We start from the raw sequence: 72,089 nt of genomic DNA on the forward strand, positions 1-72,089 counted from the left end.
GCGCCGCCGCCGCCGCAGCAGCAGCAGCAGCAGCAGCAGCCGCCGGCGCCGACCGCATTCGACGCTTCGTTGCCGCCGCCAGGCGCCTCCCAGGGTCACGCGCCGCCGATCGCTTCCCGTGACCAGCTGTCCGCCGCCATGGAACTCCCGCCCGCTCCGGACCACGTGACGTCATCGCGCGTCGGCTACCCCGACGCAATGGAGGTCGACACTTCGGCCCCTCATGTTTCTTTACGGGCGCATACACCGCATGTTGACGTGCACCCTGGACTAGTTTTGCAGGCGTTTCCTAGCTCCCCTCGGACCGGATGGCCGGGTGCGGGTGGCACAGCCTCGCCTGTTGTTAGGCTCCCCACCTCATCGCATACGTCAACATGTGGTCCTCCCCACGGCGGGCGGAAGCCTTATTACACGACCGTTCGCCGATTTGCGGGGGAGGAATGTGGTGTCACCGCCAGACACCACACTTGCTAGGTGGTAGTTTAAATCGGCCGCGGTCCATGTAGTACATGTCGGACCCGCGTGTCGCCACTGTGATCGCAGACCTAGCGCCACCACCAAGGCAGGTCTCGTGATACGAGAGTGGACTCGCCCCAGTTGTACGAGAACCAAGCTACCGCCCAGTTGTACGCGAACCTAGCTATCGCCCAGTTGTACGAAGCCTTTCTCTCTCATTAGCCGAGAGACATAATAGCCATCAGCTAAGTTAATGGCTACGAACTAGCAAGGAGCCAATTGTATCAGTGCCTATAGCTTACGAGTATTCAAGAGAGATGTATTCCGAGGAATCAATAAAAGTTAAGTAAAAAAGCATCTACATACTTTTCTTCTTATTCATTCATAAGTTTTTATGTTCCAGACTTCACGCCCGTCTGCTTATTGCCGTTCGTGCACCATCGGCCACCGCGTTAGTTTAGCATTCCTTTTCAGCAATCCACATCACGGTGTCGGTCCAGCTACCGACACTACAGTTTCACTTCCATACATGGCTACACTCCATACAAATACTTTCAGAAACGACTTCCTGACACTTAAAGCAATACTCGATGTTAACAAATTTCTCTTCTTCAGAAACGCTTTCCTTACCATTGCCAGTCTACATTTTATATCCTCTCTATTTCGACCATCATCAGGTATCTTGCTCCCCAAATAGAAAAACTCTTTGACTACTTTAAGTGTCTCATTTCCTAATTTAATGCCCTCAGCATCACCCGATTTAATTAGACTACATTCCGTTATCCTCGTTTTGCTTTTGTAGATGTTCATCTTATACCCTCCTTTCAAGACACTGTCCATTCCGTTCAATTGCTCTTCCAAGTCCTTTGCTGTCTCTGACAGAATTACAATGTCACTGGCAAACCTCAAAGTTTTTATTTCTTCTCCATGGATTTTAATACCTACTCCGAACTTTTCTTTTGTTTCTTTTACTGCTTGCTCTATATACAGATTGAATAACATCGGGGACAGGCTACAACCCTGTCTCACTCCCTTCCCAACCACTGCTTCCCTTTCATGTCCCTCGACTCTTATAACTGCCATCTGGTTTCTGTACAAATTGTAAATAGCCTCTCGCTCCCTGTATTTTACCCGTGCCACCTTCAGAATTTGAAAGAGAGTATTCCAGTCAACATTGTCAAAAGCTTTCTCTAAGTCTACAAATGCTAGAAACGTAGGTTTGCCTTTTCTTAATCTAGCTTCTAAAATAAGTCGTAGGGTCAGTATTGCCTCACGTGTTCCCATATTTCTACGGAATCCAAACTGATCTTCCCCAAGGTCGGCTTCTAGCAGTTTTTCCATTCGTCTGTAAAGAATTCGCGTTAGTATTTTGCAGCCGTGACTTATTAAACTGATAGTTCGGTAATTTTCACATATGTCAACGCCTGCTTTCTTTGGGATTGGAATTATTATATTTTTCTTGAAGTCCGAGGATATTTCGCCTGCCTCATACATTTTGCTCACCAGGTGCTAGAGTTTTGTCAGGACTGACTCTCCCGAGGCTGTCAGTAGTTCTGATGGAATGTTGTCTACTCCCGGGGCCTTGTTTCGACTTAGGTCTTTCAGTGCTCTATCAAACTCTTCACGCAGTATCATATCTCCCATTTCATCTTCACCTACATCCTCTTCCATTTTTATAACATTTCCCTCAAGTACATCGCCCTTGTATAGACCCTCTATATATTCCTTCCACCTTTCTGCTTTCCCTTCTTTGCTTAGAACTGGGTTCCCATCTGAGCTCTTGGTATTCATACAAATCGTTCTCTTTTCTCCAAAGGTCTCTTTAATTTTCCTGCAGGCAGTATCTATATTACCCCTAGTGAGATAAGCCTCTACATCCTTACAATTGTCCTCTAGCCATCCCTGCTTAGCCATTTTGCACTTCCTGTCGATCTCATTTTTGACACGTTTGTATTCCTTTTTGCCTGCTTCATTTACTGCATTTTTATATTTTCTCCTTTCGTCAATTAAATTAAATATTTCTTCTGTCACCCAAGGATTTCTACTAGCCCTCGTATTTTTACCTACTTGATCCTCTGCTGCCTTCACTACTTCATCCTTCAAAGCTACCCATTCTTCTTCTACTGTATTTCTTTCCCCCATTCTTGTCAATTGTTCCCTTATGCTCTCTCTGAAACTCTGTACAACCTCTTGTTTAGTCAGTTTATCCAGGTCCCATCTCCTTAAATTCCCACCTTTTTGCAGTTTCTTCAGTTTTAATCTACAGTTCATAACCAATAGATTGTGGTCAGAGTCCACATCTGCCCCTGGAAATGTCTTACAATTTAAAACCTGGTTCCTAAATCTCTGTCTTACCATTATATAATCTATCTGATACGTTTTAGTATCTCCAGGCTTCTTCCATGTATACAACTTCTTTTATGATTCTTGAACCAAGTGTTAGCTATGATTAAGTTGCGCTGTGTGCAAAATTCCACCAGGCGGCTTCCTCTTTCATTTCTTACCCCCAATCCATATTCACCTACTACTTTTCCTTCTCTCCCTTTTCCTACTTCCAAATTCCAGTCACCCATGACTATTAAATTTTCGTCTCCCTTCACTATCTGAATAATTTCTTTTATTTCATCATACATTTCTTCATCATCTGCAGAGCTAGTTGGCATATAGACTTGCACTACTGTGGTAGGTGTGGGCTTCGTATCTATCTTTGCCACAATAATGCGTTCACTATGCTGTTTGTAGTAGCTTACCCGCATTCCTATTTTCTTACTCATTATTAAACCTACTCCTGCATTACCCCTATTTGATTTTGTATTTATAACCTTGTATTCACCTGACCAAAAGTCTTGTTCCTCCTGCCACAGAACTTCACTAATTCCCACTATATCTAACTTTAACCTATCCATTTCCCTTTTTAAATTTTCTAGCCTACCTGCCCGATTAAGGGATCTGACATTCCACGCTCCGATCCGTAGAACGCCAGTTTTCTTTCTCCTGATAACGACGTCCTCCTGAGTAGTCCCCGCTCGGAGATCCGAATGGGGGACTATTTTACCTCCGGAATATTTTACCCAAGAGGACGCCATCATTATTTATCCATACAGTAAAGCTGCATGCCCTCGGAAAAAATTATTACGGCCGTAGTTTCCCCTTGCTTTCAGCCGTTCGCTGTACCAGCACAGCAAGGCCGTTTTGGTTAGGGTTACAAGGCCAGATCAGTCAACCATCCAGACTGTTGCCCCTGCAACTAGTGAAAAGGCTGCTGCCCCTCTTCAGGAACCATACGTTTGTCTGGCATCTCAACAGATACCCCTCCGTTGTGGTTGCACCTACGGTACGGCTATCTGTATCGCTGAGGCACGCAAGCCTCCTCACCAACGGCAAGGTCTATGGTTCATTGGGGGGGGGGGGGGGAGAGAGACAGGTATTTAATCTAGTACAATTAGGTATATTTTAGTTACAAAACTGGTTTTTACTTAGTTACTCAAAAACTATGAGAGGTAGCTTAACGTGGTCTCTCAGTTATGAGTTTTAGGTTGAACTGAAACATAAAACAACTTTTTGGATTTGTAAGCCTAATATTTAACGCTTTTCATTTTTTCTAAAACCTTGGGATTCTGGTGGTATTTATCGTTTTTTGATTTTGAAACTTGCACCACGTATTTATAAGCTCTATAGGCACTTTCTGATCAAATTCTAGCCTTCTAGCTTTCTTCTTCTTCTTCTTCTTTCGATTTCGGCCATCTTTGGACCACGTTCAACAATTCACTTGCCCGGCTTTTTGATCTTTTTTTCTCTCTTCCCAATATTTCCTCATCATTTTCGAGTGGTTCCTCCTCCGCTCTTCCGACCATTTCCTGTTATTATTCTTTAGTTTCGTTTCTTCTGGAAAACACTTAATTTCGTTCACTATTTGTCTAGACTTTTCCCTGTCCCTGATTGACTCACGGGTGACATTAAAATAGGCCAAATCCTTTTTCACCATCTGTATCCATTTATTGTTGGTTTTTTCGTTCCTGTTACTATGTTCAAACACTTTTCTTGTTAGTCTGTTTCCATCCATCCTCGACAGGTGACCATAAAACGTTAGTCTGCGTTTACGCATTGCCTCACTCACTTTCTCAATAGTTTTGTATATTTCCTTATTACTCTTTAGCTTGTACTCTTCTCCAATCTTTCTCGGTCCTAATATTTTTCTCAAAATTTTCCTTTCTTTCTTTTCCATGTTTTCTATTTCCCCCTTTTTGTTAAGAGTTAGGCACTCCGATGCATACAGGCATTCTGGTCTAATGACAGTTTTATAATGTCTTAATTTAGCTTGAATCGAAATGTTTTTTTTTGTTATATATGTCTTTGGTTTTTTGAAAAGCAAATTCCATTTTCCTTGCTCTCGCCTGGTTTGCACTCTTGTCTAAACCATTCACTTGAATTATTTCACCTAAATACTTAAATTTTTCTACTCTCTTAATATTGCCGTATTTAGTAATAAGATTTTTCTTGTTATTTCTATGATTAGACATATACACGGTTTTTTCAAATGAAATCTGCAGTCCAGCTCTGGCTGAAACTTCTTGTAGTTTCTCCAGGTAGTTCTGAGCTATTTCTTCGTTTTCTGTAATTATTGCCAGATCGTCTGCAAAAGCTAAACAGTCCACTTCTATTTTTTCTTTTTTTGTTCCAATTCTGATGTCATTCTTGGTGCCTTTGAGTTCTTCTTTCCATATTCTCAATATCTTTTCCAGTACGCAGTTGAAGAGGATTGGGGATAAACCATCACCTTGTCTAACACCTGTTTTAATTTCGAACTTCCTTGAAATTTCACCCATAAATTTAACTTTGGCCTTACTGTTTGTTAGCGTCTGTTTGATAATTTGAATTGTTTTCGTATCGACCCCAAATTCTTCCAATACTTTCAGTAATGTTTCTCTATCTACCGAGTCGTATGCTTTTTTGAAATCTACAAATACTATTGCAAATCTCTGGCCTCTTGAGATTCTGTAACGAATTAGTGTTTTCAGGTTAAATATTTGTTCAACACAGGATCTACCTTGTCTAAAACCTGCTTGATATTCACCTATTTTTTTATCCAGAACTGGCTCCACGATTTGAAGTAATTTCCTTGACAAAATTTTGTATCCTACTGGTAGTAGCGAGATCCCTCTATAATTATTAACATTCATCTTATCCCCCTTTTTGTGTAGTGGGTGTATCAGGGCACACTGCCAGTCTTCAGGAATTCTTTCTTCGTCCCAGATCTTCTTAAACATATGTTCCAAAACTTGTGGGAGGTTGGTATCCATTATTTTTAGGATTTCTGGTACTATGGAGTCTTCACCTGGGGCTTTATTGTTTTTTAGACTGTGTATTATGTGTTTTATTTCTTCAGCGTCTGGAGGTTTTGACTCGGTATTAGTATTTCGGTGGTTTTCAAAACTCATTTTATCTTTGGGTGGTTCACAATTTAGTAGATTCTCGAAATATTTTGCTAATATTTCACAATTAGTCTTGTTTGTCAAACCTAGCTTGTTCTCTTCATCTTTAAAACATAAATTTGGGGATTGGTATTTGGTTAGCTGTTTTCTAAAAGTTTTGTAGAAATCTCTAGAATTATTTCTTTTAAAGTCTTCCTCAATCTGTTCTAAGTTATCCTGAAATTGTCTTCTTTTTTTATTACGGAAAAGCTTAGCTGTTTCTCTTCTCTGGATTTTAAAATTGTCAAGATCTTGAGGATCTTTTGTGGAGTTCCATTTCTGCCACAATTTCTGTCTCTTCTCCAGGTTCTCATCACATTCATTGTCCCACCATGGATGTCTTCTTACTCTTTTCACGAGACAATTTTCTTTTGCTATTTCAACTATTTCGTTTTTGATCTCCTCCCATCCCGCTTCCTTATTTATTGTGGATATGCCATCGCTATCTTTGTGCAATGCTCTTTGATACCGTTGTTTAATTTCTTCATTTTTTAACGTTTCTGTGTTATATTTTGGAATTTTGTAAAAGGTTTTCTTCTCTTTTCGAAATGGGAGTGGTCTGAATTTAATCGTAGTCAAATAGTGGTCTGAATCAACATCAAGGCTTTTCAGCACTTTAGTGTTTTGAATTTCTTCTTGACAATGAAGTGAGATAGCCACATGGTCAATTTGGAATTCTCCGAGAAGTGGATTTGGTGATTTCCATGTTTTAGTTTTTCGGCTCAGCTTTTTGAAATGCGTTGTCATTATTTTCAAGTTGAAATGCCTACATACCTCTATAAGCCTTTCTCCATTTTTTGAAGTTCTTTTGTGACCTGGGAAGAGGCCTGCTGTCCCATGGTATTTTTTCTCCCTTCCTATTTGTGCGTTAAAATCGCCTACTAACATTTTTATGTTCTTCTTTGAGCATCTATCCAGTTCCATTTCAAGTATCTCCCAAAATTCTTCAACTTTCTCCGGGTTATTTTTGTTGTCCTGGTTTATGGGTGCATGGCAGTTGATTATAGAGTATCCTTTGTTTTTACATTTAATCTCAAGAATGGATAGTCTCTCAGAACTCGAGTAGAAGTTAGTAACTGAATCTAAAATTGAGTGATGTACCAGAAATGCTGTTCCCAGGTATGGCATTTGTTTCATTAAGATTTTACCTGGTTTTCCTTTAAATAAACGATAGTTTTCAAAATCTAAAGCAGTTTCATCTAAAAACCTTGTTTCTTGTAATGCACATATTAAAATTTCTTTCTGGTTCAGCTTTTCAATCAATAATTTCAATTTTCCTACTTTAATTAGAGAGTTTACATTTAGGGTTGCAAACATAGTTGCTTTCTTAAATTTCAGTGTTGAGGGCTGCATACATGTTGGTTGGGGTCCTCCAAAATCCTTTGACCCCTTTGCATTGTTTCTACGAACAACGGAGGATTTGCCATTCGGTCTACCTCTTGGAGTAGTGTCTATCTTTGACGACGTTCCCATCATGCTTTGCAGTAATTGTTGGATAATAAATTGGGGGATCGGGTTGCCCCGAATCCGAAATTAAAACCAAGGTAGTAAGCCCTGGAGTTAGCTCTTCCGCTCTCTCTGCCGTTGGGAAATTGTTCCTCTTCCGCCATTGAGACCGTTGGCTGGGTTTCACCTAGTAACCCTAGGCAGGGGCCCTATGACAGGGTGCTACCATCTGGAGCCGGACGGACCCTGGTTTTTTTACGAGGTTGTTACTCCTCCCCCTCCACACTTCCCCATCCTCTTGTTTTTAGATGGGCCCGGGCTTGGGACCGGCTTGCGGCTTGCTTTATTATTTTGCGCCACTTATTTTTCTCTTGAAACTGCATTTTTACGTAAACTATTAAAGCTTGATATTTGGAACATTATTATACTAAATTATTCTTTAACAAATTTTTAAACGTAATTTTTGATTTTTAAATTTATTACTTAATTGTGGTACAATACTTGCGCGCTACGCGCAGAAGCGTTAAGGTGACGTGGCGCTACTAGCAGTGAACTGGGGTGAGTCCCGGCACACCCGCTCGCTTCTGTATCTCAGACACGATACAGCGCTTGCTTTGCTTCAAACGGCTACGGGACTGCGCTGATCGTTGGTACAGCGACTGTGACACGTATACAGGGTGTTACAAAAATGTACGGCCAAACTTTCAGGAAACATTCGCCACACACAAAGAAAGAAAATGTTATGTGGACATGTGTCCGGAAACGCTTACTTTCCATGTTAGAGCTCATTTTATTACTTCTCTTCAAATCACATTAATCATGGAATGGAAACACATAGCAACAGAACGTACCAGCGTGACTTCAAACACTTTGTTACAGGAAATGTTCAAAATGTCCTCCGTTAGCGAGGATACATGCATCCACCCTCCGTCGCATGGAATCCCTGATGCGCTGATGCAGCCCTAGAGAATGGCGTATTGTATCACAGCCGTCCACAATACGAGCACGAAGAGTCTCTACATTTGGTACCGGGGTTGCGTAGACAAGAGCTTTCAAACGCCCTCTTAAATGAAAGTCAAGAGGGTTGAGGTCAGGAGAGCGTGGAGGCCATAGAACTGGTCCGCCTCTACAAATCCATCGGTCACCGACTGAAATGTGCAGGAGCTCCATCGTGCATGAACCACATGTTGTGTCGTACTTGTAAAGGCACCTGTTCTAGCAGCACAGGTAGAGTATCCCGTATGAAATCATGATAACGTGCTCCATTGAGCGTAGGTGGACGAAACTAAAATGAGTTCTAACATGGAAATTAAGCGTTTCCGGACACATGTCCACATAACATCTTTTCTTTATTTGTGTGAGGAATGTTTCCTGAAACTTTGGCCGTACCTTTTTCTAACACCCTGTATAAAAATTTTAACTAACGTAAATACAAACACGTGTACTGTATCGCAACTAGAATGTGAACAGATTGCATTAACAGTAATATCACAATTTTCTGAAATTCATTTTGTTTTATCGTTGCTAATAATAGACGCAGGAGTTTTAGCATGGTTTTGAGCTTCCTCTGGCGGCAGATGGCCGTAGACCTGGTGAAGATTTAATCCGATGACGATAAGTTCTGTGCCGCGCGAGGAACAATGCAACAGAGAAAACACAAAATAAACACTTTTTAGTTTTATATTATATAGTTACAATGATAAAAATCATTAACATTCATGTACAACACTATTATGTAACATACTTTCCATAAATTGTGAGGACGGAAAATCCACAGTAGTACAGCCCAAATTCCGTATCACTGCGGTACACTTATGGTGGAAACGACCTGATAGTAGACGATGGAAGTGGCAAGTGGCTGGGGGTTGTGTAGACATGAACTCCTATCCACATGTAGAATAATTTATTAAGAATTATAAATAACTCAGGGTGCATACAGAATAGGAAAAACTGGTCAGATAAATACCACGAAAGACCCAATTGAAAAAAATAAGCTTTACAATTAAGGCGGCACAGATAAATATACCAAAATGACAACACATTAATACCCGATACAATAAAACAGAATATTAATAAATTATTCCCTTTGAATTCATTCAGCCGTACAATAAATGGTGTACGATTAAATATACACACTTAACAGTACACTCAGTATAAGGAGAATACGAGAATTCTCAATAAAAGATCTTACCAAAGAACCAGAAGTGCATCCAAGCAATCCTACACCTTACTTAACACTAGACAGAAAGTACAAGATAGGCACCGAGCGAGGTGGCGCAGTGGTGAGCACACTGGACTCGCATTCATTTGGGAGGACGACGTTTGAAACCCGCCTCCGACCATCCTGATTCAGGTTTTCTGTGATTTCCCTAATTACTTCAGGCAGATCCCGGAATGATTCCTTAGAAATGGCACGGCCGACTTCTTTCCCCATCCTGCCTATTCTGATGGGACCGATGACCTCGCTGTTTGGTCCCTTCCCCCAAATCAATCAACCAAGATAGAAAAATCCACAGTAATATGAACCGTACGTACACGCCCCTGCATGCAGACGATAAGGACAGTAAAACAATGAAATACAGCAGCAATTGCAAATAAAATCTGACCAGACACAGTGTTTCAACTGAAATGCACTAGGACCAACAGCAGCCTCGTATTGTTTCACAAACGTAATTAGCAGGCGTCTTAAACAGGCCAGCCCTGACTCAGTCATATGCAGTACAAGCTAGGAAATGACACCACACCTCCACACGCACTTTCTGAAAATATGGAACAGCAATCACGTGTTCACTCCCGGCTTGCACTCTGTTCCTTGTATCCACGCAGCCAAGCACCGTCCGCTGCTCCAGCCAGGGAGACGGCCGGTATGGGCAGCAAGCAATTCACATCGGCCATCCGTCCACGAGACTGTCTGGATGTTCTGCCCAATGTATCCCTGTGTTTCCTGGATTCACGAACTCCTGCGCCGACAGCTGCTCTGGCCGGAGTTAGATATAACAGCTACATCTGACGTGAGTCTTTTCGATCTTTTTGTTCAGAAGGTGGAGAAAAAGTCATTTAGTTTCAGTGATGCCATCTTGCGTGACTAGTTTTTAGCTAACGATATAGGTGCAAAAGGACTTACAGCTTCAGAACGATGGAAATCGTAAATATAGACATCGAATCTGGATTTCCAACGCCGATACTTTATAAGGCTAGACCATTGTCTGAGGCATTGGCCTCGTCAACTTTGACTTAATGTGTGTAAGGTGGCTTTTGTGTGAACCAAAGCAGAAATGAAACAGAAGAATATTCTGCGGTGTTTATACAACAATACGTGCTTTATCTTTTGCTTCTCACAGTGTCAGTAGGGTACATGTGTATACGTACTTTTATAAGTTATACATCACCGTAGGTACATTAAACATTTCTAGCAAGTCATGTCCTTTCCCCCGTATAACCATAAACAAATACACCTCCACGTACAGTGGTAGAAAACCCAAAGAGATTCTGGTCGTATGTAAAGTACACCAGTGGCAAAAAACAGTCAATATCGTCACTGCGCGATAGTGATGGAAATGTTATCACTAAAGAAGAGTTACTAAATACAGTTTTCCGTAATTCCTTCACGAAAGAAGACGAAGTAAATATTCCAGAATTCGATACCAGAACATCTGTTGGCATGAGTGACATAAAAGTAGATACTTAGGTGTTGCGAAACAGCCGGCCGGTGTGGCCGTTAGGTTCTAGGCGCTTCAGTCTGGAACCGCGTGACCGCTACGGTCGCAGGTTCGAATCCTGCCTCGGGCATGGATGTGTGCGATGTCCTTAGGTTAGTTAGGTTTAATTAGTTCTAAGTTCTAGGCGACTGATGACCTCAGAAGTTAAGTCGCATAGTGCTCAGAGCCATTTGAACCATTTTTTTGTTGCGAAACAACTCAAATCACTTAAGAAAGGCAAGTCTTCCGGTCCAGATAGTATGCCAGTCAGGTTCCTTTCAGAGTATGCAGACACAATAGCGCCTTTCTTAGCAATACCGCTCACTTCACGGAAGGTCTGTTCCTAAAGACTGGAAAGCAGCACAGGTCACACCAATATTCAAGAAAGGAAATAGGAGTAACCCATTGAATTAAAGACCCATATCACTGGCCTCGATTTGTAGTAGGATTTTGGAGCATATACTGTACTCGAACATTGTGAATCACCTTGAAGAAAATGACTTATTGATACATAACCAACACGGATTCAGAAAATATCGTTCTTGTGTAACACAGCTAACTCTTTATTCCCGTGAAGTAATGAGTGCTGTCGACAATGGATGTCAGATCGCTTCCATATTACTAGATTTCCAGAAGGCTTTCGATACCGTTCCTCACAAGCGTCTATTAATCAACTTGCGTGCATATGGAGTATCTTTTCAGTTGTGTGACTGGATTCGTAATTTCCTCTCAGAGAGGTCACAGTTCGTAGTGATGGATGGTAAATAATCGAGTAGAACAAAAGTGATATTTGGCGTTCCGCTGAAAGGTCTCTGTAGGATTCCTTTCATGTTAATTTCTTAAATCTATTGTCATTTGCGACATACATTCCACTTCTAAATTTACTGTGGTGTTTCTGACTATCTGGGAGGAGACTGAGCAGTGAAACGTGTTACTTTTACACATAAACAAGAACGATCTGTCACACTACTACACTTTAAAACACACTTTATATGTAATTCATGTCACACAGTCTCATACGGAACCTACATCCGCTTTCTTTTATATACTGTATATGATAAGATACTGTCATCCCCCTTCCCTTCTGTGTGAAAGAATGAATGAGTAAATGTATTTCTAGTTGCATGCTTGATGGTAGCAGACAAGCCTGTCTGCTAGAGAACAGTAGGACCAACGTCGGAACAGGTAGCTACGCTTTCTAGAAGGAAAGAGGTTCCTATTCTTAGTATGGTCCTGTCCATCCCTTGTCATGGTGGTATAGGGAGTTGCCTCTCTGGTCACTTCCGTTTGTATTTGTGAAGCACGCTCGGTAGGAGCCCAGGGCAGTCCGTCCGCGGCAAGCGTCTCAAGTGGTAAGATCTCCGGCTAAGCGCGTGTCTGCTAAGTCCGTAGGACAATGGATTTCTTAAGTTCAGGCTAACTGAAAATTTAATCACCTTTACTTCAGGTTTGGATCTAAAATATCTAATGTTATCTTAAATTGCAACGCAGTGTATTTCGAGTGTGAAGTTCAGAATATCTTCCAGTAGTTACTTTGTCATTACTTTGTGACTAAAGTGGAACCACGTGTTGATCAATAACTGTAACTAAGATCATCAATCTTAAATGCGAATGTGCGTGAGATTATAACGTCTCGTCTTGACAATATTTTTCAATATAGCAACTTTTCTTTATGTTCAACCCACGTGGGGTGTCCTTTGTGAGACCAGGAGCACGTGCATATACAATTGTTTGACCCATCAGGTTAATAGTAAGACAATAGTAACCAGTTCCAGGTTTTTCTTTTGTAAATTGCTTTTCGATCTAATTTATTTTAATTATCAAAATTATTGTGGAGTTACACTCTTTGTGTAAACCAAGTTGACCACGTGAAGCATGTGGTGTAATCATCAAAGTAGCCCTCAGCTATTCTTTTCGGGAAGATTTCACAGAGAGTTAGTATGTATTTAGTATACCAGTGTGTGGTAATTAAATGAAGGACAGGATTGCGCTACGAACGTAACTTCTTTGGGTGAAAATTGAATCGGTTGGTTGTGGTTAATTTCCTCTTGCATATGTTTCAACGTTCTTCGTGTGTTATTTTATGAATGCAGTGTTGCATGCAGTCTCCCAATCTTGGCTCCATATTTGATGTGTTCTGTAAGATTACAAACTCACATTTTCACAGTCCTAAATAAGGCACCAGCTTAGTTATGACTCAAGTTTAATATGCTGAAATTTCAATGATCAATGTTAAAATAAATTTCCAAATATAAACTGATTTATTTCTTTTTATTTAAATTCTCTTTTATATATAATCACCGCTTGTCGTATGACTATTAAAAGATTATAATTAATGTTAGTCTGGCTGGGAATTTGGTAAGCTGTACTGGATACCTGGTGAAACAGTTGCTCAGTAATGCAAGGTTAACTTCCCCAGACAGCTCATAGCTTTTAACCCACTTTTATGGTCTTGAACATCAACACCGCTTTGAGGACAAACTAAAGCAACAACATAACACCGCAAGGTAGTGTCGTAGGCCCTCTGCTGTTCCTGCTATAAATGATCTAGATGATAATCTGAGCCGCCGCCTTAGATTGTTTGCAGATGACGCTGTAATTTACCGTCTAGTAAAATCATCAGATGATCAATTCCAATTACAAAATGATCTAGAGAGAATTTCTGTTTGGTGTGAAAAGTGGCTATTAGCACTAAACAAAGAAAAGTGCGAGGTCATCCACATGGGTACTAAAAGAAACCCGATAAATTTTGGGTATACGATAAATGACACAAATCTAAGGGCTGTCAATTCAACTAAATACCTACGAATTACAATTACGAGCAACTTAAATTGGAAAGACCACATAGACAATATTGTGGGGAAGGCGAAACAAAGACTGCGATTTGTTGGTAGAACACTTAGAAAATGCGACAAACCCACTAAAGAGACAGCCGACATTACATTTGTCCGGCCTCTGGAGGAATATTCTTGCGCAGTATGGGATCCTTACTAGGTAGGATTGACGGAGGATATCGAAAAAGTGCAAATGAGGCCAGCTCGTTCGTGTTATCGTGCAATAGGGGTGAGAGTATCACTGATATGATACGCGAGATGGGGTGGCAGTCACTGAAACAAAGGCGGTTTTCTTTGCGGCGAGATCTATTTACGAAATTTCAATCACTAACTTTCTCTTCCGAATGCGTAAATATTTTGTTGACACTCACCTACGTAGGAAGAAATGATCATCATAATAAGAGAAATCAGAGCTCGAACGGAAAGATTTAGATAATCCTTTTCCCACGCGCCATTCGAGAGTGGAATGATACAGAAGTAGAATGAAAATGGTTCGATGAACTCTCTGCCAGGCACTTAGTGTGAATTGCAGAGTAACGATGTAAATGTAGAGTCTTCATTTTTTGGCCGGCCGGAGTGGCCGTGCGGTTTTAGGCGCTACAGTCTGGAACCGAGCGACCGCTACGGTCGCAGGTTCGAATCCTGCCTCGGGCATGGATGTGTGTGATGTCCTTAGGTTAATTAGGTTTAAGTAGTTCTAAGTTCTAGGCGACTGATGACCAGAAGTTAAGTCGCATAGTGCTCAGAGCCACTTGAACCATTTTTGAACCTTCATTTTTTGTCTCGGACGTATTTCCTCAGAATTAAAATTAAAGTAGTTCCGTCCGCCGATTTAGGGTTTTTCGGGAGATCTCCATGGGTTATAAGTCATTTTCTGTAAATGGAAAAGAACCGCAAAATATTTCCAATTGGAATTCCCCCTCCTTTAGCATCTCGCCCTGTGTTTGGCTGAAAACTCTTATCCTGTATGGGTCGATATCGAAGATCTCTCTCTCCATACAGGGAAGAAAAAGTATGAAAAATGTAAAACATCGCTAACAACACACGATACGTCACATTACATTACGCACACTAATATCAGCTTTCTGTATGAGACTATTATCACCATTGTCCCACAAATAAGTTAAAAATAGCTGTGACCCCGTTTCCGATAATGGTTTTCGGGAGGTTTCCATAGCTGAGAGACAAATATTAGAATAGTAATGCCTTCCCATTTATTTCATATAGGGAATCCTTCTGCTCACTACTTGCTCGTTTGGTATTTGATAGAAAGGAACACAGCAACATTCGTATACTATTCTTTCATATGTTTAAGAAATTTGGAAACTCAGCGATTATAAGGATAAAAAGCAGTGTAAATAGTAATTTTATTCCTAATGGTAGCGACTGGTTTTAGTAATCATAACCATAATCTGATCGAAATGAGCTTCTCCAGACCCGATGCCAGACGGTGCCCGGAGACGCTGTTTACTATCAAATCTTGAAGGCAACTAACTACCTTTTTGTAGTACACAGCGTCCTCCAGCGCCGGCTGCTCATCTACTCTGGATAAATTCATTCTGGTCAAATTATGTTTATAATAATCAAATCTGGCCACCCCTATTAGAAATAAAAGAAATTGCGATTTAGACTTGGTCATTACTCGAAGAGACCACTCTGTCTTTGGGGGTAGAAAATAATTAATTTACATACAAATCCTGGCAAAGCTTTCGAAGTAACGAATGTAGAACAATGTTTCTTGCACGGAGTACCTCTGCTTACGCGTAAGAGGGGGATAAACAGTATTTTTTACGTTACAGGACCCCCCAGCAGCTCAAAGGCTGTCAGACTATGAATCCGAGGTCAGAGGTTTCAACTTGGTCTGTCCTACGATTTTTAACTGTCACTTACCACTTGCTTTACTTGTGGCAATGTTTGTTAAAGCGAAAAATGCAGACTTTCACTATGATACGAACTCTGTAGGTTTCCCTGTAACTGGCGGGGTAATTCAATCACAAGGTCGTAGCAAGCTGAGCGTATACCACTTTCAGTAGGACCATGGCTGGTAAGGAACTGTGGCGTTAAATACAGTATGAGGTTGATGACAACTTAACTCAGGCCTCAGCAAACTGTGTGTAAAATGGAACCATGGCCACGACATACCTCTCTCTGTCTCCCTCCCTCCCTCCCTCTCTTTGACCCCCTCACTCCCCCCACTGCCCTCTCCCTTGCTACCTGCGGCTCTGTTACCTCTCCGTTAGAGCTATCCTAGCAGGCGCTTACTTCCGGGCATAGGATGAACCTTATGATATCTGTGGTAGGAAACCCAACGTACGTTGCTGTCCGGCAAAACAGAACTTGTCAGGGATGTAACAGTTCTTACATCTCTTCTCTTCTCTTTCGCAGAAGACTCATTAAAATATATTTCCTAATAATGGACCACAGAAGTAAAATTATCTGAACGCATCCTGAATATTTCCCGATAATTACAGTCAGAGTTTTTGAAACTAAGTAATTCTCATTTATTTTTGCGTCTCAATTGCAAATTTTTAATTAGATTACTTGTTTCGATCTCTGTGGATCATCTTCAGATCTAAATAGTAGCGTCAGCAACCCGTCTTGTGTACCCAAAACTGTCACAGTACTCTGACATGTCGTTCTGGGTAGACAAGACGGGTAGCTGACGCAGCTACTCGGATCTGAAGATACACCAGAATGATGGAAACATGTAATCAAATTAAAAACGTGCAAATGAGACGGAACAGTAAATGAGAATTATCTGAATTATCTGAGGAGTTGCTGAATCTCTAAAGACGATTAGTCGACTATAGCATTTTTAGAACCATTGACACTGAGTGATGTTTTTTCTAACTGGTAGTAGTTAGTCTTAACGACATTTTTTTCTCTGGCTTTCGCAATTCTGCCTGCTGTAGGAAAGACATGCTGAGTCTGTAAATATTGACAACTTTCTTTTTGTGAGTGTATTGTGCCTAAGTTTTGGCGACTTTTATTTTCTTCTAAATAACTGTAGCACGGTGCGAGTCTGTGTGCAAATTTGTTAGGAAAAAATTTGGAACATGAGCTTAGGGTAAAAGTGAAGGAACTTGGTGCGTGCGTGCTCAATCCTAAATATGAATTGTGAAGAAAAACAGTCCAAATCCAGGCAAGGGGATATACGTAATTTCAGTGTAGCAATGTACAGTAGCATATTTTGCCACCTACGTCACATTTTGCGCCACTTTGGCGCAACAAAACGGACTAAAACAAATATGTTTCGGAGAGACCTTTAATGCAGCGTATCGCTTAGACTTCACATTTTCGTACAACGCAAGTATAAATAAGGCATGTAGCTTCACAAATACTTAAATGAAAATATCGCTGCCCGGTTTGCTTCTGCCAGCCAATCACAGCACAAAACCCGTGACATCGGCGATTCGTCGCACAAACTCACCCACGGCAGAAAGAACACACACGAGTAACAGTAAACATCTCAGGTTCTGAATCGAAAACAGGGGAAAAATTTGTCATGTAACGGATTTAACATACACTTCATTAAATATCTCTCCAAAACGCATAATTTTTAATGAGGTTTATTGTGACAAAGTTTCGGGATATGTGACATCAGCGGCTAAATATGATACCCACAGATATTATCTTTGAGTTAGCTTTTGGTGTTTCTTATTAATTAACTATCGAAAGATACATGTCGCAGCCTTCTCCAATATGGAAACCGTGAGCCCCTTTACTCTTTCGTAAAATATTTCACCAAGGCTGCTCCATCTACACTGACGCTTCCTACTGTTTTTAAGCTAGCCGTATCCTACTGTGAAATCGTTGTTTTCCTTTTCTGCAGTAAAAAACTTCTTCTCTGTTTGTCAGGATCTTTTTACTAGTAATTTAATCTGCAAATTGTATGGCCAGGATGTATGTAACTACAAATTACATTTGCGTTCTTATTAAGAGTACATTATAACAGCCTGTGTTGGATGACCGTTGTCTGAACGTTTTGTTAGAAACATACATGTAATACAATTTTATTCAAAAATATCATTAGTGAAGTTTCTATTTTAATTTCCTATTGTGAAATCATTAAAGAAGGTTGTATACATGGAAGAACCCTGGAGAACTGAAAGGTTTCAGATAGACTACATAATGGTAAGACAGAGATTTAGGAACCAGGTTTTAAATTGTAAGACATTTCCAGGGGCAGATGTGCACTCTGACCACAATCTATTGGTTATGAACTGTAGATTAAAACTGAAGAAACTGCAAAAAGGTGGGAATTTAAGGAGATGGGACCTGGATAAACTGAAAGAACCAAAGGTTGTACAGTGTTTCAGGGAGAGCATGAGGGAACAATTGACAGGAACGGGGGAAAGAAATACAGTAGAAGAAGAATGGGTAGTTTTGAGGAATGAAATAGTGAAGGCAGCAGAGGATCAAGTAGGTAAAAAGAGGGAAATGCAAAAATGCAGTAAGTGAAGCAGGCAAAAAGGAATACAAACGTCTCAAAAATGAGATCGACAGGAAGTGCAAAATGGCTAAGCAGAGATGGCTAGAGGACAAATGTAAGGATGAGACGCTTATCTCACGAGGGGTAAAATAGATACTGCCTACAGCAAAATTAAAGAGACCTTTGGAGAAAAGATAGCCTCTTGCATGAATAACAAGAGCTGAGATGGAAACCCAGTTCTAAGCAACGAAGGGAAAGCAGAAAGGTGGAAGGAGTATATGGAGGGTCTATACAGGGGCGATGTTCTTGAGGACAATATCATTGAAGTGGAAGAGGATGTAGATGAAGATGAAATGGGAGATATGATACTGCGTGAAGAGTTTGACAGAGCACTGAAAGACCTAAGTCGAAACAAGGCCCCGGGAGTAGACAACATTCCATTGGAACTACTGACGGCCTTGGGGGAGCCAGACCGGAGTACCACAGGGCAGTGTGATAGGACCGTTGCTGTTCACAGTATTTATAAATGATCTAGTAGAAAGCCTCAGATGTTCTTTAAAGCTATTCGCTGATGATGCAGTTGTTCATACCAAAGTAGCAACGCCAGAAGATAGTAAGAATTTGCAGAAAGACCTGCAGAGAATTGATTAACGGTGCAGACTGACAGTTTACCCTGAAAGTAAATAAATGTAACATATTGCGCATACATAGGAAAAGAAATCCACTACTTTCCCGCTACACTGTGGGTGACAAAAAACTGGAGACAGCGTCTGCCGTAAAATATCTAGGCATTGGGAGAGCCAGTCCTAACAAAACTCCACCATCTGGTGAGCAAGATGTATGAGACAGGCGAAATATCCTCGGACTTCAAGAAGAATATAATAATTCCAATCCCAAAGAAATCAGGTGTTGACAGATGCGAAAATTACCGAACTATCAGTTTAACACTTTCGCTGCGGCATCGGTGCAGGCGCGCAACTCTCCAGTGCGGCCCGGCAACCTGCGAGTGCGGGCCGGTAACACTCCGAAAGTGCAGGTACCGCTCGTAACCGACGCTCCTAAGCACACCTGAGTTACAGGCTGACGTAAAGACCTTGTAAGATCTGTAGGGTCATGTTATATACCGACTTAATGATGACACCTATGACACCTTAGATGCATTACTTCAAATAAGCTTCGACTGTATTGTGGTCTTGTTTTAAAGTCTGTTTGCTGTCTGACACCTATACGGGTCACACAGGCGTCATTCAAATGTTCATTAGCCGCCATTACGAACAATATACATTCGATAACTGATCACAGGAAACAAACGTTTACACGCTATGATGCTAGCTTAGACACTGCAACTAGACTGAGTAATCCGATAGTGAGCGCGCCCGCTTATAAGCGTCAGCCGCACTGGCTCATGGCTTGTTGTGACGCTTATAAGCGTCAACCGCAGCGAAAGTGTTAATAAGTCACGGCTGCAAAATACTAATGCGAATTCTTTACAGACGAATGGAAAACTGGTAGAAGCTGACCTCGGGGAAGATCAGTTCGGATTCCGTAGAAATGTTGGAACACGTGAGGCAATACTGACCCTACGACTTATCTTAGAAGAAAGATTAAGGAAAGGCAAACCTACGTTTCTAGCATTTGTAGACTTAGAGAAAGCTTTTGACAATGTTGACTGGAATACTCTCTTTCAAATTCTGAAGGTGGCAGGGGTAAAATACAGGGAGCGAAAGGCTATTTACAATTTGTACAGAAACCAGATGGCAGTTATAAGGGTCGAGAGACATGAAAGGGAAGCAGTGGTTCGGAAGGGAGTGAGACAGGGTTATAGCCTCTCCCCGATGCTATTCAATCTTTATATTGAGCAAGCAGTAAAGGAAAAAAAGGAAAAGTTCGGAGTAGGTATTAAAGTCCATGGAGAAGAAATAAAAACGTTGAGGTTCGCCGATGACATTGTAATTCTGTCAGAGACAGCAAAGGACTTGGAAGAACAGTTGAACGGAATGGACAGTGTCTTGAAAGGAGGATATAAGATGAACATCAACAAAAGCAAAACGAGGATAATGGAATGTAGTCAAATTAAGTCGAGTGATGCTGAGGGAATTAGATTAGGAAATGAAACACTTGAAGTAGTAAAGGAGTTTTACTAATTGGGGAGCAAAATAACTGATGATGGTCGAAGTAGAGAGGATATAAAATGTAGAATGGCAAGGAAAGCGTTTCTGAAGAGAAATTTGTTAACATCGAGTATAGATTTAAGTGTCAGGAAGTCGTTTCTGAAAGTATTTGTATGGAGTGTAACCATGTATGGAAGTGAAACATGGACAATAAATAGTTTAGACAAGAAGAGAATAGAAGCTTTCGAAATGTGGTGCTACAGAAGAATGCTGAAGATTAGATCTGTAGCTCACATAACTAATGAGGAGGTATGGAATAGAATTGGAGAGAAGAGGAGTTTGTGGCACAACGTGACGAGAAAAAGGGACCGGTTGGTAGGACATGTTCTGAGGCATCAAGGGATCACAAATTTAGCATTGGAGGGCAGCGTGGAGGGTAAAAATCATAGAGGGAGACCAGGAGATGAATACACTAAGTAGATTCAGAAGGATGTAGGTTGCAGTAAGTACTGGGAGATGAAGAAGCTTGCACAGTATTGAGTAGCATGGAGAGCTGCATCAAACCAGTCTCAGGACTGAAAACAACAACAACAACAACAACAACAACATCCTGATTTCCTACGTAATGTTCTACCGATGTTACTACAAGATGTTTCACTGCATGAACGGAATGTCGATGTACTTCCAACAAGATGGATGCCCGGCACATAGCTCGCGTGCGGTTGAAGCGGTACTGAATAGCATATTTCATGACAGGTGGATTGATCGTCGAAGCATACCATGCCCGCACGTTCACCGGATCTGACGTCCCCGGATTTCTTTGTGGGGAAAGTTGAATGATATTTGCTATCGTGATCCACCGACAACGCCTGACAACATGCATCGGCGCATTGTCAATGCATGTGCGAACATTACGGAAGGCGAACTACTCGCTGTTGAGAGGAATGTCGTTACACGTATTGCCAAACGCATTGAGGTTGACGGACATCATTTTGAGCATTTATTGCATTAATGTGGTATTTACAGATAATCAGGCAGTAACAGCATGCGTTCTCAGAAATGATAAGTTCACAAAGGTACATGTATCACATTGGAACAACCGAAATAAAATGTTCAAACGTACCTATGTTATGTATTTTAATTTAAAAAAACTACCTGTTACCAACTGTTCGTCTAAAACTGTGAGCTATATGTTTGTGACTATTACAGCGCCACCCATCACAAAGCAAAAAAAGTGGTCCAACTAAAACATTCATATTTCTTTACCTACTACACGAATATGCAATAAAAAATGGATATCAACTGCGTTTTTTAAAAAAATAGGAACCTCAGTTTGACCTGTGGCAGCGCCATCTAGCGGGCCAACCATAGCGCCATCTGGTTTCCCCCTTCAAGCTAGACAAGTTTCGGACTTTGTCGTTTTTTCGTTTGACGCTTATTTCGTGAGATATTTGGCCCGGTCACGATCAATGGACCTTGTTCCACTCTGGAGCTTAAGAAAAGTTGCCGACTTTTGGGCTTTGGGCTGTCGGATTTCATTGCTTGCTTTCACTTATAGCTAACTGGACCTCGGGACGGGTCCCGCAATAGCTTGAAATTTTCTTGTGTGTGATCTTTTGGTATTTATGTTTTAGAGAGTTGGAGCCTAGTTATTGGGGGTGAAAATTTGTAAGATGTCCCGAAAGTTTTGGAGAGATCGGGGCATGTTATTAGCCACTGAGTGGCTTACTCACAAGCAGAGTTCACTTATGTACATGTTTATCACGGGCTTACTATGTGCTTTGTCTAGTTCAATAACTTGTTTCGGCCAGTAACATTTTCAGTGATTTTCTTTAAAAAAATGTTAATAACACTATTTATTCCCGGCGGGGTCAGGGATTTTCTCTGCCTCGTGATGACTGGGTGTTGTGTGATGTCCTTAGGTTAGTTAGGTTTAAGTAGTTCTAAGTTCTAGGGGACTGATGACCTCAGAAGTTAAGTCTCATAGTGCTCAGAGCCATTTGAACAAAGACACTGCAGTTTTAGACAATTTTACTGATACATTGCAGTGCTGCCAACTGCCTTCTAGGAGTAACAGTCCTACTATTTTGTTCTTTTTTGTCGATCAGGAGCAATTTTATTGGTTTAATAAAAGGATACTGTGCCCCGTTTCAATGCTCCGGAAGTAACGTTTATATAGGTAGTACAGGTTCAAATGGCTCTGAGCACTATGCGACTTAGCTTCTGACGTCATCAGTCGCCTAGAACTTAGAACTAATTAAACCTAACTAACCCAAGGACATCACACACATCCATACCCGAGGCAGGATTCGAACCTGTGACCGTAGCGGTTGCTCGGTTCCAGACTGTAGCGCCTAGAACCGCTCGGCCACTCCGGTCGGCAGGTAGTACAGGACGACGTTTTAAATCAAAAGACAATTCTGTTTTCCATCTTATCTGTACCGTTATCACAGTCACTTACATCGCAATATCGCTAAGTTGGAAAACGGATTAAGAAACTGTACTTTGTTGGCGCATATCTACCGTACAGCATTGGAAGACATTTGCAATCCAACTATGCCTGATACAACTGCCGTCTTCCACCGCCGCGGTGAGATTGTGCGTGCACCACGATGTGTTTGTCGATGCTGCCACCTCCCCCTACTGCCGACCATGGACCCCTGCAATTCAAAAATGGTTCAAATGGCTCTTAGCACTATGGGACTTAACAGCTATGGTCATCAGTCCCCTAGAACTTAGAACTACTTAAACCTAACTAACCTAAGGACATCACACAACACCCAGTCATCACGAGGCAGAGAAAATCCCTGACCCCGCCGGGAATCGAACCCGAGAACCCGGGCGTGGGAAGCGAGAACGCTACCGCACGACCACGAGCTGCGGACCCCCTGCAATTTCTTGACAAGTTTTATTTTGCTGATCAGCAGAGAAAGAGAGACCATTAGCAACGCCTTAATCGCTTTCAGTTGGTTATTGTTGCCACCATCGGCAAAACCATCATCTTCTTTTTCTTTCTTTCTTCCTTCCTTTATTGTCTTCCTCTCCTTTCTTCTCTTTCGCGGAGACCTTGCAGAAGAGAAACGAATCGTACAGCTGTCATGTCATTTTATTCCTTTACTACAGCCCTCTAGTTAATTTACGATCAGTTTCAAGTCGCCGTTTCACTTTAACTCGTTCTATACTCATACCAATAGACATTTATTGGAGTGGACTTTTCCAATTATTGAAAGACAATGGTTTATTGTATAATAAAGGGATTTGTGCCTACTTCTGCATTTTGTTGAGGGTCAACTCTCCCATAAGTGTTCTTATGCAGTTTAAGCACGAAACTACTTAAATGTATGAAGATAGTTCTCAGTTAAGAACGACGTAGTGTATTCTATTTATTAGGAGCTCTTCAGTTCAGCTAACAAGCATGTCTGACATTCAGTACGCCCGCATTTTGTGCAATGGGTGACGGTGCGGAACTATATCGAACGTCCTCTGGAAGTCAAAAAATACATCGACCTGGGCGCCGCTATCTGCCTAGAGAAACAGAGCCACTTGAATCTCACATGACCGTTGGCTGCGGAGAAGACTATCGATCTCCAGACGGACCGTCATACGTAGCTTATAACGTGTTCAGATACTATACAACAGGTTGAAGTCAGCGATATAGACATACTGTGACATCTATTCGATGACCCTTTCGGAAACTAGAATGATCTACGCGTTTTTTAAGACATGGAACCCTTATTTGTTCCAGCGATCGACACTTCTAAAAGAGGAGTCGTATAGTCAATGTAGCAGCGAAAAGGTGTTGCATCAGATTCAGTTTCTTTTCCTCTGTTGAGTAATTTCAGTTGATTTTCTATCCCTTCGTGACATTACTTGTCACTTTGGTGTTAGTGAGACTGCAGAGGGAATCCGCTGTATGAATTTCTTCAGTGAAAAATTTTGTAAAACGGAACGTGCTATCTCGACCTTCTCTCTGCCTCAATTTCAGTGCTCGCATATTCAATCGGTGACTCAAGAGATGGCTTTGATCTGTCATTTCGATAATGTAAGATCGGTAAATAGCACTCTAATTCCGAATTCGTTGAAGCTTCTCACTTACCCTCACTTTCGTTACAGTCCATGTTTGTTTGTTAAGAAGGCATTACATAAATGTAAATCTGTGGTGAAGGTCTCTTTACTCACGGTGTAACTCTGTTGAGCCAGTCTTTTCCATGCCTCGAAACTGCTCCACAAGTATAGAGTGATTATACGCTAAAGAGCCAGAGAAACTGGTACACCTGCCTAATATCGCGTAGGGCCCCCGTGAGCACGCAGGAGTGCCGCAAAACGACGCGGCATGGATTCGACTAATGTCTGAAGTAATGCTAGAGAGAACTGAAACCATGAATCCTGCAGGGCTGTCCATAACTCCGTAAAACGGCGTGGAGATCTCTTCTGAACGGCACGCTGCAAGAGATCCCAGATTTGCTGGATAACGTTAATGTTTGGGGAGTTTTATGGCCAGCGGAAGTGTTTAAACTCTGAATAATGTTCCTGGAGTCACTCTGTAGCAATTCTGGACGCGTGGGGTATCGCATTGTCCTGCTGGAATTGCCCAAGACCGTCATAATTCACAATGGACATGAGTGGGAAAAAAAATGGTTCAAATGGCTCTGAGCACTATGGGACTTAACGTCTATGAACATCAGTCCCCTAGAACTTAGAACTACTTAAACCTAACTAACCTAAGGACATCACACAACACCCAGTCATCATGAGGCAGAGAAAATCCCTGACCCCGCCGGGAATCGAACCCGGGCGCGGGAAGCAAGAACGCTACCGCACGACCACGAGCTGCGGACGACAGGAGTGGATGCAGGTGTTCAGACAGGAGTCTTACGTAGTTCACCTGTAAGAGTCGTGTCTAGACGTATCAAGGGTCCCATATCACTCCAATTACACACGCCCTCAGAGCCTCCACCAGCTTGAACAGTCCCCTGCTGACATTCAGGGTCCGTGGATTCATGAGGATGTCTCCATACCCGTATTCGTCCATCCGCTCGATACAATTAAAACGAGACTCGTCCGACCAGACAACATGCTTCCAGTCATCAACAGTCCAATGTCGGCGTTGGAGGGCCCAGACGAGGTGTAAAGCTTTGTGTCGAGGGTACAGGAGTGGGCCTTCGGCTCCGAAAGCCCACATCGATGATGTTTCGTTGAATGGTTTGCACGCCGACACTTGTCGATGGCCCAGCATTGAAATCTGCAACAATTTGCGAAAGAGTTACACTTCTCTTACGTTGAATTGTTCTTTTCAGTCGTTGTTGGTCCCCTTCTTGCAGAATCTTTTTCCGGCCGCAGCGATGTCGGATATTCCTGATACAGTACACTCGTGACATAATCGTGCGGAAAATCCGCACTTCATCGCTACCTCGGGGATGCTGTGTCCCATCATTCGTGCGCCGACTATAACACCCGTTCAGACTCACTTAAATCTTGATAAACTGGCACTGTAACAGCAGTAACCGATCTAACAACTGCGCCAGACACTTGTCTTTAAAGGCATTGCCGACCGCAGCGCCGTATTCTGCCCGTTTACATATCTTGTAACTAGGCTGTTTATATGTTTGTACGTTGGCAGCGCTGTAGACTGCATTAATATCACTGACAGCGCTGTGCACCCTCTGTAAGAGACTCTGTGGCTGGTCGGACTTAGAGTAAGAAGTTAACAGTTAGCAGTGTTGGCGGTTAACAGTGAGGCTCTCTCACTGTTAACCGCCAACACTGCTAACTGTTAACTTCTTACTCTAAGTCCGACCAGCCACAGAGTCTGGGGTTGTGTCCATCATGGAGATTTAGTATTGGATAGAAATGGATTGTAAAATGATGATGGATGTATTTGCTAATGTTTGGGTAATGGAGTTATTGACGATTATATAATTTTTGGAACTGGATGTCATATGAATAAGGTAAAATCTGCTAAATACATTGTTTTCTCTGTAACAAAATCTCTCCTTTGCCTAATAGTAGTTAGAGCCTATAGGAGTTATAATCTTTTTATTTAGCTGGCTGTAGTTGCTGTAATTGCTGTAGTTCGAGTAATGAAGATTTTCTGTGAGGTAAGTGACTTACGAAATGTATGGGTTACTGTTAGGATCTCTTCTAACTCAGGGCCATTCTTTTGTGCTAATTATTTGCAATCAGATTACGTCGCGTTTGTTTATTGTGGGTAATAAATGAACAGAATAAGTTTGAGTTGTATTTGTCAGGGAAAATTTAATAGGTTAGTATTGGAAAAAAAAAGCAGAGAGACAGCAGTTTAAGAAGGTCCAGTTGCATTCAGCAGTATGAGTAAATACTCAGAGGTTTCAATCTCTGTATCTGAATACGCATGCCTATACCAGTTTCTTTGGCGCTTCAGTGTAATTAAAGTGCAGCTACTCGCACAGGTCCAGCGTGGGCCGTAATTATCGTATCATAGCGAAATTTGGTAGATGTTATAAGGCGTCAATGCGAAACTGGTTTAGATTGAAAAAAAAATCAGTACCATTTTTGCCCACCAGGCGCAAATGTCGTCGTCTCTGATACCCATAGTGAATAAATTGTATAAGTGGCAATTAATAATATCAACATTACACCTTTCTCACTTATCTGAACTTTTCTGCCCACATCCCATTTGGAAACATTTCTGTACGTCTTTCTTCCATTCAAAACGACAGATATGCACCTGGTGGCCAAAATTTGAACTAATTTTTTTTCCATCGGAAATCAGTTTCGTGTTAACGCGTTAGAATATGTAGTAAACTTCGCCGCCACTAGACACGTGTGATTAGCTGCACTTTTAGTTATAAACGCCTGGTACTTGCCTTTCATATCCTGCATGACGATGAGTATGGTCATCTTGAAACCAACGAATCCGTATTCGCATGTCTGTCGTGGGGTCTTGAACAAGGCGAGGAGTAATATCGCGCAACGATGAACCCCAGCCTGGATAGGCCACAATACTGCTGCCGTCAAATTCAGACACACGCGTTGGCAAATGTCTCTCCTTGCACGAGGCGTAACACGGTCTTCTCACAAACAATCAGCACTCAAATGCCATTTCTAGACGGGAAACCCACTGTGTAATCTTTTCTTGCATACAGAATGTTGATGGCGCTACTCCTACCTGCTTGCTGCGGTCACGCTAAAATGCCAGTCATTTGCATACCCAGGAAGAGGAAATCTGGCAGCTATTCATGCAGGCTTGCAGTTACCACAGCAGGCGGCAGAAGCTATCCTCCGGGCTTACGCTGACTCATAAATTACGCCGTAGCACTGTAGAGATAATTAAGGTTAACGACGGAGGCTACAACGGTCTACAAAGAAATACAAAGCCAGTAACGAGTAGGCACCGTGCTTCGCCGTTTAGCTATCAGAACAATTTTGTGTAGCGGCTGCACGACCCAGAAGCAAATACGATCTGCCAAGAACGTGGTGACGATAGTGTTCACCGCGCACTAATACCACTGTATTTTTTCCTTTATTTCATAAATCAGTGTATATTTTTTCCTAATTCGCTATCATCCTCAGTAGTTGTTCTATTCTACATATTTGTTTCTCACATACACAATGCACTAACACTACTCGTATGTAGACGAAGATGGTGGGAGTGGATGTTAACTCTCATCGTCGTGTTCACTACATTAGTTAAGAGCGGTCACTGTTTGGAGACATTTTTTTCCATTTTCACAGCAATATTTGTGAACCATTCTGTTTACCCGTCATGACAGGTTCTTCCTAGGCTCTTGCAGAATTAAACTAATGGGAGAAGGAACTTCGGGTCGACAAGAGTCTTCGATACGCCCGTCAGCTTTGAGCCACGAATAAGGGTGACATCATACACCACAGATCAAATAGACTGCGTATGACGTCATTCTGCTGAAACTAACTTCTAAGTCACGCGGTGCTGTGCAAGAAGCAGAGTTTCTGTCATCAGGCGCTATGTGAAATAGAGCTGACAGTTTTCGCATTTATAGCTGAAATTAAGTTTTATTTTAACAAATGAACCAATGTTTGTATTACTATTACACATGCAGTAGTAAAGTTAACCTAATTTCTACGAAATTTCTAATATTAATGCGACGTTTATCGTTTTCGCATGTGACCACGTGAAGGATATTAACAGTCTTTTTACGAGCGTCAGAATTACAGTTTTTCGGTGAATACCGCTTTTTGGTGCACAAAGTGTTCTTTGCTTCGCCGCTTCCACAGGATTAGAAGACAAAGTAGAAGTTTGGCAGCCAGCATTTGCTTTCTGACGATTCATCGACAATATCTGTTAAGTGTTTTGTTGTGTTTTTATAAGAAATGGAGTTATTTCTATCCAAAACGTCCAGTTATCCCATAAAAACTACTGCTTTTATTTTATAACTTTCCCTACATGCAGTTATGTATGCCGATATGCAAACCCAGCAGAAGAGTGGTATTTCCATTTAAAAAATTGATGGAACGTTCCAAGATGGCCGCCGAGTAAGTGACGCCAGAAACCATTTGCAGAAAGTTAAGTGATTTAGACAGGAATATAATTTAGTTTAACGCCGACAACAAATTAAATACGTGCATTAGTGTATCGTTTAGTCTTGCCGTTAAAGGTTTGACTTTTCTTTGCGTATTTTTTCAGAAAACACGAAAAGATCGTAACTTCGCGAAGTCGCGCTTAGGCTTAAATTTTGTAAACGTGTTTGTTTCTTGTTTCACGGTAATTTAACTAGTTTCTCGGTAACAAATAAGTAAACTACCGTAAATAGCGTATAACTTCATTGCTTTAATACAGATTTCAGAAAAACAGCGTAACTTTATATCAGAAACTTGCCTATATACATTTGTTTATACGCCTAATTCTCGTAACGTTTTTGGAGAATCAAAGTTAAAGTATCTCATTTAATTGTCCTTTTTTTCATTCCATCGAGTGAAATATATAATAAATAGAGTATACCTTCGTTGTTTTAATACAGGTCTCAGAAAAACAGCGGAATTTTAAATCAGAAACTTGCTTATATACCTTTGTGAATAGGCTTAATTCTTGTAACGTCTTTTTTGATTTTCGGTAATTTAATTGATTTATTCTAGCTAAAGTATTATTTTTGCCATGAGTGAGAAGTGCCAGACTTGCCGTAGAATTGTTAGTTCCGGGGTTTGGTGTGATGGATGCAGTAGTTTTTTCACTGGGGGGACTGCAGTGGCGTGGGTGTTGGGAAAGTGGATCAGGCTCATCAGTGGTTATGTAGGATTTGCAGCAGAGATAGGAAGATAGTGGAACAGGAGGGGAAAATTGCTGCCCTTCAGGCTGAGCTAGATCAGGCTAGGGAAGATCTGGACAGGTTAAGGAGGGAGAAGGGCAAAGAGAGGTGGGAAGTGGCAACAGGTAGCAGAAGGAACAGGCCTAGAACTAAGTCTGACAGTTTTGTGGTGAATGTCAAAAATAAGTTTGACCTGTTGCTTCAGTTAGAAACTGATGAGCCTCAAGCAGAGGTAGGTGTAGACAGGACACAACAAACTTTCAATAGGAAATTGAAAAAGAATGTAGGAAAGTCATCGAAAAGGAAGAAAGTTTTGTTGTTAGGCAGTTCTCATGCCAGAGGTGTAGGCCAACTTCTGCAGGAGGAATTAGGACCAGAATACCAGGTCACAAATTTTTTCAAACCAAGTGCTAGTCTGGATCAGGTGACAGAGGATTTAGGTTCACTCTGTAAAGGATTTACCAGGGAAGACATCGTGGTTATTGTGGGAGGGCCAGGGAACAGCATCGACGGAGATCCTGGGTACAGTATAGAGTGTGACCTGGTAAAGATTGCGTCGGCATCGAGACACACCAATGTTGAATTTGTATCTGTCCTGAGACGCCATGACCGGCCTCATTTGAACTCTTCTGTTGGGAGAGTTAATTTGGAGTTGGAACGGCTGCTTGGGTCGGGTGCGGGGGCTCATATTGGTGTGGTTCCTGTTGATTATCTCAGTAGGTGGGACTATACCAGGCACAGCCTACATCTCAACAGGAAAGGCAAGGGGAAACTGGCTGGGGTAATAGCAGAAAATTTAAGGGGGGGAGGCACTGCCATGAATGGTAAAATACCAGTGGTTACAGGTGTTGGAGCAGCACCTTTTTTAGGATAGGTAAGACAGAAAGATGTCAAGTTCTACGAGAGGTCAGGATTGAAACAAATCTTCAGTTTAGGAAAGAAATTAAACAGCACAATTCTAGCACATTGGATCACCAATCACAGCTATCAATTATAAATTTTCACCAATCACCAGAAATTTTATCTCCACCAAGTTGTATCTCAGTCCTAGGTAATTGCATTGATGAATTAAAGTCACCCAACCCAGTTGACATAATCTGCCTCTCTGAACACCATGTGACCACTGGTATAGGAACTAGGCCTAAGCACAATGAGAAACTCAGACAGGAGAGTACTGCAAATGTTAGAATAAGGAAAGGTTCTCATAAAAGTATAATTAAAAATAATGTAAGTATATTTCATCAAAATATTGGGAGTTTAAAGAATATAGTAGATGAGCTTCTGGTTTGTTTAGAAGATTTAGAGGCTGAGAATGAAATAGATATACTATGCCTGTCTGAGCATCACATTGTTACTGATATGGATAAGGTAAATATAAGTGGTTATAAGCTCTCCGCACATGTAATGAGAGAAAATATGGAGAAAGGAGGAGTTGCCATATATGTCAAAAGTTATCATTGTGCAAAAAGTATAGAAACAAAAAAGTTTTGTGTAGAGAAACATATAGAAGCATGTGCCTGTGAGCTTAAATTAAATAAAGGCACATTTATAATTGTAACTGTATATAGGTCCCCATCAGGAAATTTTCATCTATTTCTGAAAAATTTGGACTCCTTGTTGTGCTATCTGTCAGACAGGGGGAAGCAAATTATTATTTGTGGGGACTTCAATGTAGATTCTCTGAAAGAGGGTAATAGGAAAAATGACCTTGAAGTATTACTCGGTTCTTTCAATTTGACACCCGTTATTGATTTTCCTACTCGGGTGGTAAAGGATAGCAGCTCACTGATAGATAACTTCTTTATAGACCAAGATAAGTTTAACCAGATAAATGCTCAGCCTGTTGAGAATGGTCTTTCTGATCATGGTGCACAGCTAGTTACAATATATGACATAGCTCCATTCAGCAATACTAAACAGTCCTCCAAAGTAGTACGTTCAGTCAACGATTTAACAATTGCAAATTTCAGGGAAAGCCTACAGCAGTTAGACTGGGATGAGGTGTACCGTGAACCTGATGCCAATTTAAAATATAATTTATTTCATGACATTTTTGTAAATGCATTTGAAAACTGCTTCCCCAAGAAAATAGTTAAATATACTTGTAAGAAACCTTGTAACAAACCATGGCTTACTAAGGGTATAAAAATATCTTGTAACCAGAAAAGGGAAATGTATCTGACAGCAAGAAAGAGTAGTGACCCAGAAACTATCAAAAATTATAAAAACTACTGTTATATTAAGAAAAGTTATTAAAAAATCCAGGAGTATGTGTATCATGTCTGAAATCAGCAACTCTGATAATAAAATTAAAACAATTTGGAATATTATTAAAAGAGAAACAGGTCAACCAAGAGCACAGGAAGACAGTATTACCATCAAATTGAATGAAAACTTTACGAACAAAAGTCAGAAGTTGAAAATATTTTTAATAATCATTTTCTAAATGTTGTGGATATAGTAGGATCCAGGTGTTCATTAGAAGATGCTAGGCTGTTAATGGAAGAGGCCATACCTATGCAATTTGATACAATTGAAATCTCACCCACTTCTCCCTCTGAAATTAGGAAAATAATAAACTTGCCTAAAAGCAAAAACTCACATGGAATTGATGGCATTTCCAGCAAAATACTAAAAGCTTGTTCTCAACAGATAAGTAAGATTCTCAGCCACCTGTGTAACAGCTCTCTGGAACAGGGCATTTTCCCTGATAGACTGAAATATGCTATTGTTATACCTTTGTATAAAAAGGGGGATAGATCTGATGTCAACAATTACCGTCCAATCTCCTTCTAACAGCTTTATCCAAAATTTTTGAGAAAGTAATGTATTCAAGAGTAGCTTCACATATCTGTAAAAATGAAGTACTAACAAAATGTCAGTTTGGTTTCCAGAAAGGTTTTTCAACAGAAAATGCCATATATGCTTTCACATTTTGAATGATCTGAATAACCGAACACCACCCACTGGGATTTTTTGTGATCTGTCGAAGGCTTTTGATTGTGTAAATCATGAAATTCTGCTAGACAAGCTCAAGTATTGTGGCATGAGTGGGACAGTGCACAAATGGTTTAATTCGTACCTAACTGGAAGAGTGCAGAAAGTTGAAATAAGTAGTTCTCGTAACATGCAAAGATCAGCACATTCCTCAAACTGGGGAACTGTCAAGAATGGGGTTCCACAAGGGTCAGTCTTGGGTCCTTTGTTGTTCTTATTATATATTAATGACTTGTCATTCTATATTCATGAAGAGGCAAAGTTAGTTCTCTTTGCTGATGATACAAGTATAGTAATCACACCTGACAAACAATAAGTTAACTGATGAAATTGTCAATACTGTCTTTCAGAAAATTACTAAGTGGTTCCTTGTAAATGGACTCACTGAATTTTGATAAGACACAGTACATACAGTTCAGTACAGGGAATGGTATGACGCCATTAATAAATATAGACCTTAATCAGAAGCATATAGCTAAGGTAGAATATTCCAAATTTTTAGGTATGTCCATTGATGAGAGATTAAATTGGAAGAAACACATTGATGATCTGCTCAAACGTTTGAGTTCAGCTACTTATGCAATAAGGGTCATTGCAAATTTTGGTGATAAACATCTTAGTAAATTAGCTTACTACGCCTATTTTCACTCATTGCTTTCATATGGCATCATATTTTGGGGTAATTCATCACTGAGGAATAAAGTATTTATTGCAAAAAAGCGTGTAATCAGAATAATAGCTGGAGTCCACCCAAGATCATCCTGCAGACATTTATTTAAGGATCTAGGGATCTTCACAGTAGCTTCTCAGTATATATACTCTCTTATGAAATTTGTTATCAACAACCAAACCCAATTCAAAAGTAATAGCAGTGTGCATAACTACAATACTAGGAGAAAGGACGATCCTCACTATTCAAGATTAAATCTAACTTTGGCACAGAAAGGGGTGAATTATACTGGCACTAAAGTCTTTGGTCACTTACCAAATAGTATCAAAAGTCTGACAGATAACCAACAGTATTTAAGAAGAAATTAAAAGAATTTCTGAATGACAACTCCTTCTACTCCATAGAGGAATTTTTAGATATAAATTAAGAAAAAAAAGAAATATTTAAAAAATAAAAAAAATAAAAATAAAAAATAAAGAAAAACAAAAAACACAAAAAATAAAGTTGTTATATTAACTTAAGTATGTTGTTAAATTAACCTAATTATGTCATGTATTGGAAAATTCGACTCGTTCCACATCATTACGAAATATCGTATTCATGATCCATGGAACTAGTATTAATCTAATCTAATCTAATCTTACTCGTGTACTCAACAACAAGAAATTGTTTTGTAGGAATAATTAACAGTAGACATTCATCGTTGTGTATGAGGCAACGATAAGCAGATTTACACCAGGAATTACTTTCTTACTAACACATAAACGCAGTCTAGGCCATCTGCAGGCATTTTTCAGTGCTGTGAGAAGTCGTGGGGACAGAATAATAATCCCATAGCGTGGTAGTTTGTCGCTGCTTTAAAGAGATTTTTGGTGCACATTCCGATTGGTACACCTACTACTGGTGATTGGTCTGTCACTGATACTACCATAATTCTTACCAGCATCAAATAATCAAGAAAATAAGGACCTGCTTGTAATGAGCTACTGTGTATTCCAGTCGTCACATTAGTAAATTATGACTATGATTACATCAATCATGTAGCTTCTCGCAGTATTGTGCATGATTTAGTTGAGTGCATATATGGACTTCTCGCTAGGCACCTGAACAAAAAAGAATGAAGTGCAACTTCTGACAAATGGTACCATAATCCAGCGTCTCAAGTTCAGGTATCCTGAACAGAAAAAAACAGGTGTGGCGTCGAATAATGTTTATCTGTACAAAATGAGTGAGGAAGTGTTAATATAAACGTCGATTTTTGATGTGGAAAACCCTTTGGCAAAACTTGTTATATCAGCTTCCCAGGAAGTATGGAATGGTGTTTTCCTTCAGCTGAATGAACATGTTTCAAACAACATCCCCTCGACAATCACTTTCAGCAGCTGAGGAAAGCTGTACTCACTGAGTAGTTCAAAATGAGGTTCGTCATGAAGCGAGACTCCACAGTGAGAAACTGCACAATGCTCGGATTGCAGGTTTCTACACAAAAAAGTTTTGTTTAAAAAACACTGCGTTTGTTTTACAAACAGATTTATGTATTACACCCTACAGCAGCAGTAGTCAAGTCATCTACAGCTGAACTATAGTATGTATATTTGTATGAACGAAACAAATTAATGAAGTTCTGTGTCACTCTTTTTAAACTTTGTCTGTGTCTTTCTTAAATTGTATTGCTGACAAGTGAGAAATTAATACCTTATAGTGGTTTCATTCTGCAACTCAGACTATCGCTTTCCAAGATTTCTATGCCTTAAAACTGCGTCGTCGTCATAATTTTTAAGGTGATTAACCGTTTTTCCTTCTTCCCCTCCCCCCAGCCCCTTACAGTGTTTTCTGCAGTAGCAAAAATTACATTAAATAAAGTTAATTCTAAAGGTTTTGTGTTTAATTGTAAAGTAATAGGACATTTCCATATTGCGAGGATATAAGTTTTGCATAAACGCTCTTTTTCCTTTGAGACCGATGTTATAAGTGCTTGTATTATTACAGTCAGTTCTTTCTTTTTTCTTTTGTGTTCATAGCAGACTTAGGGAATCTGTTGAACCTAGTGGTACCACACGTGGAAGCGATTAGTTCGTCACCAGAAATGCACTTCGCCGCGACAGTTTTTCAGAAAAGGCTGCAGCCTTTATCCTGTAACAAATATGTTGCAAATGTTGTGGATAATGAGGTAGTACAGACACATTTATCTCTGAAGGATCCAGGTTCGTGGCAACTGGTAGCGACGGCACTCTCTCTTCGGAGGAAGGCAAAAAAAAGGAAGCGTCCTGCTAAAATCGACCTTCGATAACATACTGTAAAACTCGGGGGGACATTGTTCCACCTTGGTGAAGCTTTTGTCAATATAAGCTGTCACAGTGTTCGTCTGCCGTGAAAGACAAAACAACAAAACTGCTCGCACAGTCACTGAGGCGCAATCTGCATTATGTAATATAGCAGGCTACGAGAAAATGTAACACTGCATTAAGGATTCAACCTGTAATTACTGTTAAAGGCAAATAAGCGGGATTACCTTAGTAGGTACTGGTAGTACCGTAATCCATGCGTGGGTTACGTGTCAGCGTAGTTTTAGGGATAAATTTCCTGTTGCAAAGACTAGGTACCGATGAATGTTGCAGAACAGCGAATTAAGAAACCACCAGATAAACTACGAGAAATGTCAAGCACGAGAGATCAATTGGGTAGGACCATTTGCTGCTAAAAGACGATTATTTAACGGAATTAGTTAAGAAGAATGATTTTTAATATTATATTTACATTGTTCTCTATATTTCTTATCTGATGAGTCATCGTTGTAACAGCTATGTGAGGAGAGTTCAGTGAGCTAATAGCAACTCAGGAAGGACGTGTTTGCGCTGAGCAACTTCTCCAACACATGCAGTGGTGTTGCAGTGACGAACGCAACAGGTTCGTCCTAATTCGCTCTAACACAAAAAATAGAAAAGACGACGCACCGCAAGGGAACTACCCGACTGGGACGGAAGTTACACGTGACGGAATGTAAAGACAAACAAATGATAACGATTTCAAAAAGATTGGATGATTCATTCAAAAGAAAGAGTATCATACAGTGAGCAAGTCAATAACGCGTTGTTCCACCTCTCACCGCTATGCCAGCAGTTGTCCGGCTTGGCTTTGATTGACAGAGTTGTTCTATGTCCTCCTGAGGGATATCGTGCCAAATGCTATCCAATTGGGGCCTTATATCATCAAAACCCCGAGGTGGTTGGAGGGTTGAAGCGTTTCCCTCCAGTTTCTGCATGAGACGTTACTCAAAGGGGCGGCAAGAATTTAACCGTTTGCAAATGGGGCAATTTAGAATAATAGAACAGCAGCCACATAGTTTCAAAAATGGTTCAAATGGCTCTGAGCACTATGGGACTTAACTACTGTGGTCATCAGTCCCCTAGAACTTAGAACTACTTAAACCTAACTAACCTAAGGACATCACACACATCCATGCCTGAAGCAGGATTCGCACCTGCGACCGTAGCGGTACCGCGGTTCCAGACTGTAGCGCCCAGAACCGCTCGGCCACTCTGGCCGGCCAGCAACATGGAGGTAAACTTCATTGAGAATGGATAATTTTATTAAACAGTGGACAGTGTAGTGCGTCAAAGGGAAGTTACCTGCTTTAATACAATTTACCATATTTCACTCCATTCTCTTTATTTTTATTTGCATATCCTCTTGATATTAGGCTGTTAGTAGTGGGACAAAGTATGTACCACCCCACATTCCATTGTTGCCAAATTTATTCAAGATGGCGGCGATGACGTCATCCAAGATGGCGGCATGTAGTCTTGGTAACAGTGCAAACGTCATCCAAGTGGCGGATTTTGGCTTGAAGTTTGAATTTCGGCGGGAAGATAGGCCAATTGGGTTACCTCCACTAACCTAACCCTCCAGAAAAAAATTGGCGGGAAATTCAAATTCCAGAAGGATAATGCATCACACCACGAAAATGGTGGGAAAATAGACCAATTGTGCTATGTCCACTAACCTAACCCCCAACTCCCTACAAAATGGCGGCAAGTTCAAATTCCAACAGGATAATGCACCACACCGCTCTTATCTCTACTAAGCAAAGAAAATCGCGGGCACCAACTTTTAATTTTTGTGGTAAAGAAAATTCAGTTCCCATATGTCTACTATGCTAACAAAATGGCACGAAAGAAAAGACACTTTAATAACCTCAGACACCAGACTGCCACCACCTCCTAAGGATTCGTGGGAAAAAGACTTGACATAAGACTTTGTTTAAGCAATTCCATGCAGGTGTGATCACCACAAGGTCAGGACTCCAACTGACTTAGTACACATCGCCACAATCAGAGGGCCCTCTCATCTGTGACGTAATCTAAAATGGCGACACCCAGTGTATTCACCACAATGTCTGGACTCCAACTGACTTAGTACATATCATCGCCACCAGAGGACGCAACCGTGACGTCATCCAAGATGGCGACATTGACAGCAATCAAGATGGCTGCACCCAGTGTATCCAGCACATGGTGTAAGATTGTACACTTGGCCTACCTCCACTAACCTAACCCCCTCACCAAGAAGTGAAGTTCAAACTCCAGCACGATAATGGCGGGAAAACCGGTCTTGTCTTTACTATTATTTAAACAATATCATGCAGGTGTGTTCACCAAGAGGTCCGAAGTCCAACTGGCTTAGTACACATAGCCACCAGCAGATGACGTCATTCAAGATGTCCGATTTTGGCGCAAAGTTTGAATTTTGGTGGGAAGATAGGCTAATTGGGCTACATCCATTAACCTAACCCTCCATAAAAAATATTGGTCACAAGTTCGAATTCCAACACAATAATCGGTCACAAAAAGTGGTCTGAAATAGGCCAATTGGGTCACATCCACTAACCTAAGTCCACTTCATCCAACGAATTCTCGCCAAGTTTGAATTTTGGCGGTCACTTATGTTTTCACTGCTAAGCTATGGAAATCGCATCAAATAAAGTACACTTATACTAACCTAAGTCACCTCCTGTCTATTGGCGGGAAAAGGACTGAAGTCTTTATTTCAAGCAGTACGGTCATCATTTATGCTCCAACAGACTTAGTACACATCTTCGAGATGGCAACACCCAGTGCGCTCGCCACTAGGTCCAGACTCTAACTGACTTAGTTCAAATCGTCGCCAGCAGAGGAGGCTACCCCTGGCGCCACCCGTCAGGGGTAGCCCGCGCGCACGCCACTGGTCCAGCAACCGCCCACATCACAGCTCCAGATAGGACGGCATCAAAGTTGTTTGCTGGAGAGTGGAAACTGCCCTGACATAACACAACCGCCGGCCCACCACGTGGCTTGCTCGACAATGAATGCTCTCGCTAAGTTAACTGACTCAAGATGGTCTGCTCTCTCCCTCTCTCTCTCTAGTGCGCGTGTTATAACCGGACACGCGCAGCGCCGCCGCCGCCCCGCCGGCGTCCGACCGCTTACGTCACACACCCTCGGCCGTCATCTCCATACAGGCGTCGGATATAGTCTTCTGTAAAGATACTAACACCCACATCGTACATCTAAGCTATCAATTACCTAAGTACTTAACTCCATTTCAATTTTAATCATATTACATAATTCAATTTACAATTTCATATAAATATGAAAAGGCGTTCAACTATCGAATATCAACTACTTTTCAATGTCCAAACCGCCACCTATTGCCAGGAATCGGCGCTGAGTTTGAATTCCGCTGGTAAAGAAAGGTAAATTGCGCTTTTGCTACCAACCTAAGAAAATTGGGGCAAAGAAAGCACACTTGTGCTAACTTCAGCCACCCGACCGCCACCTTCTCCTAGGAACCGGCGCCGAGTTTTAATTCTGGCAGTAAAGAAAGGTCACTTGCGCTTCCGCCACCAACCTAAGAAAACTGTTGCAAACGAAGCTCACCATCACTATCTAAGTCTCGAGAACGCAACCTCTTCCTAGGTGTTTCTAATAAAAGGACTCAGCCTATACTAGGCCCATGGATGGAGGAATGAATTTACTTTATTTGGGGATGGAGTATATGTATCACAGAACACACGCACTGTCATGTCCCACAGCATACAGACCTGCAAAGCACTCCTACATAACCCATTTATAATGCTCTACACACACGCTTGCTAATTGTAAACCATCAAAAATAACGCATTGCACAACCTGCAGAGCCGGCCGCGGTGGTCTAGCGGTTCAGGCGCTCAGTCCGGAACCGCGCAGCTACTACGGTCGCAGATTCGAATCCTGCCTCGGGTATGGATGTGTGTGATGTCCTTAGGTTAGTTAGCTTTAAGTAGTTCTGTTCTAGGGGACTGATGACCACAGATGTTGAGTCCCATAGTGCTCAGAGGCATTTTTTAACAACCTGCAGACATGCGAACCGCTCGTAAATAATGCAATACATTTACGTTCAAACAGCCAAACAACTCCTAATTTTTTCAATCCCGCGTCTGGCCGTCCTAATTTAGGTTTTCCATGATTTCCCTAAATCGCTCCAGGCAAATGCCGGGATGGTTCCTTTGAAAGGGCACGGCCGACTTCATTCCCCATCCTTCCCTAATCCGATGAGACCGGTGACCTCGCTGTTTGGTCTCTTCCCCCAAAAACAACAACAACTACTCCTAATTTTCCGAAATAAATTCAGTACAGACCTGCAAACTGCTGCTAAATAATACAGCACAATGATGTGTAGACACGCTAAGTACTCGTAAACTGTTCAAATAACGCATATGAAGGCCTACAGACCCACTCTCAAAATAATGCAATCAACGAATCCTGCCTCGGGCATGGATGTGTGTGATGTCCTTAGGTTAGTTAGGTTTAATTAGTTCTAAGTTCTAGGCGACTGATGACCTCAGAAGTTAAGTCGCATAGTGCTCAGTGCCATTTGAACCAGCCAATGCAATCAACGTATGCAAGCACCCTCCACCACAACCTGTCCACAGGAGGTAGCGAAAAGTGACGCGTCCCTCAGATGCCAAACCGCGCACAGCGCCTACTCGGCTTCCACAAACATGAGGTGCAGGCACTTTCCATTCATACGTAACAGCTGAGAAAATTCCAACCCAAATACGTGTTCACCTACACAAACGTGCTGATGTGATCGGGTGGGAGCGCAACCATGAGCTGCAGCCGAACGCAGGCCAGAGTTGTAAGTAGGTGCCGTTAATGACCGGGTGTTTATTTACACAGCGCGCACTCCAAGCAGAGCCGCCCGCGTTCGACGTTCCTCTAAACCCTCACTCTAACTGCGGTCTGGCGAAGACGCTGCAGAATGCCGTTCCACAATAGCAGAACCTGCTTCCCCCCTTAGCGATTCTAACGGATCATAAGTGACGACTGACAGACGCTTCACCGCGCGCGCCACAACCCCCGCAAAGTGAGGCAGCCACAGATCGGGACCCGCACGCTCCGTAGCACCCGCCAACCGCCGCCACCGAACACCAGTGAAAGTTGCATTCCAAGCAGCGCTCACACCAGTCTCATATTCGAGACATCTCCAGGTGCTGCTTGTATTTGCCGTTGAAGGCAGAATAGCACAGGGCGTGTTGACACACGCGCTCAACGCACGTACCCTCTCCCCAGCGTGACCGATGCAACACCGCCAAGTGCACGCACATAATTACGAACTCATATAACAACCTTCACAGTCTCATTCTTAGGTCACATCGTTTTACAAAAAATAAGAACTAAGTCGACCTCTCTGGAACTGTACAGCGTCCCAGAAATAGTTAACGCTTGCTTTCTTCATGCCTCAGCTTGTATGCTTGGAAATTCTTACCCTAACAGAACCTGTTTACCAAAATATCGCCTAATCCAGTCTTCCTACCGGACATAACGTGATAGCCTTCCTGCTCTAAACATACACGTATGTTCTCATCGCTATGTAGAGACTCCTATATCACAGCACAAACGATGTCAATGAATGGAGCATTCTGATTCGCTCTTACCGAGTTTATACGCCGAATTACTTATGCCGCAGGTATCGAAGCACCATCCACCTATTCTTTCTCGGACTTCCAGCGGTTATTTTACACAGATCGCTAAATTACATTGACAGTTACATTAGCAAAATTGTCTCCACCTTATCAAATACATACCAGACCGACAAGAATATTCGAAGCCCGGAATTATGAATGATTGTACCCCATGTACTATACTGTAAATCGCAAGAAACGCCCACTGTGGCCTTGTTTACTTCTTTGAAACACTGTTTTCTAACGCGGTTTGTACATTGCCGAACATTTATTTTTTATGCTACGACTTCGACCTCTTTGTCAGATTCTAAACTGGCATTAAGACGCTCTGATCCACGACCTCTCACAGAAAACTAGACATCGCACTATGTAAATCATATTCTTACTGCGGATAGCATAGCACTGAATTATTTTTAAATAAAACCCACTTACAACATCAGGAAACTAGAAGAGTTTGGCAGTGTTGTGTAGTTTCCAAACTACCGTGTGAAAGTCTTTAGTGACCTCTATATTTAAGTTCATATATCGCCGAGACGGAACAGATGATAGCTCGGCGTTCCATTTAGAGTTATTCGTAATTTTGCACTCATGTACGCGATCGCTGTTTAGCTGCTAGCAACCCCCAGAAGTTGTCTCCCACCCACAAAACTTCTACCCCAACTGAAACAAGCTATGTCACTCAATCATTATGTGGTAAGCGATGCGCGGATGTGATGGAAAAGACACCTTCGATGTACTGTAATATTAAGCAACAGACTTGATAGTGCGAAGAATTTTACACTAAGTTCAGCACCGGCCATTGATGTGACAGCATGCCCCCCCCCCCTCCATTTCTGTATCACAAATGGTTCAAATGGCTCTGAGCACAATGGGACTTAACTTCTGAGGTCATCAGTCCGCTAGAACTTAGAACTACTTAACCCTAACTAACCTAAGAACATCACACACATCCATGTCCGAGGCAGGATTCGAACCTGCGACCGTAGCGGTCACGCGGTTCCTGACTGGAGCGCCTAGAACCGCTCGGCCACTTCGGCCGGCTCAATATCACAGTATCACAGCTAAACCGCCCCTCTCACATCACTTTGCGAGTATGACTGCGAATGTGGGTAGATTACTCTGCAGTACGTGCATTCATTGTTAATTCTCGAACACATACATGATCAAAGTACATCAAACAATGCTCTACATATTTGTAACAGTTCGAGCATACTTTGTCCCACTACTGCCGTTGAGTATACGTCATTGTTCGGCAACGGAAACCGACGAGACATGTGCAGCTTTAATTGCAAAATATTGCATACAGTCGTAAAATGATCAGAATAAATATCTCACGTAATTTCGGGCACTTAAATAAAAAGTAATTAACAAAGGACACTAATTAAGTCCCATCGTTCGTTCCGAACAATCCACCGCCAGCCTCACCTTTTTTGTCTGTAATATGAGGAGACAGCACCATAAACGATTGAAAGACATGGTAAAGGCTTGATTTAATAGCAGAGCCGACACAACAGATGGATTTAAATTACCTTTACCGAAGAAATATAGTTACAGTTACGACGCTTACATCCGCTCAGTTCGAGTTCTGCACGACAAAAGGTAATATTACAATAGAAAAAAGAATATTTGTCTTTCCTTTTTCAATGGCTTTTCATTCACCACTTTTATAACTTCTGGAAGTTTCGACATGTTAATCCGATCTCTGAACACATACCAGAATCGTAGCTTCTTTATCATTAAAATATACAGGGTCCGTCAAAAAAATGTTTACACACTTTGAACTGTCATAGACAATTTATTTCCCGTTCTACAAGGTTAAATATCCGTGAGAAAGTAATATTATGTTTCTTCAACAGGTGGCAGCAGTGGCAAGGAAGTAACTGCAACATGGCGGACGTGCGTTTGAGCTTTGAAGCGCGGAAGCAGATAAGTGTTACTGGAAGTTTGAGAATGTAGCTGCGGTTCGAAGACAGTGGAGAAGTGAGTATGGTACAGAACTACCTTCAAGGTTAACAATTACACGTCTACGAGACAAATTCGAAATTCATGGAACAGTGTGTGATGTGCATAAAGGTCGATCAAGGCGACCTCGTACAGCTACAAGTGATGATTCAACAACTGCGGTCTTGGAACTGTTTCAGCGTTCGCCTCAAAAATCTTCAAGGCAAGCGGCACGTGAGAGTAACGTAAGTGCTAGTAGTGTGCTATGCATTCTGAAGAAAGGCAAGTTTCGTGTGTACATTCCAAGGCTGGTGCAACAGCTAAGTGACGACGATACAGAAAAACAAGATATATGTTTCCAACAGTGCCTCATAAAAGTAATATACATCTAGTGAAAGTTTTAACTTGTGAAATTGTGAAAAACAAGACACAATGGTTTCAAAAATACGTCCTAAAAGAGATATATATACCTGCAGAAAGATTTATCTCCACAGATACTCAACCACCCACACAATGGGTACAAAAAAAGCACTAAATGTATATACCATCTGATGATGAGTTGCTAGGCAGCTCGAAACCGGTCATGGTTAAATAAAATACATCTACATAAAAGGCGACTGGTTGCAGTAATTTCTGAAAACCTTGATACAGATCGAAGGTTAAAATTTCGTGAATGGGTTCAGGAGATGGTGAGACATGAACTGGGATTTATGGGTAGCATAATTTGGTCGGATGAAGCCCAATTCAAACTCAATGGAACTGTCAATAGGCACAATTGTGTGTACTGGGCTTAAGATAATCCTCACATTATAGTTCAAAAGGCTGTGAATTTGCCTGGTGTAAATGGGTGGTGTGGTTTGTCTGCAAGGGGACTCATTAGGCCTTTCCGCTTTACTGGGGTAACGTACCTAACAATGCTTGTTTCCTTACTTATCGTCACTTCATCGACTATGAGAATAAAAATTAGGAAAAAAAATAATGGAACGTTTTAGGACCGTGTCCATAACGCTCCGAACGTTATCAATTGAGGAGAGAACCGGCGTCCTCGCTGGCCGAAGTAGAGTTTGGCAAGTACCAAGACAAGCAGTATAAGCTCCCACCGTGTGTGAACGGACATTACTTTGCTGGAATGTAAACTCAGAATGGCTTGCCTTGAAGGGCAATTAAATGCGGCGTAGAATATCTTCAACGTACCGCTGTGCTGTAAGGGTGCCGCGGACGGCAGCGAAAGGGGTCCTGTATATCCTGCATCTATTTGAGCCGAAAACCCCCCATTCACCTGAGTTCCCTGTACAGAGGAGGAGATTAGTGTTTAACGGCCCGTCGACAACGAGGTCATTAGAGACCGAGCGCAAGCTCGGGTTAGGGAAGGACGGGAAGGAAATCGGCCGTGCCCTTTCAAAGGAACCATCCCGGCATTCACATGAAAGGATTTAGGGAAATCACGGAAAACCTAAATCAGGATGGCCGGAGACCGGATTGAACAGCCGTCCTCCCGAATTCGAGTCCAGTGAGTTCCCTGTACGCTAGCTACAAGTCTACTGGGTCAACCTTAATAAACAGCGAACAATTACGTATACTGCCACACAGACGCTGAGGTTTGAGCTAAATTAGTATAAGGAAAACGTGAATGTACTGTACATACACTACTGGCCATTAAAATTGCTACACCACGAAGATGACGTGCTACAGACGCGAAATTTAACCGACAGGAAGAAGATGCTGTGATATGCAAATGATTAGCTTTTCAGAGCATTCACACGAGGTTGGCGCCGGTGGCGATACCTACAACGTGCTGACATGGGGAAAGTTTCCAAGCGATTTCTCATACACAAACAGCAGTTGACCGGCGTTGCCTGGTGAAACGTTGTTGTGATGCCTCGTGTAAGGAGGAGAAATGCGTATCATCACGTTTCCGACTTTGATTAAGGTCGGGTGGTAGTCTATCGCGATTGCGGTTTATCGTACCGCGACATTGCTGCTCGCGTTGGTCGAGGTCCAATATGTTAGCAGAATATGGAATCTGTGGATTCAGGAGGGTAATACGGAACGCCGTGCTGGATCCCAACGGCTTCGTATCACTAGCAGTCGAGATGACAGGCATCTTATCCTCATGGCTCTAACGGATCGTGCAGCCACGTCTCGATCCATGAGTCAACAGATAGGGACGTTTGCAAGACAACAACCATCTGCACGAACATTTCGACGACGTTTGCAGCAGCATGGACTATCAGCTCGGAGACCATGGCTGCGGTTACCCTTGACGCTGCATCACAGACAGGAGCGCCTGCGAAGGTGTACTCGACGACGAACCTGGGTGCACGAATGGCAAAACGTCATTTTTTCGGGTGACTCCAGGTTCTGTTTACAGCATCGTGATGGTCGCATCCGTGTTTGGCGACATCGCGGTGAGCGCACATTGGAAGCGTGTATTCGTCTCATCGCCATACTGGCGTATCACCCGGCGTTATGGTATGAGGTGCCAATGGTTACACGTCTCGGTCACTTCTTGTTCGCATTGACGGCACTTTGAACAGTGGACGATACATTTCAGATGTGTTACGACCCGTGGCTCTACCCTTTATTCGATCCCTGCGAAACCCTGCATTTCAGCAGGATAATGCACGACCGCATGTTGCAGGTCCTGTACGGGCCTTTCTGGATACAGAAAATGTTCGACTGCTGCAGATCTCTCACCAACTGAAAACGTCTGGTCAACGGCGGCCGAGCAACTGGTTCGTCACAATACGCCAGTCACTACTCTTGATGAACTGTGGTATCGTGTTGAAGCTGCATGGGCGGCTGTACCTGTACACGCCATCCAAGCTCCGTTTGACTCAATACCCAGGCGTATCAAGGCCGTTATTACGGTCACAGGTGGTTGTTCTGGGTACTGATTTCTCAGGTCTATGCACCCAAATTGCGTGAAAATGTAATGACGTGTCAGTTCTAGTATATTTGTCCAATGAATACCCGTTTATCATCTGCATTTCTTCTTGGTGTAGCAATTTTAATGGCCAGTAGTGTATATGCCAAAATGTAAGATGTGTTGTCTAATCATTTTCGGAGAAGTTGACAGTCTGTGATCCAGAAGACCCGATTTTCCACTGAGTGGAGTTGTGTTACGCTACAACTTCTTTACTTAGCGTGGCAAACGAGAAGATGCCACCAGGGACTGACACAAGAAACGCCTGGGAAGCAGAACAGAGAGAGTCCGGCTGGGTGTTCTTGCTTAAGAAGTTTCATGGGAATTATGCTGACACCCCAAGAGTCAAGCCCAGGCCTCCTGATAGGTGAATCTGCCACACCTTCAAACCCCCAGAGTTGTAATACCGCTGACATAATGGAAAGACGGAAGCCACTGCACCAATTATGACCTGATTGCCACACGATCAAACCTGACGCCGTGGCTCTGTTGTGGCTTATATGACAGAAAATGATACCCTACCCGAACAGAGATGGGCCAAGCCTTCATAAACGCTGCCGAGTTTAGGGATGCACCTGCAGCCAGCTACCAGAAGAGCCCCACGCTGGTAATCTTTCTGAAACGGGTGCCGCTGCTAGACATTGTCTTCACTAAGCTGCAGATCTGCCTGCTGTTCCTAAGTCCGAGTGCCTCTGGGAGCTGAACCAGCGCCTTGCAGCCAGAGGGGAGGCTGCTGGCTACGTACCATCGGCCTCAGGCTGACTGCTTGTAGGTTCTTAGTTGGTGCACGAGTGTCACTATCTGGCCTTTTGTCTTTCAGGGCATACGCTATTGCTACAAACCGCTGCCGCTGCTCTGGGGAGTCCTACACTGAACTGTGTACCGGGACCAAGCAGTGCGGTTGCCACAGCTGCTGCTGCCGAGCCTGGGACCCTGAATCTACATTTGTGCTGGCGGCAGGACGCTGCCTGCTACTGCCTGTGTGTATGATGAGCTGACTCTGCCAGAGAAGACTGCGTGCTGAGTTCAAACACCAGGACCGGTGTCCGAACTAGGCCGCTAGATGCGACAGTGCAACTGCTGAACATGAAGGAATAAAAAATAGTCACTCTAACTCACTTGGTTTCCCAGCAGTGTTCTACTTGTTTCTAAGCTACCACCTGCTATGACTGATGACAAGGTGGAGGTCTGAACGCCATTCTGACACCTAGAAGGACGGTTCTTCCACCCTCGATAGAGATTAAAACACCACGCACCTACACATATTGCTCTACAGATCGTAATGATAAAATTAGCAACAGTAAGCTTACTATTGGGTAAGGTTCTCGAGCAATGATCAAGAAATTTGAAATAACACAAAATTCAGTGATTAATTTCGATTTGCCTTTGCCTATTATTTCGGTGAACTGTGAGCACAATTATTGCCCATCAAATAGAACTGAATATATGGACAGGGTGACAACGACAAATAGCAGGCGTGGAGGGGGGGGGAGTAGGTAATAAAACATACACATTAGTATTCTAACAAGTGAAGTGTGCAGCCACACGTTACAATGATGATGTCGACATGGTGTAAGCGGGCTGCTCGGTTTAAAGTTTTGTTTACTAGTGCAAAGATCGAGTAAACCCAGAATGACCCGATTTGAAAATAACTATGCCTGTCGTGGATAAATTGCGAACCAAGCTTGAAATTAAGGAATGCTATGTGACTTCACTCTACGATAAAAATTATTTCAGCAGAACACGGCTATATTAAATAGAGCAATGAACATAATAAACTATTTTGAAGAAATTATCCATAATTCAGTGTTTTCCAGTGACGCAACTTTAGTGGGTCACAGTTCAGTGGGGATGTAAACCCCAGACTGTATTTATAGCAGTCAAATATGAAACACTACTCAAAAACGCTTCTGTAGAATCATATACAGTGTATTTCCAAGTTGCAGCAGCATCAGATCCTATCTTCTTCACTACAAATATTCATGCACAGAACGGGATACATAATATTTGGACTATGAAAGCCATCTGAAAGTTTTAGAAGGGACCATTGCACAATTAATTTGTGGAAGCTACGCCCCCACAAAGTCTATTACGCCAGTGCGAATAAGAGGTGGTTCTGACTCCCAATTTGGGAATAATTTCTAAAAAGGAAACCAATTATGAAAATTATAATCACAGGAAGAAGTCTCATGGAATAAATAAAAGTGAAAACATCTACTTGGAGAAGTTTTATGTAGTGGCCGAAAGTGTCTGTTATATTACATCAAAAAACACTTTCATTACTTAGAATTTTAGGTTACAATTACAAAACAGTTTAAATCTAAGCTATCGAGTTGTAAGAATCGACTGATTGCAATCGAATTCGGATTTATGGAAAGGGCGACGAGTTTAATAGATGACATCACAACGTTAAGGAAAGTTTTATTAAAGTAGAGTTTCATCGATAGGACAGTTATTGGTGTCCCGCTACTTAGTGTTATTAACTCGATTCATAGAATCATCTGAGTAGTGGTGAGATAGCGATAGTGTCAATTCTGGCGTCACCAATTATAATGTTACTTTTTAAAAGAGAGAAACTTGGTTGTACGAGATAGACGCGAGGATAAAATTATGTTGTATCAGGAGATAAGGGTGTTAGTAGAACATGTGGATGAAAGTCAGGACACGCAGGGACCAAGCAGCAATCGTTATTGTAATTGTAAACTGTCGAAGCTGCGTTGGTAAAGTACCGGAACTTCAAGCGGTGATAGAAAGCACCGAAACTGAAATCGTTTTAGGTACAGAAAGCTGGCTGAAGCCAGAGATAAATTCTGCCGAAATTTTTACAAAGGCACAGACGGTGTTTAGAAAGGATAGATTGCATGCAACCGGTGGTGGCGTGTTTGTCGCTGTTAGTAGTTTATCCTGTAGTGAAGTAGAAGTGGATAGTTCCTGTGAATTATTATGGGTGGAGGTTACACTCAAGAACCAAGCTAGGTTAATAATTGGCTCCTTTTACCGACCTCCCGACTCAGCAGCATTAGTGGCAGAACAACTGAGAGAAAATTTGGAATACATTTCACATAAATTTTCTCAGCATGTTATAGTCTTAGGTGGAGACTTCAATTTACCAGATATAGACTGGGACACTCAGATATTTAGGACGGGTGGTAGGGACAGAGCATCGAGTGACATTATACTGAGTGCACTATCCGAAAATTACCTCGAGCAATTAAACTGAGAACCGACTCGTGGAGATAACATCTTGGACCTACTGATAACAAACAGACCCGAACTTTTCGACTCTGTAAGCGCAGAACAGGGAATCAGTGATCATAAGGCCGTTGCAGCATCCCTGAATATGGAAGTAAATAGGAATATAAAAAAAGGGAGGGAGGTTTATCTGTTTAGCAAGAGTAATAGAAGGCAGATTTCAGACTACCTAACAGATCAAAACGAAAATTTCTGTTCCGACACTGACAACGTTGAGCGTTTATGGAAAAAGTTCAAGGCAATAGTAAAATGCGTTTTTGACAGGTACGTGCCTAGTAAACCTGTGAGGGACGGGAAAAAACCACCGTGGTTCAACAACAAAGTTTGAAAACTACTGCGAAAGCAAAGAGCTTCACTGCAAGTTTAAACGCAGCCAAAAACTCAGACAAACAGAAGCTAAACGATGTCAAAGTTAGCGTAAGGAGGGCTATGCGTGAAGCATTCAGTGAATTCGAAAGTAAAATTCTATGTACCGACTTGACAGAAAATCCTAGGATGTTCTGGTCTTACGTTAAATCAGTAAGTGGCTCGAAACAGCATATTCAGACACTCTGGGATGATGATGGCATTGAAATAGAGGATGACACGCGTAAAGCTGAAATACTAAACACCTTTTTCCAAAGCTGTTTCACAGAGCAAGACCGCACTGTAGTTCCTTCTCTAAATCCTCGCACAAACGAAATAAGTGTCAAAGGAATAGAGAAGCAACTGAAATCACTCAACAGAAGGAAATCCACTCGACCTGACGGGATACCAATTCGATTCTACACAGAGTACGCGAAAGAACTTGCCCCCCTTCTAACAGCCGTGTACCGCAAGTCTCTAGAGGAACGGAAGGTTCCAAATGATTGGAAAAGAGCGCAGGTAGTCCCAGTCTTCAAGAAGGGTCGTCGAGCAGATGCGATATCTCTGACATCAATCTGTTGTAGAATTTTAGAACACGTTTTTTGCTCGCATATCATGTCATTTCTGGAAATCCAGAATCTACTCTCTAGGAATCAACATGGATTCCGGAAACAGTGATCGTGTGAGACCCAACTCGCTGTATTTGTTCATGAGACCCAGAAAATATTAGATACAAGCTCCCAGGTAGATGCCGTTTTCCTTGACTTCCGGAGAGCGTTCAATACAGCTCCGCACTGTCGTCTGATAAACAAAGTAAGAGCCTACGGAATATCAGACCAGCTGTGTGGCGGGATAGAAGAGTTTTTAGCAAACAGAACACAGCATGTTGTTCTCAATGGAGAGACGTCTACAGACGTTAAAGTGACCTCTGGCGTGCCACAAGGGAGTGTTATGGGACCATTGCTTTTCACAATATATATAAATGACCTAGTAGATAGTGTCGGAAGTTCCATGCGGCTTTTAGCGGACGATGCTGTAGTATACAGAGAAGTTGCAGCATTAGAGGATTGCAGTGAAATGCAGGAAGATCTGCAGCGGATAGGCACTTGGTGCATGGAGTGGAAACTGACCCTTAACATAGACAAATGTAACGTATTGCGAATACATAGAAAGAAGGATCCTTTATTGTATGATTATATGATAGCGGAACAAACACTGGTAGCAGTTACTTCTGTAAAATATCTGGGAGTATGCGTGCGGAACGATTGAAGTGGAACGATCATATAAAATTAATTGTTGGTAAGGCGGGTATCAAATTGAGATTCATTGGGAGAGTCCTTAGAAAATGTAGTCCATCTACAAAGGAGGTGGCTTACAAAACACTCGTAGACCTATACTTGAGTATTGCTCGTCAATGTGGGATCCGTACCAGGTCGGGTTGACAGAGGAGACAGAGAAGATTCAAAGAAGAGCGGCGCGTTTCGTCACAGGGTTATTTGGGAAGTATGATAGCGTTACGGAGATGTTTAGCAAACTCACGCGGCAGACTCTGCAAGAGAGGCGCTCTGCATCGCGGTGTAGGTTGCTGTCCAGGTTTCGAGAGGGTGCGTTTCTGGATGAGGTATCGAATACATTGCTTCTCCCTGCTTATACCTCCCGAGGAGATCACGAATGTAAAATTAGAGAAATTCGAGCGCGCGGAGGCTTCCCGGCCGTCGTTCTTCCCTCGAACCATAAGCGACTGGAAGAGGAAAGGGAGGTAATGACAGTGGCATGTAAAGTGCCCTCCGCCACATACCGTTGGGTGGCTTGCGGAGTATAAATGTACATGTAGATGACTGTGGAGGTTAAAAATGTACTGTGGGCAGTATTCGTGGGAAGAAGTGTTTGAACACTTGAAGTCGATGACCAAAGACAAAATAAGTGTCCGTCCTAGCGGCATCATTAATCCGGGAGAAGGAAGAGATGAAGCACACAAGTCAACCTTCGTGTAATGGTATGAAGATGCAAGTTTGGAATCTTCGTAATACCTTTAGCGCGATGTCAGATTTTCAAGTGTTTTTATTGTTTTCCTTACGATTGTATCCTATTTTTATTCGAAGGTGTTCTGAGTAATAGACTTCAAAAATGTTTTGTGCTGACTCTGTAATACCTATACTAATCTTGTGGGTATATCTTTAATGCAAAATATCTTATTGTGAGAACAGGTTTTTCGTTTCCTTAACCGTTCTTGGCGCCACATATCACATTTCCTTTCTCTTTCCTTTCTTCTCACATTAGAATTGGAAAGCCAACGAAAACGAAAAATTCGTCTTCATCCGAATTCCTTACATATTTGAACCATGAACTACTGCTTATACAAACATATCTGAATCGTGTGGAGACAAATGGGTTTTGTGCACCTTTCCAGAGTATGCTTGGTCATGCGGGCTTGTCAAATTTGCAATTAGCTGTACACCCACAATCTGATTGGTTCCACTTCACCCACGTTTCTCGTTCGTGGCGGGATATACACTACTGACCATTAAAATTGCTACACCAAGAAGAAATGCAGAAGATAAACGGGTATTCATTGGACAAATATATTATACTAGAACTGACATGTGATTACATTTTCATAAATTTGGCTGCGTACATCATGAGAAATCGGACCCAGAACAACCACCTCTGGCCGTAATAACGGCCTTGATACGCCTCGGCATTGAGTTAAACAGAGCTTGGATGGCGTGTACAGGTACAACTGCCCATGCAGCTTCAACACGATACCATAGTTCATCAAGAGTAGTGACTGGCGCATTGTGAGGAGCCAGTTGATCGGCCACCATTGACCAGACGTTTTCAATTGGTGAGAGATCTGGAGAATGTGCTGGCCAGGGCCGCAGTCGAATATTTTCTGTATCCAGAAAGGCCCGTACAGGACCTAAAAAATGCGGTCGTGCATTATCCTGCTGAAATGTAGGGTTTCACAGGGATCGAATGAAGGGTAGAGCCACGGGTCGTAACACATCTGAAATGTATCGTCCACTGTTCAAACTGCCGCCAATGCTAACAATGCGTGTAACCAATGGCACCCCATACCATCACGCCTGGTGATACGCCAGTATGGCGATGACGAATACATGTTTCCAATGTGCGTTCACCGCGATGTCGCCAAACAGGGATGCGACCATCATGATGCTGTAAACAGAACTTGGATTCATCCGAAAAAATGACGTCTTGCACTCAGGTTCGTCGTTGAGTACACCATCGCAGGCGCTCCTGTCTGTGATGCAGCGTCAAGGGTAACCGCAGCCATGGTCTCGGAGCTGATAGTCCCCATCTGTTGGCTCAGGGATCGAGACGTGGCTGCACGGTCCATTACAGCCATGCGGATAAGATGCCTGTCATCTCGACTGCTAGTGATAAGAGGCCGTTGGGATCCACCACGCCGTTCCGTATTACCCTCCTGAACCCACCGATTCCATATTCTGCTAACAGTCATTGGATCTCGACCAGCGCGAGCAGCAATGTCGCGATACGATAAACCGCAATCGCGATAGGCTACAATCCGACCTTTATCAAAGTCGGAAACGTGATGGTACGCATTTCTCCTCCTTACACGAGGCATCGCAACAACGTTTCACCAGGCAACGCCGGTCAACTGCTGTTTGTGTATGAGAAATCGGTTGTAAACTTTCCTCATGTCAGCACGGTGTAGGTGTCGCCACCGGCGCCAACCTTGTGTGAATGCTCTGAAAAGGTAATCATTTGCGTATCAGAGCATCTTCTTCCTGTCGGTTAAATTTCGCGTCTGTAGCACGTTATCTTCGTGGTGTAGCAATTTTAATGGCCAGTAGTGTACGAATACAATGAATGAATGAGCGAACAGGTAATCAAGCATTACAAATTCAAGTCCGTCATCACGTGTGAGCGTGGGGCTGTGGTGCAGTAAGGCAGCTCTACCTCCCAGAGCGGATTCCGCGCCCTAAGTTATACTTCTCAGGGCCATTCGTTGCCTCAGAGCCCCAGTAATCCGGAAGCCGCTAGGGCGGCTGCTTTTAGACCGTGATGTACGGCGACAGCTGTCACACGTGTTGACCACAGAGCAAGAAACGTTACTCCAAGTCTGAATCACGGCTAAGTAGCCAAGCAGCTGGAAGGCAGAAATAGGCACAAAAAAAGTCTCGGCCAGCTCGCGTAGAAGAAGATGTTCCCGATATTCTACACATATACGCGACGAACCATTACCAAGTGCATGGCAGAGGGTACTTCCCTTTACACCACGTATTTAACCAGATTAACACCGGAACGAACGAGAATCCTCTATGGTCTAAACTGTAGCAGGGCGCGAGCAGACGGCGTTCGGTCGCGTTCGATTCGCATTCGGAGGGGTTCGTTCGTGTTCCGCTGGTTGTCGGTCTTTCAGCGAACCATTAAAGTAAGTTCACTTCTTCTCCAATTTTGCGCTAGCAGCACAGGGCATTCGTCTGCTGTTTCGTGAGCGAGCTTTCTTTGTTGACCTGAGTTACGTGAGCGATGGAGTGGTGTGAAGAGGATGCAGTGTTTCTGATAGAAGATCGACGCGCAAGTCGCCTAAGTGGTGTCAACTAAAAGGACCTGCACCAGGCGACCGGTCTACCCGACGGGAGGCCCTAGCCATACATTACATTTAATTTCATTGCTGGTAGCTGAACATAAATGTCACAGTTGCTTGTGAGATCCAAGAGATCCACGTTACATATGTCGAACAATAAGAAATATCATTGGTAGGAAATTGCTGAAGTGCCCAAAGATCCAGACAGGAACGTCAGAAAGACAATAAATTTGTTAGAGCTTCCATCAGTTGGGAACGAAGTAACCACGAGCTTTGAATTGATTTTTATTAAAAAGTAACAGTATGATAATTTTTTTGGAAAGTAAACAAGTATGCTAATAAAATTGAAAATACACGAAAACATAGGTTTTTGGTTTGATAACAGAAGATACAAGAATAGTACTTCCACAATCACGCTACCTGCTCTCTAATAAACTTTGCAGTAGATTTTATCAAGTAGCTTACGTTTAAGATTTTGTGTGTGTTTCCACATTTGATTCAAATGTTCAAATGTGTGTGAAATCTTATGGGACTTAACTGCTAAGGTCATCAGTCCCTAAGCTTGCACACTACTTAACCTAAATTATCCTAAGGACAAACACACATACCCATGCGCGAGGGAGGACTCGAACCTCCGCCGGGACCAGCCGCACAGTCCATGACTGCAGCGCTTCAGACCGCTCAGCTAATCCCGCGCGGCCACATTTGATTATAATAAAATTCTATTAGTGCTTTACATATGTCATTGTAGACACCAGGAACAATCTGAGGTACAGCAGCTAATTAAATGTGAAATAATGTTAATGTAGATGTCTGCAATCGCTAACTCAAGAGTAAAATGTTATTCTGCGGAGATTGCATTGCTCGACCGTAATTAGTGTTCTTCTTTTAAATTTCCCGATCTATTGTAAATAGAAACCAACGAAAAGCGTCTGTCGAGATAGACTACGTTGTGTACACAACCGCTCCCAATTTCCGTTTCTAATCAGCTTTCTGTATACAGTATAGTATTTATACCGATACTTCTGCGTCTCCTACAGCTATCATCATCCGGACCGGAAGGAGAATCGTCCACCTCTTCATACCACAGCAGAACTTGCAGCCTACGTCCTCAATTATTTGCTGGATCTGTTCCAATCTCTGTCTTTCCCTGCACTTTTTACCGTTTACAGTTCGTTCCAGTACCATCTAGGTTATTCCCTGATGTACCAACACATGTCCTGTCATCCTGTCTCTTCTTCTTTTCGGTATTTTCTTATGTACCTTCCTTCGCCGATTCTGCGGAGAACATCCTCCTCATTCTTTGTCCTATCAGTCCACCTGATTTTCAACGTTCTTCTGTAGCACTACATCTCAAACGTTTCGATTCTCTTATGTTCCAGTTTTCGCACAGTCTACGACAATACTGTGCTCCAAATTAAGGCCTATGTTTGGTACTATTAGACTTCTCTTGGCCAGGAATGCCCCCTTTGCCTTTGCCTGTGTCGGCCTGCTTCTTATGTCGTCCTTGCATCGTGCGTCATGAATTATTTTGCTTCCAAGGTAGCAGACTTCCTTGACTTCGTCTACTTCGCCACCAACTATTTTGATGTTAAGTTTCTCGCTGTTCTCATTTCTGCTACTTCTCATTACTTTTGTCCCTTTCCGGTATACTCTCAATCCATATTCTGTGCTCATTCATTCCGTTCAACAGATCCCGTAATACTTCTTCATATTCACTGAGGATAACAATGTTATCAGCGAATCTTATCATGGTTATCGTTTCGTCACGAACTTTAATCTCATACATGAAACTTCGTTTTATTTCCATAAATGTTTCTTCGACGTACAGCTTGAACAACAGGAGCGAAAGTCTGCATCCCCGTCTTACACACTACCCCCCGCCCAATTATAATTCGTTCTTGGTCTTCCACTTATATTGTTCCCTCTTCCTTCTTGTAGATGTTGTATATCATCGGTCCTTCCCTGCAGCCTATTCATATTTTTCTCACAATTTCGAACATCTTGCACCGTTTCACATTGCCGAACGCTTTTTCTAGATTCACAAATCCCATGAGCGTATCTAGATTTTTCTTCAATCCTGCATCCATTATCAAACGCAAAATCAGAACTGATTCTCTGGTGTCTTTATCTTTCGTAAAAACAAACCGATCGTCATCTAACAGATCCTCAAGTTTCCTTTCCTTTCTTCATTATATTCTTTTCAGCATCTTGGGATGCATGAGCTGGTAAGCTTATACTGCTATAGTTTTCGCACCTATCTGCCCTTCCTATCTTTGCAAGTGTCAATGATATTTTCCGGAAGTCCGACGGTATATCGTCAGTCTCATAGATAGATTCTACACATCAACTTGAATAGTTATTTGATTGCCATTTCCCCAATGATTTTATAAAATCTGGTTTATGTCCTTCTTTACTTACCCTCTGCTTCTGCTTAACTTGATCTCAAGCCTCCCAGAGCTCTTTTAAATTCTAACAATGGATAGCCTATGTCTTCCTTATCAACTCCAGTTTCTTCTTCTATCAAGTCATCCTACCCCTTATAGAGGCCATCAGTGTATTCTTCTACGTAGCCGCTCTTTCCTCTGGACTTGACAATGGAATTTACTTTGCAGTCTTAATATTACCACCCTTGCTTTTAATTTCACCGAAGGTTATTTTGAGTTTTCTATACGGTGAGTCAGTCCTTCCGACGATCATGTCTTTTTAGATTTTTTCGCAGTTTTCCTGCAGACATTTCACCTTGACTGCCCTGCACCTTCTACTTACTTCATTCCTAACCGATCTGTACTGATGTATTCCTGTCTTGCCCTGAACATTTTTGTATTTCCTCCTTTCGTTGATGATTTGAAGCATTTCTTCTGTTACCCAAGATTTCTTCGGAGTTACCTTCCTTGTACCTTATAGGTCTGACTGTCCATAGTCTGTGATTGCCCTTTTTAGAGACTGTCCACTCCTCTTCAACTGAACTGCCTACTGTGATGTACCTTATCGCAGTATCCACATTCTTAGCAAACTTAAAGTTCGTCTCATCATTTTCAAGTACTTCTGTATTCCACTTCCGTCCATACTGATTCTTCTATTCTATTCTCTTAAACTTCAGCCTACTCTTCATTAATACTAAATTATGATGAGAGTCTACTGTATATCTGCTCCTGGGTACGCCTTGCAATGCAATATTTGATTTCCGTATCTGTCTGACAATGATGTAATCCACCTGCAATCTCCCCGTTTCCCCAGGTCAAATATACCTACTCCTCTTGTCATTCTTGAACACAGTGTTGGAATTGAAATTGAAATTTATTGCACAACTCAATTAGTCTTTCTGCTATCTCATTCCTTCTGCTCAGACCACATTCTCCCGTAACACTTTCTTCTATTCGTTTCCCTACAACAGAGTTTCAAACCCTATAATTATTAGAGTTTCATGTCGCTTTATATACTGAATTAATCCTTCAATAACCTCATGTACTTTCTCTCTCTTCGTCTACTGCTTGCGACTTCGGGACGTATACCTAAATCATCTTTGCCTGCGTTGGTTTCCTATGGAATTTCATGAGAACAACCCTATCACTGAACTATCCACCGTAGCCAGAATGAGATTTTCACTCTGCAGCGGAGTGTGCGCTGATATGAAACTTCCTGGCAGATTAAAACTGTGTGCCCGACCGAGACTCGAACCCGGGACCTTTGCCTTTCGCGGGCAAGTGCTCTACCAACTGAGCTACCGAAGCACGACTCACGCCCAGTACTCACAGCTTTACTTCTGCCAGTACCTCGTCTCCTACCTTCCAAACTTTACAGAAGCTCTCATGCGAACCTTGCAGAACTAGCACTCCTGAAAGAAAGGATATTGCGGAGACATGGCTTAGCCACAGCCTGGGGGATGTTTCCAGAATGAGATTTTCACTCTGCAGCGGAGTGTGCGCTGATATGAAACTTCCTGGCAGATTAAAACTGTGTGCCCGACCGAGACTCGAACCCGGGACCTTTGCCTTTTGCGGGCAAGTGCTCTACCAACTGAGCTACCGAAGCACGACTCACGCCCAGTACTCAGAGCTTCTGTAAAGTTTGGAAGGTAGGAGACGAGGTAGTGGAAGAAGTAAAGCTGTGAGTACTGGGCGTGAGTCGTGCTTCGGTAGCTCAGTTGGTAGAGCACTTGCCCGCGAAAGGCAAAGGTCCCGGGTTCGAGTCTCGGTCGGGCGCACAGTTTTAATCTGCCAGGAAGTTTCATATCAGCGCACACTCCGCTGCAGAGTGAAAATCTCATTCTGGAAACATCCCCCAGGCTGTGGCTAAGCCATGTCTCCGCAATATCCTTTCTTTCAGGAGTGCTAGTTCTGCAAGGTTCGCAGGAGAGCTTCTGTAAAGTTTGGAAGGTAGGAGACGAGGTACTGGCAGAAGTAAAGCTGTGAGTACTGGGCGTGAGTCGTGCTTCGGTAGCTCAGTTGGTAGAGCACTTGCCCGCGAAAGGCAAAGGTCCCGGGTTCGAGTCTCGGTCGGGCACACAGTTTTAATCTGCCAGGAAGTTTCATATCCACAGTAGCTCACTCTCTGCCCTAATTTTCTATTCATAACGAACTCTATTCCCGTTATACCACTTTCTGCTGCTGTTGATATTACGCCATATTTATCTGACCAGAAATCCTTACCTTCTTGACACTCGCCATATCTAGACTGAGCATTGCATTTCCCTTTCCAGGTTTTCTAGCTTTCCTAAAGGTTCAAGCCTCTGACATTTCATGTTCTGACTCGTAGAATGTCATCTGTATGTTGGGTATTCCATCTTTGTCTCATGGTCACCTAGTCTTTTGCAGTCCTCTCCCGGAGATCCGAATGTGGGACTAATCCGGAATCTTTTGCCAATGGAGAAATCACCATGAGACTTTTTCAGTTACAAGCCACATGCGCCCTAGTTACACATTATGTGTCTTTAATGCATTGGTTTCCATTGCCTTCTGGAGCCTCATGCCGTTGATCATTGCCGATTGTTCCACCTTTTTGGGACAGTTTCCAAATCCCAAGGGCAGGAGAGTGCCCTGAACCTCTGTCCGCTCCTCCACTACCTTTCACAAGGCCGTTGGCAGAACGAGTGTGACTTCTTGTGCCAGAAGTCTTCGGCCACCATTGCTGATGATTTGATTCAAAATTTAAGGAGTGGCTAATTTAGAACACGGGGCCCATGATGTTTTGATTACTAGTCAAAGATGCTACCCCTATATCATGAGTTCTTCCTGTACTGCATCCCTGACCAATTTAGGAGGCCCATAAAGTTGTCAACTGTATGGCACAAATCTAGAAATCCACAGGGTATCTTGTCAAAGAACTTTCAAGCATATGGTTCAAGCCTTCCACTTCATTTAGAACCAGGGGCCCACAGTCAGTTCTGAGGAAAATGGCGCAAATTATGAGCTACGGGGAAACTCAACGAGCAAGACCGGCCTTCTCAGCCTTTTCTGCCAGTCGCTAAAATTATACAAGTATGATTTCGACGTCCAGACGACAGGCATTGTTTGTTCCAGTGTGTACCACAGTCTGCAGCTGGTTGTACCCTATTCCAACAATAGTTGTCGGAAAGCCTCTTCAACATTTTGAATGAGTCCACCAGGCATAAGGTGTTCCTTCCCGTCTCCTGCTGCCATTTCCGTAACTGCCGACGCTTAATGGCCCCCTACATTTATGACTCCCTTTAATGGACACAACACGTTTCCCAGCAAGTGAAGTCAGTCTCATTGGCTCAGTTTTGTTTTCAGCGGAAGACAATACCTCGAAGTTGTTTGTTAGGGAGGTAGATTAACACCCTAAGTTCTCTCTCACCCATGTTTCCCAGTACAGGGCGCCTAATGGTTAATGGCATTTGTAACTAAACCGATAAGTTTGACAAGAAGAATTAATTAGCATAAATCAATATCTATTTGTTATTGATACAAACAGCTTATAAATTACTGCATCAACGTAAGCTTACAGAAAACTGTTCAAAGGGACGACCGTCAGTTTCAACGAATACAGAACTGAACTCTGAGTTCGTAAACATTTGGTCCCACTGCTTGCACAGCGTATTTACGATAGGGACGTAGCTGTTACTGCATCAATACTAGCCACACTGCTTTCCTCGAAGAGTGCCTGTCTTGGCGAGGCTGACGAGTGCTTATTGTCGCCTCTTCTGCCACACTATCCTGCATCTCCTCAGCAAATTCTACTGTCACGCCCGGGTTCCCGTGTTCGATTCCCGGCGGGGTCAGGGATTTTCTCTGCCTCGTGATGACTGCGTGTTGTGTGATGTCCTTAGGTTAGTTAGGTTTAAGTAATTTTAAGTTCTAGGGGACTGATGACCATAGATGTTAAGTCCCATAGTGCTCAGAGCCATCTGAGCCAATTCTACTGTTTGGACAATTCATTATCAAGAATGTTGTCAAGCTCTTAGCGGTCCGAATGAATCAGTTTCTTGGAAGTGTATATCTACGGAAATAATTTTATTGCTCTTATTATGACGCCGGCTGTGGAATTCTGGACACTAAATCATGCTACAGCATACATTAAATCCATGTCTCAAATTCACAATAACTGGTAATGTTCCATATTCGACAACCAGTCTCTTAATAGAGTACTAGTAAATTCAGATTGGTCTACGAAAATAACAACTAATAAAGCATAAAAGAAATATCGTCCAAACAAATGAGAATTACGTGAACAACTTCAGATTGAAGTTTACAAGCTTTGACTCACAGCACAATATCACTGGAAAATTAAAAGTTTTGGTTTGGAGGATTCAGAAAAATATCCAGGGCTACTGTCACAGAAAACTATTGACAGAATTTAAGAACTAGGTTTAGTTAGGCAACTGTGAATCTTCAGTGTCGCTGTCGTGGCTAACGCACGTAATCATTACCAGTGTTCTGCCTAAAGGCAGATTTCCACGTGGTAACTCTCCGTACTCCCTTCTCTTCTGCTGACCTGACTAGGACAGGTTTGCGTAACTTCCGCTTCCCTTTACGTCTATGATCTTGTATTTTCTCCTCCCTCTGTCCCCTCCCAGAAAATAGTCCCTCTAAGGTTTCTGTTAGCCAGCACTCCAGTCTCAGCGAAATGCCCCATCCAGTTCTTCTCCCTTGCTCTTACAACCTGCAGCAGTCTTCTCTTCGCATCGACCCTTTCCAACGCTCTTTCGTTAATCACTCTTCCCATCTAGCTTATCCTCTCCACCCTCATTCACGTCTCAAATACTTCTAACCATTCTTCATCGTTTCGTCTCAGTGTCCATGTTCCTGCCTTCAAGACTGCCGAACTCCAGACAAAGCATTTTCCAAGCCTTTTTCTCAGACCTTTATGCAGTCTGTCACGTAATCATCCCCTCTTTCTGTTGAATGCCTTCTTCGCTGCATCAGTGCGAGTTTTCACCTCCTGATAACATCCCAATTCGTCAGTGATCTTACTTCCAAGATATTTAAATGCTCTTACTTGGCTAAAAATAACATGTCCTAACTTAATATTCGCCACTGTCTTTCCTGTGCCGATCACCACACTGTTTTTGCTCCATTCATCCTCAACCCTTATTCCACACACGTTTCATTCAGATCTTTTAGCATTTTATTTACAGCTCGTTCATTTTCAGTCACCCGTACCATGTCATCGACGAATTGTATACATATTAGTTTCTTACCACCAATGCGCACCCCTCCTTTTTCATCTAAGCCTGTCGCAATTATCTCCTTCCCGGATATGTTGATCAACAAAGAGGTGAGGCAACAACCTCGTCTAGCGCCTCTTTCAATGCTGTTTCTTTCCGACATTTCATTCCTATTCCTTTTTCTTGGTTTTTGTTGTAAATATAGATTCTGTACAAGTCGTCTCTACTTCTTTCCTCTTTAAAACATCCATCAATTTGTTCAACCGAACCCTATGGGAAGCTTTTTCCAAATCAATACAAACAGCATAAATTTATCTGCTTTTCTCGGTATTTCTTTCTCCTTTGACTCTTAACAGACAATAACATTTCTTGTTCCTTTTCCTCACCGAAATACGAAATGTTCCTCGCCATATAAACTTTTATTCATCACTCTCTGCAAAAATCATCTTGTGGATGTTGCAAAATTCCTGTCCAACTGCTCTCAGCAATACTTTAGCTGCGTGAGAAATTAGACTGATAGTAGTATACTCTTCCTATTTTTCGTTATTTTTCTTTTCCTCAAATGGTATCACAACCGTTGTAAGAAATTTATCAAATCATTTCCCTCTGTCGTATATCTCATTCCAGAGCTAGACTATTTCCTTCCTTCCCCGTTCCCAAAGCTCTTCAACACTTCTGCTGGCTAGTCATCCATTCCACATACCTTCCGATTCTTCATGTCCCTCAGCGCCTTTTCTACTTCTGCCTCTAAGATGCTGTATCCCTTTTGATTCTCCGGCACGTATTTCTCCTCTTCAGCCTTGATTTCACTTCGTATTTCATCCATCTTATACATACAACCTATTTACTCTTGCCATTGCTCAAAACCTCCTGCAGTCCTTTGGCTAATGTGCCGTCCTCTTTTTCTATTTCTGTGTTAGTCTTCCTCCTTCCAAATCGAAAAAAATTTCTCACTAGTCAATCTCCTCAACTTTTCATACTTTCTCTCTCACTTTATTTTCTCTATTTCGTCGCATTTCTCTTTCACCCATCTTTTTCTTGCTTCTTCAATTTCTTTTCTTAATTCATTACTCAGTTTCCTGTGTCTCTTTTTGCCTTCTTCAGTTTCCACATTTTTCCACTTTCTCCGTTCTTCCATCAACATGTGGCAGAAATAAAACGATAGACGGAGCAGTCTTACGATACCTCACACTCAGTACTGCGATTCTGCTAATTCTGCAGGTTGAAATGTAAACAAACAAGTTAATACCAGATGCGAAAGAAACAAACATGATTAGGTAAATCTAGCTTCCAAAAGGTTCTCTATTGTATTATGCTTACGAATTATCTCCAAATAACAACGAAAATCATATTGGATGCTGTGAAAACTGAATCATTCTACAAAGGAGATAGCGTACCAAACCCTCGAGCGATCCATCAACCTATTTCTCAGGTGTGTTTGACCTACACCAAGTAGTAGTAAAGGGGACACTGAAACTATAAGAAGGACAACATGAATGGTCACAGATTCCTTTGACTTGTGGGAAATCGTCACGGAAAAGCTGAAAAACCTAAAACAGCTGGCGCTTGAAAGTCGTCGCCAGTTTATCCCACGAAATCCTACTTATGAAGTTTCGGGAACCAGTATTAAATAGGATGCCTAGAAATATACTACATTTCCTCTAAGTCAGTGGTTGTCCACCCACTAAACACATATGCTGTGCTTTTTCCCGTACATCGTTGATGTTAAAAATGAGACGTATAAGTAACAAACGCTAAATATCTCAAGAAAATGTCTTCTCCAAGTTGTTGATAGTAACTGCACTAAACCAGAAACTGCTTCATTACTTCTTTCGAGACAGATAGATGAATTGCTTGACAGCACGACTAGCAGCTACTACATAAGGGCTACTACACTACTGGCCATTAAAATTGCTACACCAAGAAGAAATGCAGATGATAAACGGGTATTCATTGGACAAACATATTATACTGGAAATGACATGTAATTACATTTTCACGCAATTTGGGTGCATAGATCCTGAGAAATCAGTACCCAGAACAACCACCTCTGGCCGTAATAACGGCCTTAATACGCCTGGGAATTGAGGCAAACAGAGCTTGGATGGCGCATACAGGTACAGCTGCGAATGCAGCCTTAACACGATACCACATTTCATCAAGAGTAGTGACTGGCGTAATGTGACGAGCCAGTTGCTCGGCCACCATTGACCAGATGTTTTCAGTTGGTGAGAGATCTGGAGAATGTGCTGGCCGGGGCAGCAGTCGAACATTTTCTGTATTCAGAAAGGCCCATACAGGACTTGCAACATGCGGTCGTGCATTATCCTGCTGAAATGTAGAGTTTCGTAGGGATCGAATGAAGGGTTGAGCCACGGGTCGTAACACATCTGAAATGTAACGTCCACTGTTCAAAGTGCCGTCAACGCGAACAAGAGGTGACCGAGACGTGTAACCAATGGCACCCCATACCATCACGCCGGGTGACGAATACACGCTTCCAATTGGCGTTCACCACGATGTCGCCAAACATGGATGTGACCATCTTGATGCTGTAAACAGAACCTGGATTCATCCGAAAAAATGACGTTTTGCCATTCGTGCACCCAGGTTCGTCGTTGAGTACACCATCGCAGGCGCTCCTGTCTGTGATGCAGCGTCAAGGGTAACCGCAGCCATGGTCTCCAAGCTGATAGTCCATGTTGCTGCAAACGTCGTCCAACTGTTCGAGCAGATGGCTGTTGTGGTGTGCGTACTGTAAGACCTTCAGTACACACACCATCAGATTATTTGACTTATCGCTCTAACGAAGTACGCGAGTGTCAGCAATGTGTCTCGTGGTCTTATCGTGGCGTGTTTATCTTCTGCCGTTAGGTCAGACGATAGAAATGCCACTTGCACGCTTAGAGTAGCAGATTGACGGTGACCAACTTTAAACAGAACTTGATTAATTTTCACTCGCATTTATTAAAATAGTAACAAGCATAAACCTTACGTAACTTGATTCTGGATGCTATTTACAATTGACAATCTGACGTTCCTTTGGTCTTGGTACGTTAATCTTATTCTCAGATATCGCTGATACTTGACAAAGTGTCTATACATTTCTCTTCATGGCTATGTACAGGAATATGATAATCTTATTAGACGCAGACTGAAACTTGACTATAGACTGGTACAGACAAATGCAGACCGGTACAGACTAATGCAGACTGACTAATCGGAGGTCTGTACACTTGTTATAATACCTCATGCATTCATGTATCACTGCGCGAGTGTGATCCGCGAGGAGAAAAGGTTCTACGTTAGCAGCGATCTCATTGGCTGCGTTACATATTAATACGCGGATCGGCGGAAGCAGAATTTGGTCTGTTTCTAAAGCAGCGCCATCTCGTAGTGCGTAGACGGACGAACGCTGCCCCTGCACTGTTGTGCTTAGCGGGGCGCGCTCTAGTGGGAAAGTTGTGTACGCGCTGACTACGCGGAACTATGTACACAACATCCCTCCCTTCTGGGGGAAGAAAAAAACCTTTTGAAGTTTGCTTGAAAAGCCTTTTTGTTCTGCTTCCTTGTTTTCCGTCGAGCGTATATCTGTGGGTGCACACATGTTGCTCCCCATAGCATTCGCCCGCGGCCCGCTAGGAAAACCCACTCAAAACCTACGGAACAGAGAACCGGAGAAGCAAAAATTTTGTTACATAATTGCATTTCAACATTGGTACATTGGTCATAGCTTAAATCTAATTCTTCTTCGACGTCCATCTTCTCTGGGGATGTCAGCTGTGGACGGCGGATGTAGTCGGCTGCCCATGAAGGTGCTGCGTCGGCGTCGGCGGCGGTGTCGGCGTTGGCTGCGGCGGTGGCGGCGGCGTCGGCTGCCGGTGACGGCGTCTGGAATCCTGCGAGCAGCTCGGAGTTGACATCTTCTTCTGAGTCTGCAAAATGAAACAGCCTAGGAGTTCAGCCTATATGTGACTGCTGTCTTTGCTGCCGTAATTGATTAGTATGGCGAATAACTATGCCGCTTTGCGTTCTTATTCTATACATGACATTTCCAATGCATTCTACAATGATTCCTTGTGTTCACGTACGTTTTCCTCGACTGTAGACATTTACGAGGACTTTGTCGTTTACGTGGAATCGTCGTCCATTCGACGTTCGTTGATCATTTTCTGGATGCATTGTGGGTTTTAGGATAGACATCAAAGTCCTGTGTTGTCGCCCATGCAGTTTTTCTGCTGGTGACTGTGCCTCGTTCGGAGTAGCTCTGTATTGTGACAGAAAAAGTAATAAGGAAGTCTCTTTGTTATACTGCTGCACCAACTTTGTCATGTGTCGCTTGAACGTTCGTACAAATCGTTCGGCGAGTCCATTAGCCTCATGAAGAAATGGTGCCGTCCTGTAATGTGCAATTCCGTTCATCTGACAGAATGACTGGAATTCTTGCGACGTAAATTATGTGCCATTATCGGTCACTATGGTTTGAGGCAATCCTGCAATGAAAAAGATCTTTGACAACCCTCGAATTGTTGTCGCTGAAGAAGTTGTACGCATTTGTAGTACAAAAGGGAATTTTGAAAATGCATCAATGACAATTAACCAAGAAGTTCCAAGAAATGGACCTGCATAGTCAATATGCAATCTTGACCAAGGTTCTGTTGCCTGTGGCCACGGAAAATATTGTCTTGGCGGGGCTGATTGATGCGTCTGACATAATTTACAGTTAGAAAGCATTGTTTCAATGTCTTTATCAATGTTCTTCCAGTAGCAATGTTCTCTGTCCATGCGTTTCGCGCGTACTATGCCCCAATGACATTGGTGTAACATTGTTAGCATTTAGTCCTGAGAGCTTTGGGTATAACTACTCTTGTTTTTCCCGTTTCACTGTGAACTAATGTGACGCCCTTGTGCGCTGTGAGAGCATGTCTCATGTTCCAATAAGATTTCACTTCTGGCTGAGCTAACATGTTCTTATCGGCTGGCCATTCCATAAGAATATACTGCTTTATCATTGATAACACTGGATCCTTGGGCACTAACTTAGCTATTAAAGTGGCATTTACGGGGAAATTTTCCACGACGTCCTCACTGATTACGTCTATCTGAAAACATACGTCCTCTGATTTGTCACAATTTTCATCTTGACCCGCCGGTAGACGTGAAAGTATATCGACGTTGGCATGTTTTGCCGTCGATCTATATAATATCTCGTAGTTGTAATTAGACAGGAGCAATGCCCAACGTCGTAAACGCTGTGCTGTCTTAGTAGATACATTATTATGTGGTCCGAATATTGTCACCAATGGCTTATGGTCTGTGAGCAGAATAAATTTTCGTCCGTATATGTAATCATGAAACTTCTTCATTGCAAAGATAATTGCTAGTGCCTCTTTTTCTACTTGACTATAGTTTCGTTACTTGAGTTTAATGTTTTCGACGCGTATGCAATCGATCGTTCAATTCCTTGATGTTTATGGGACATGACTGCACCGATCCCGTAATCTGACGAGTCCGCTGCAATAGTGATCAGCTTTTGCGGGTCATATGTCGTAAGACATTTTCCGTCTACTAAACTTTGTTTCAGTTTGTCGAATGCGTGCTGACATTCTTTGGACCAATTCCACGCGACTCCTTTGCGAAGCAATCTGTGCAACGGTTCGGCAATTTCAGCTGCTTTCAGTATGAATTTCCGGTAATAATTAACTTGGCCTAATAAAGCTCTTAGTTGCTTTAAGTCTTTCGGAGCTGGCAATTTCTGTATTGTTTCGATATGCTGTGGTGTCGGACTGATTCCGTTATTTGACAATATATGTCCTAAATACTGAATTTACTTGACAAAAAATATACATTTGTCCTTGTTGCACCTGAGATTGGCCTTTCTGAGAACCTTGAACAGTTCTTCCAGGTTATCTAGTAAATCTTGTGGCGATTTTCCCGAGACGATTATGTCATCGAGATAGTTAACTGCGTTAGTACAGTTTCTAATTAATTGTTTCAAGTAACGTTGAAAGATTCTTGGTGCACTAGCGATACCAAATGGTAAGCGCTTGTATCTGTACAATCGAAATGGAGTATTTATGACCATAAACTTTGGTGTATCTTTGTCTAAAGGGATCTACAGATATGCTTCCTTTAAATCCAGTTTGGCGAAATACACACCCCCTGCTAATTGATACATCAGTTCTTCCGGTTTCGGAATCGGGTATGTTTCTATAATGCACTGTGAGTTGACAGTATTCTTGAAATCTCCACAGATACGTAATGATCCATTTGGCTTTTCTATTACAATGATTGGTGTTGCCCAGGCGCTACATGTGGCTGGTTCGATAATACCATTGCCTTCTAAACGGTCAAGTTCTTGTTTTACGCGTTGTTTCATTGCGTAAGGTACAGTTCTAGCTTTGCAAAACTTCGGCACTGCATTCGGTGTCAGCGTAATGTGTGCCTGGTAATCAGTTACACTGCCTGTCGCGGAGGAAAAAATATCTTCGTACTTCTGCAACACTGTTTGTAATTTTCCTTTCGGAACTGCATGTGTGACCTGTTTCGCTTCATGGATTGTGAAGCCTAATTCGTTAAAGAGATCCAGACCCAGCAAGTTTGATGCCTTATGGGTGTTAACTACTGCTAAAGTAGCTGTTTTGGTAAACTGTTTGTAAGTTACTTCCGTCGTCAGTGCACCTTTGACCGGAATTTGTTCATTACTGTAGCTGTACAGTGAGCTGTCAAAATGCTGCAATTTAGGAGAACCTAGTCGTTTATGCGTGTGCAGATTTATGATAGAGATCGACGATCCTGTGTCAATCTGGAATTTGATAGGTATTTTGTTCACGAGTAATGTGACATACAAAGACTAGTTCCTGTTTTGTACAATAGCATTAACTTTATGTTTAACTTTTGAAACCTGAATATAGTCTTGCCTATTCATATCGTCACACGCATTGGAGGTATACTTCTTAAAATTAAGCACTTTCTTATTGCTAAACTTATTTCTAGACCGTACACTTTTCTTATTACACACTTCTGATTTGTGCCCTTTACGTTTGCAAAAGTCACAATGTGCGTTACGGTAGTAACAATTGTCTCTGTGATGATTGATTTCACATTTAAGACACGATTTCAACTTTAGTCTTTGAGTTTGGGTGTGTGATCCGTTCTTAGATCGCGTGAGCCTAGCCTTGCTGTTCTGTTTACGGCCTTGGGTACGCGGGCCGCGTTGCCCCGTGTCGCGTGCCCGTGTCGCGAACACGTCACAGCCGTCGTCTTGTACCACACTCACAGAAGCCTGGCTTTGTTCGTGTGCTCGAGTGATTGGTAAACAATCTTGCAAGGACGCATTGATTCAACTAAGGAGCTCTTTCCTCCATTTCTCGTCTGATGAATGCATTATGAGCATATCACGTACTAAAGAATCTGCATAGGACTTTTTACACTTCTCGTTTTCATAAATAAATTTGCAGTTCCTAGTTAATCCTTGCAACTGTGTAATCCATTCCGTGTGTGTCTGCTGTGCCTTTTTCTTGCATAAGTAAAATTTATGCCTTGCAGCAGCGACATGCGTTTGCTTGTCGAAGTATTTTTCGAGCAAGTCTTTAATAGCTGGGAATGACAAATTTGTCGGTTCACAAGTCGGATTCAGTTTTAAGATGAGGTTGTAGATAGCTGCGCCGCAATTTGCCAAAAAATAAGATCTTTTTTCTACATCACCTGATATCTGGTGTGTGAGGAAGTGCTGTTCCAGGCGTGCTGCATAGTCCGGCCACGCTTCTTCCTTGCTGTTGTAAACTGCGAAAAGTGGTGGCGGAAGTTTAATTTGTAGCGGAGACGCTACGGAAGGCTGCGAATCCAATCGTTCCACTCTTGTAAGCAACGCCTGTTGCGACTGTTGTATTTGTGCCATGAGATTTACGATCTGTGCCGTGAGGTCCATGGTTATCTGAAAATTCCAAGTGCGACTAGATTACTGCAATAATGATATTTTAGCTGCAAGAGAGCGGGTTAGCAGTCAAGTATGTATCTTCTAGAAGTCCACTGTAATTCTATTTTATTCTAGGCTCACACGTGGTCATCCGTAATTGTGCTGAAATCTTCTGTTTCCTTAGTACCTCGTCGCCAATGTACAAACACCATCAGATTATTTGACTTGTCGCTCTAACGAAGTAGGCGAGTGTCAGCAATGTGTCTCGTGGTCTTATCGTGGCGTGTTTATCTTCTGCCGTTAGGTCAGACGATAGAATTGCCACTTGCACGCTTAGAGTAGCAGATTGACGGTGACCAACTTTAAACAGAACTTGATTAATTTTCACACGCATTTATTAAAATAGTAACAAGCATAAACCTTACGTAACTTGATTCTGGATGCTATTGACAATTGACAATCTGACGTTCCTTTGGTCTTGGTACATTAATCTTATTTTCACATATCTCTGATACTTGACAAAGTGTCTATACATTTCTCTTCATGGCTATGTACAGGAATGTGATAATCTTATTAGGCGCAGACTGAAACTTGACTGTAGACTGGTACAGACAAACGCAGACTGGTACAGACTACTGCTGACTGACTAATCGGAGGTCTGTACACTAGTTATAATACGTCGTGCGTTCATGTATCACTGCGCTAGTGTGATCCGCGAGGAGAAAAGGTTCTACGTTAGCAGTGATCGCATTGGCTGTGTTACATATTAATATGCGGATCGGTGGAAGCAGAATTTGGACCGTCTCTAAGGCAGCGCCATCTCGTAGTGCGGAGACAGACGAGCGCTGCACTTGCGCTGTTGTGCTTAGCGGGTCACGCTCTAGTGGGAAAGTTGTGTACGCGCTGACTACGCGGAACTATGTACACAACAGTTGTTGTCTTGCAAACGTCCCCATCTGTTGACTCAGGGATCGAAACGTGGCTGCACGATCCATTCCAGCCATGCGGATAAGATGCCTGTCATCTCGACTACTAGTGATACGAGGCCATTGGGATCCAGCAGGGCGTTCCGTATTACCCTCCTGAACACACCGATTCCATATTCCACTAACAGTCATTGGATCTCGACCAACGCGAGCAGCAATGTCGCGATACGATAACAGCAATCGCGATATGCTACAATCCGACCTTTATCAAAGTCGGAAGCGTGATGGTACGCCTTTCTCCTCCTTACACGACGCATCACAACAAAGTTTCACCAGGCAACGCTGGTCAACTGCTGTTTGTGTATGAGAAATCGGTTGGAAACTTTCCTCATGTCAGCACGTTGTAGGTGTCGCCACCGGCACCAACCTTGTGTGAATGATCTGAAAAGCTAATTATTTCCATATCACAGCATCTTGTTCCTGTCGGTTAAATTTCGTGTCTGTAGCACGTCATCTTCGTGGTGTAGCAGTTTTAATGGCCAGTAGTGTATAATGCCGTATACATTATTATTATTATTATTATTATTATTATTATTATCAGCAGTAGCAGTAGTAGAATGGTCAAACACAAAGCATTAACAGCCTGAAATCGTCCAATTTCTGCCAGCTCAGAAGTAAGGAGAGCAGGAGTGCAGCAGTCAAGTGATTTACAAATAGTATGTATAGTGCACAGATCTGAATCTGTTTGATTTTAAATGGAGTTGTATTGTGCAGGTCAAGGAAGTGTGGCAATGAGAGGAGTAATGAAGAGGAAGTATGTTTTGTAACAAGTGTGTACCCTCACTGAGGATAGTTAGCTTTCTTATCTGAGAAGGAGTTGTGAGTAGCACTTGCTGTGCACCACGAATTCCTTCGTCATTCATTCTAACACACACACACACACACACACACACACACACACACACACACTAAATATCAATCATCTTTCATCATTTTAAAAATAAAGTTGTTGCAAGATGAGTCTTTCAGTTTACTGTTTAGTTAGGTGTTAAAGTTGGTGATAATGCGGAGGAGGGAGGGAGTGGGGTAGCAGTATGAGCTAATGTCTGATTGCACTTAGGGGTAATTATCTAAGGAAGTTTGGGAACCACTGGTCTAGATGTTCCTCCTGTCGAAATCGCGAAGACAAGATTAGTCTCATCACAACACGTACAGAGACATTTAA

Source organism: Schistocerca piceifrons, chromosome 3 (assembly GCF_021461385.2).
Source record: "Schistocerca piceifrons isolate TAMUIC-IGC-003096 chromosome 3, iqSchPice1.1, whole genome shotgun sequence".
In the NCBI taxonomy this organism is placed as follows: Eukaryota; Metazoa; Arthropoda; class Insecta; order Orthoptera; family Acrididae; genus Schistocerca; species Schistocerca piceifrons.